Genomic DNA, 71,549 nt, shown 5'->3' with positions numbered 1-71,549 from the left:
AGGACTGTGGAGGAGGGGACTTAACTGGATAGGTCTGGCTCAGGGTCTGTCACGAAGCGGCCGTCCAGGTATTGGCTGGGACCGTAGTTCTCTGCAGGTTCGCTGCGGCAGGCGGGTCCTCACATGGCTGTTAGTCCAGGGCCTCAGGGCCCCGCCTCGTGGGCCTCTCCACCCGGCTGCTCAGGATACAGCAGCTCGACTCCTCCAGAGAGAGTGATCTGAGAGAGAATCACCAATCAGAGAGCTAGAGGGCGTTAATAAATTAATCTCAGCAGCGATAGACTGTCACTTCTGCCATACTGTCACTTCTGCCATACTGTATTGGCCACGCAGACCCACCCTGATCAATCTGAAAACCAGCAGGCAAAAATCCTAGGGGCCATCTTGAAGAGGATAGAGATATTTTTTTCATTTTTATTTTTCCTGTTTTGTTATTTTTTTTTTATCCTCACCCAAGGACATTTTTTCCATTGCTTTCAGAGAGAGAGGAAAACACCCAAGAAACATGCAAGAGAGGAACATCAGCTGGTTGCCCCCTGAATGCCCCCAGACCAGTGATGGACCCGCATCGTAGGTATATGCCCTGAATGGGAATCAAACCCATAACCCTTCAACTATGGGACGATGCTCCAACCAGTACAGCCATACTGGCCAGGATTCCGGTGTTACATTTTTAGCTCAGATCAAGAAACTTTTCTTCTCTTTTATCACCTGATATCTCTGAGCACTGTGCTGCTCTTTTTCACCAATTTTCTAATGTTGGGCCTCCCTCCTCCCTTATCACATCCACTTCCTTTCTCTCATCTTTTTCATCCTCTTCTTTATCCTCCATGACCTGGGAGACTTTCTCAAGTTTTCTCTCCACGTCACTGATTTGGTTTCATGTAGGTTGGATTCTGCTTTACTAATTTTTGAAGATTTAAATTCTATAACTAAACTCCTCCTTGTCTTTTAACCCCCATTTCTGACTGCTCGTCACCCACCTCCCTTGTCATCTCTACTGCACTGTCACTCCCATTCATCTTTCACCTTGAACCCTAGCCAATGTCAAGAACACATTGCAGATATTCTCTAGAACTTGCTCCTGCTTTTGTTTTTTTAATCCTCACCTGAGGTTATGTTTATCGATTTTCAGAAAGAGAGAGAGAGAGAAGCATCAATCAGCTGCCTCTTCTATGCACCCAACTGGGGTTCAAACCTGCAACCTACGTATGTGCCCTGACAGGGAATCGAACCCACCACCTTTTAGTGTACAGGATGATGCTCCAACTAACCAGGCCACCCAGCCAGGGTGCTCCTTCTTGAATTAAATATTTTTCCAAGGAACTACCCCCTCTATATCTTGACTCTCTATCTCTTAGCTATAGGATATTTTCTTAGTTGCCATATTAGCTTGTTTCTTTTAAATAATTTTTTAACAAGAAAGTCCATTTAATTCTGGGTTTGGGATAAAGAACATTTTTCCTCACTGTGGGACCCTTTGATATTAGTATCTTTCTCTAAGTTCTTCAGCTTGAGTGCCAGTTGATACACACTTGCAGTTTTACAGTCCAGCAACTGGCAAGAAAAAGAAAGGCAGACCCAGGCACTCTCCTACCAAGGGGTTTTTCTCTCTGATGGGAAAAACTACCATCCCTAGGACTCACTCTCTTTCTAACTTGCTATGTGGCCTTGTAGGAAAGAATGTGATCTTGCCCAAAATGAGGTCTGGCTTTTTGCATTGGCTTTGGGAAGTAATCCACACCCTATCTGATAGAAGTGTCTGTGTAAGGTCGAGCCTGGCCACCTTGCATCTTCAAGTGGGGTTTGTCGCGCCCAAAAGTCTCAGGATAGCAGCTGGCTGTGCTGGAAAGACCAGCCATGTGGTTTGGTGTGAGTGCTTCAGGGTACATGGTATCAGTTGACCGGAGGACTGAGTTCAACCACGTGGGCAACCAATCTGTCCATCCTGCCTATATAATGAAGTCTCAATAAAAACTCTGGATGTTGAATCTCCGGCAAACTTCTCTGATTAGCAATACTCTGTATTGTCATACATTGATACTGGGAGGATGACAGGGTTCCCCGGGAAGAGGTCAACAGACGCTTCACATTTGGAATTTTCTCAGACTCTGCCTACAAGTTTCTTCCCTGGGCTGATTTCAGTTGTATCCTCTCCCTGCAGTTATCTATTACTGTCCATCTAATAGCTTTCATTGAGTTCTGTGAGCATTTCTAGTAAATTATGGAACTTGAAGGTGGTTTAGGGGAACCCTCAAATGGACAATCGGCATCAGAAGTGAGAGTAGTTTTATATGAAGACTGTGTTTTTACACTTTACAGTTTGACTAATCCAGGTAGTTTACTGTGCCAGGTTCCAGCTGATAGCATACCCTACCTCTTTCCCGAGACCACTGCTTTATGTTGACTAAAGCCAGTTCTATAAATATGGAGAAAAAGGTAGCCTAGGTTTTGAAAGCCTCTCATTTGCCCCCAACATCCTTGCCTCCAAGTCTTATCATGAGTTAGAGAGTTCCGTCTGAGTATCATCTGCTTACCAGGAGGGGGATCGGAGATCCTACCCTTAATCTCCTCTTCTGGGTCATACTACAGGTACCACAGGAAGCACACATTCCTTGAAATTTCTCACATGGAATTCTGTCCCCCTATTGTTGAGTTTATCTCCCCTCACTTTTGGCATTCAGGTGGTCATTTTAAGAGATGCCACAACTGTGGGTGGTAAGGAGGGCATCATATGGTAGAGAGAATTATATTGCAGTCTTAACAGGAATGGATGGAATAGACCCAAGACAAGATTTAGCCTAACTTAAAATGTAATATTTGTTGGGGGAGGGAAGCCGTCTAAAAGCTACACACTCATTTTTTAGTCTTCTTCCCATTTGTCGGTCCTCCCCATACCTACCCTCCCTCCTTCATTGAAATATGAAGTGAGTGAGTCACATCCAGTCCCATCTCCAGGCTTTTAAGCTTCTGGCTCTAAGAACTATCGACATTTTAATAATATTGGACTTCCAATCCACGAATGTGGCATGTGTTTCCATTTATATTTCCATTAGCTCAAAGTGTGAGCTCACCATAGAAACAATACAGGATATCGTGTCCATGGCAACCAGAAAACTCAAGGCAGGAGCTGATTTTAACCATCTGGTTCCAACTTTGTTCTTTAAATTCCTTTTTTCCCCCTCAAGGGCTTTCCTTATTGCTTTATATAAAGGGTAGGCACACTGCTACACAGGCAGACAGAAAAATAGCCATGCTGCCAGCTGGAAGAGGTGAGAGGAGTATCAGTGTGTGACAGATGCCATGTCAACAGTTTCGAGGATGAAAGACCACTTGCTGCTAAAGATATCAGGAGGGCTTCCTGTCGTCCTCATTTGAGCTCCACCTTCAGGATGATGACTGAGTTTTGTTGAGGGAAGTCACACAAGTAGGCATTGCAGGGAGAATATCACCAGCTTGCAAAGGTGCAGAGGAGAGATAAAGGGTAAGCATGCTCATGGAATAATGATCGCCTCACATGCCATTGTGGAGATTTTTGATTGGTCAGCTGAGGAATCCAAACTCATTTCAGCATCACCTGCTTTTAGTAAAGTATTAAGAGGCTTTGTCTCCTTGAGTTACATGCCCACTTTCCCTGGGTGGCACAAATGGTCTGTTTTGTGCCACATCATCTAATACAGTGCCTTGCCTAGTGATGGTCTCAAAATAGTTGCTGACTTCTATTGAAAATATTAAATAGATAATGAGGAGTCATTAATAGATTATAAGCAGAGAAATAGCGACATAGGCAAACCAGGGTCTATTGTTTTTCACCATCCCTCACTCTCCTACTTACAAAACTTAGATTTTGTGATTTACCATTTATAATCACTCCCTTGCACACACCTTCAGCTCTCTGCCCCTGTCTCACATGGCAAAACCCCAGCCCTGGTTTAATCCAACTCTCACCTGTGGTTAACATTTCAATGCTTGCATGAGGGAAGAAAGAAGACTGGTGTCTGGGGCTGAACAAACTGAGGTTAGAGCTTGGGTATAACTCACCTCCCACAGCCGGCTCAGCCTGAGAAGCATACAAAGCTCTCCAGCCTCTCACTAAACACTACTCACCTCTTCAGGTGACTAAAAGGAAAAACAAACACCAAGTTCCAACATGTAAAGAGCTTCAAATTCATCATATCCATCTGTTCAAGACAAAGCTAGACAAGTGGAAGATAATTGACTCTTTTTGGACCCATCAGAAAACTGAGGTCACAGGCAAAGAAAACATTGTCCTGAACTCTGGAGAGACTGATGCATCCAGAAATATTTGCCTATGTGGACTAGAAATCATTAGAATCACTAAGCTCGTAGGAGCACTTGAATCATTATTTTGATGAAATGCAGCATCTGGATGCAGACCTGTGAGAGAGTAAGACACTCTGGTGAGGACCTGAACCAGGGTTGTGGGGTAGGGGAGCCTTGCTCACATCGGCTGTCACCCCAGAAACTCCACCATGTTCCCACAGGTATAATCTGAGAAAGGTCCCCTCTAGTCTGGATGGTAGAAGAGAAGAGTAAGCATCTCCAAACTTGCCCAGACTTTTATCCCTAATAAAGGCTTCCTCTACATGGGCAAAGACCGACTTACTGCCCTGGCTGGATGGCTCAGCTGGTTGGAGGGCTGTCCTGTACACCAAAAGGTTGCAGGTTCAATTACCAGGATTGCAGGTTTGATTCCTGATTGGAGCACGTGCAAGAGGCAACCAATTGATGTTTCTCTCTCACATCGATGTTTCTCTCCCTCTCCTTCTTCCTCTCTTCCCCTCTCTCTAAAAATGAATAAATAAAATCTTCTTAAGAAAAACAAAGAGATGAAAAAGATGATACGTATAAAAGTACAGAGAGATCAAAACCCAAGAATAGAGGGTTCCCAGGTGAGAAGCAGGAGCAATTAGACTAGAACAAATGAGCAAAGGCATAGCGGAGGGAAACTGTCCCAAGATGGAAAAAATAATAAATCTGAATATTTGAATTAAAAGAACTCTCTACATCGCAGAAAACATCCGTGAAAAAGGAGTCCTATACATAGTGCATCCTGACAGAATTTTACTTTATTAAAATAAATTAACTTTTCCACTATGAAAAGAATAAAGAAAAAGATATGAAAAACATATCCTTGGGAAATATAGATTAGCAAAAGGAAGAGAATGAAAGTCATCTACTATACCACCACACCAAGAAAAACTGTTAACATTTGGTATGGTTTTTAATAGTTCTGTTAATGTGTATATTATTGTCTACATAATTGTGATTTACATGGAATACACAAATTTGTATTTTCTATATTTTTAAATACTTTTAAAAAATTAATAAATACACAATAATGGCTGAGAAATTAAAATTGGAAATTATGAAGGAAAAGGTTTACCCTTTTAATATTGAGGGTAATATTCAATAATATTTAATACTGAACCACAATTAACATTGAGATTATATCCTCATAGCCTTGTTAGCTACACTTTTTCACTTGTTTGTACTTATGCTGCATAACCTAATTTAATTCTTAAACATATTAATACCTACCATTTCAGAGGTTTACATGGTAAATGATACACAGGCTCACAGATGGTTTGCGCAAAGTGGTCTTTCCTAATCAATAAAACCCAAATATTCTGCTCATTGAGGATGAGTTTTAAAGTGCTAAGGGCCAAAGGGAAAACATAGCCATTCTTCTATTAGCCCCTGAGGTTTGAAGAGCTAGGCCGTTATCTGCCACACTGGAATGTAACAACGCACACTATGGTCTGGAGTTTGTGGAACGGCAGGGCTTGTAGGACAAACACATTTTCCAGTTCTGGGAAAGCCTCAGAAGTAGAAAAGAAGGAAACTGGAGGTCCAGGCCTTGTTACTGTAGCAGACCCCACATTACCCAGTAAGAATTTGGACTTTGGGTTCGAAGCTGAGTAAGTTCTTTTGTCTGGCAACATCCTTCTTGGGGTGGGGTTAGGGGAGCTGTGCCAGAAGGAAGTTATAGCCTTAAACACTCCCCATTGTTCAATGACAAGAAATGGAAAAACCCAGGTATTCAGCAAAATAACATAAAGAAAATCAAAGGGAGAAATTAGTAAAAAAAGTAGTAAACATAACAACTCATGATTAATAAAATGAAAATAGGTGAACTAATAAATCCATCCAAGAGCAAGTTCTGGGACTCTGGGTCAATTTGCCAGAAAACAATTCACTGACAGTCAAGTCCACCCTCTGCAGTGGCAGCTGAGGCCTCGTGTCCATTTCAGAGAGAAAGTAGAAGCAAAAGAGGAGTCATTCCGTATGCTGCCAGCCTGCTTCCACCTGGGCCTGTGTTCTGCTACCTTTCCTATTAGCTGGCATCAACCGATCGCACTCCTAGCAAAGCCCGGCCTCCATGTCTATACTCCATCTCTTTCCTCCTCAGTTACTCAGGGACGTTCCTCTCTCATGGGTCATTATTATCCCCATCAGCGTACAAACATGCTGATAACAGGAACCCTCCCGGAGCTTATGTCCGTTCCTTTCCCCAGCCACTGCCCCACTCCTCTGCCTTCTTTACCCCTCTGCCTTCTTTTACTCCTCTGTCTCATAAACCCATTGCAGTCAGGTTGGGCCCCACCACTCCTCCCTAACAGCCCTTATCCAGGTCCCCAGGAGCCAAGACCATGTTGTCAAGGACAACAACCATTTCTCAGACCTCTTTCATCTACTTCTCAGTGGCATTTGGCACAGCTGATCTCTCCTAGCTTCCTGAAACACTTTCTGCCCTTGGCTTTGGGATCTGCCTCCTGTTTTCCACCTACTCATCAGTCACTTCTTTCCAGGCTGCTACTCATCTCCCTGACCCCCAATCTTCCCTAAGACTCAGTCTAGATACTCAGTCCCTACATGGCCTCAGCCAGTCTCAGGACTATAAATGCCATCTATCTACATGCTGACAATATCCATGTTTAGATCCCCATACTGGACCTTCCCTCTAAACTCCAGACATGTACCTCTAGCTGCCTACTGGACACCTCTGCCAGGTTCTCTAATGAGCCTTTCAGATGTAACAGCTCTAAATCTGAATTTCCAAATCATCACCCCCTGTGGGGGGTGACTTTTCCCGAAAGTCCCCCCGTCCGCCATGGATGAAAGTAAATACTACCAAGACATGATCTGCTTGGGGAGGAGAAGTGGCCAGTTCCTCTGAGGAAAAAAGGCCTTGAGTGGTGGTCAGTTTCTCAGAGGAAAAAGGCCTTGAGCCCCTTCCTCCAAGGGCTTTTATTGGGTTGTAATACACAGGAATACAGGGTGGCAAGGACCAAACAGTAGATAACATTTCAAAGAAATCTGAGGGCTTAGTCTGAGTCAGTCTGTCAGGAAGGGGGTTTTGCAGAAACTTTAGGGTTTCCTGCTCAGATCCTTCACATACGAATGAAAACACTCTTAGCAGAGCAGGTTTCACAGGTTTATCAGGAATTCTCTGTGATGCCAGATTTTTCCCCAGGACAAGCTCTAGCAAGGCAAGGAGCTGCACCTCTCCCCATCAGGTATTCAGGCTTAAGGGGACTAGAGCCAGGAAGCACTTCTCCCAGAGGACATGGGGACTCCAGCTATGTCACATAGCTGGGGGCAAGGGTCCATTGCTCGCTGTTTGTTGCAGTCCCCCAAGTCCTTCCATGATGGCCTCCCAGGTGATCGTGTCTGGCTTAGGTTGCCCCTCTCTCTGTGAGGAGTCTTACCCATCATGGACTTCCGACCATGCTTTGGGGGCAGGGAGGAAACTGAGGCAGCATTTGCTACCAGAGACAAACTTTGTCTCCTGTGACTCGCATTCCAGAGGTTACTCGCTCATCCTTAGCCATGTGAGGTAGTTACTATTCCTGAAACCAGGCAGAGTGGTCCACAACAACCCCCCACCATCCCCAAAACCTGCTCCTCCTCAGTGTCTCTGAGATAAAAAACGGCAACATTCTTTCACAAGTGTCCAGACCTAAAACCCTTGTGGTCATTGTTGACTTAACTGCTTTCTTTAACACTAAAGCTAATGCCTCTGCCATTCCTGTCAGTCCTATTTTCCTTGTTCTACCCAGAATCCTACAACCTCTCTCCATGTCTACCACATTTTACCCTAGTTCAAACAACCATCATTTCTCACCTCCTTTGCTTCCCCCTCTCCCTGCAGTCTGTTCACTACACAGCAATCATTCTGTTCTTTTTGAACACAAGTCATGTCATGTTGCTGCTCTATTGAAAATCCTCCAATAGTTTCCTGTCTCTTTCAGAGATGAAGCCAAAAAGTCCTTACACAAGCTCTGCAGGCTCTGGAGCCTGAAGTCCAAGCCGACCCTTTCCCGTGCCCCTTAATATTTGTCCTCACCTTGGACTCCCTGCCTTGGTTCATTGTTCCCTGCGTTATTCCTTGAACATATAAAAGCAGGCTCTTTGGCTGGTTTAATAATCAAATTGACAAATTAACAGGGGAAGATAAAATTTAATTTCACGTATCTGGGTGTCCCACAAAGACAGGAGACTGAAAGGTAGCCAGGCGATTGAGCGTATACGCCGTCCTGAGCTAAGGAGGGGGGTTCGTGCTGCAAAAGGGAGGAGGGCCACTCACAGGGAGCCAAGAACGGTGTTTGGTTGTCAGGTGTTTGCCCTGCCAGGAGGCTGAGTCTGTCAGATAAACAGGTTGTCTTTCAAAATTGCTCTTTTGGGGGACAGGCGCCATATCTAAACTCATCAAAGGCAGTTAAAAGAGAGGTAAAAATTTTTCTGGGTCTACTGGGTCTCTATTGCCTTATCTCAAAAGAATTCTCATGCCAAAGTGGCACATTGGGTGGCATGGTCAGCTCCCCTTCACTAAACTTGATTAACTAAAGGAGATTTAAGATGTTATTTAAAAATATATAAACAGCCATCAGTGGAACTAAAACTAGACTTTTTCCCCCAAAAATAATAAGAAAGAGGACAAAAGAAAATATAGGCCACAGAGCAAAATGAAGACAAAAAAGGAAAGAGGTAAGGTGCCCAGTTCCAGGAAACTGCCGTCTTCACCAAACACCCACTTGAAAGCGAGACTCAGCACCTGGGTAGCCTACAGAGAAGTAAACGCTGTGCAGAGTTTTGGCAAGTAATAGACTGTAGATGAGATTCTGTGGGGAGAGTGAAGGCAGAGCTCACACCGCGGGCCACACAGGAGATAACCTAATGCGTTCTTTTCACATTCCAAATCCCTCTTGGGCTTCCAAGTACCGGTTTGTTGGCTTGTGTTTTTAAAGTGGGGTGACACTCTAACCCACTGAGGTACCTGGCTAGGGCTGAGTACCGAGTTTTCCATGATCTCAATACTACTTAGCAAAAAGGAATGAAGTATTAAAAGACAGCAACAACATGGATAAACCTCAAAGACAGTATGGTAAGTGAATGAAGTCCACCACAAAAGAGTATTTACTGTATGATTCCATTGACATGAAAGTCTGAAAAAGGATAAACTAGTGATGGAAGATCAGTGACTGCCAGGGCTGGGTAAAGGGCAAGCTGTACAAAGTGCTCAAGGAATCTTCTTAGGATAAGAGTCTGTTCTACAGGGTGATTGTGGTGGCGTTTACACAATTATGTATAATTACCAAAGTTCATCAAAACTATGCAATTAAAATTGGTGGTTTACAGTATGTAAGGCATACCTCAATAAAGAAAAAAGAGGAAACACTTCATTTTCAGGTTACCTAGAAAATAAAAATGTTACATATCAAAAATCAATACACTACATTTAAAGCTTTCATTTCTAACAGAAAAAATAAAAATAAATTAGGTGATAAAATTTAAGAGTGACAGAAGAAAAAACCTACAAAATTTGGAGAAAGTTATAAAATCACAAAAGTTAGACATTAACTTGGGGGAAAAAAAAGAAGAAGAAGAACCAACCCTGGCTGGTGTAGCTCAGTGGATTGAGTACCAGCCTATGAACCAAAGGGTTGCCAGTTCGATTCCCAGTCAGGACACACGCTTGGGTTGGGGTTGAAAAAAAAGAAAAAGAACCATAAGTAAACCCAAAAGTTAGTTAGTATTAAAGAAAAACTCCTGGCTAACTTAATCATTAACAATAGGAGGAAGCACAAATACACAAAATTAGAATAACAAGGAGAAATAAACTATAAACAACAAAAAATCAAAGAATTATAAGGACACTATCCACAACTCTTATTACTTTGAATCTTTTTTAATATGCATGGTTTTCTATGAAAACATAGGTGATCAAAATTGACTCAAGATTGGAAGTGGACCACAGAAGTGTAGAAAGTTGTGAAAGACATACCACAAAGAAATGCAGGCACTGTGAATGCCCAGAGCGAATTCATTGTTCTTCATGCTAATTAGTCTCTTGCAGCAAAATCCCTACTCTGACACCTGCCAAAAACAGTACAAGAAAAGAAATCCTCAACTCAGGCACTCCTAGCAATATTGAAACACATTTCCAAGTTAAATATTAGCAAGCTAATCCAGCAGGCATTGAAATAATAGCACATTATTTGTTAATTGGCTCAATACTTGGAAATGTATTATAAAGCATGTATTAATAAAGAGATAAACAACCAAATAGTATTTGATGAAATCCAATATCTATTCCTGTTTTTTAAATCTTTAGTGCTGGTAAAAGATGGATATTTCCCACCACGTACCCCACTGCACCGTGCTTCAGGACGCTGCCCTAGAAATAGCTCCCATCACATGTAAGAAAAAGCAAGGGTGGCCATTCTCATCACATTATTCACCGAGTTCTACAAGCCTGACAATCCAATTAGAGATCAAAATGACAAACACAGCACAGGAAGAAAGAGGCCCTCATTATAACTTGTGAACACTCTGACTGCATTCCTGGAATTCGAAAGGATCAACTGGAAAACGGTTTAGAAACAATTAGAGAACTTAGGTGACAGGTTATGAAATTAACATGCAAAAAACAATGGCATTTTTTCCATACTCAAACAGAACCCGGCTTAAAATACAATGAAAGAAAATATCCCACTTGGAAGAGCAATAAAAACAAACATCATTTATAGGGACAAATTCTTGATAAGAAAAGTACACGATCCAGAGAAAAGTAACTACAAAAACTCTGAGAAACATAAAAGGTTTGAATAAATAATAGTATTAATAGTCATTAAAAGATAAGCTGAGGCATATTAAAATTTTCTAAGAGCTTATCTGCACAAAAATCTGTTGGAACGGAGCAACGCCAAACTGGAAGTTGTGAGTAGCACTCAAATGACGGGAGCTAAGGGAGGGGTTTCTAGAGAAAAGGTGCTTTATAAAGCACAATGGGCTGTCTGTGGTTTGTTGTCCTCAATGTTTGATTCGTAACCCTGAGGCATGTATGGACTCAGATGTTGGTTTGCTCAGTAGGTCACCGCTGTACTGCACTAGACTGTATCAGCCTAATGACCTCATTTTTCTGTAACTATTTTCCAGGCCTTTGATAGGCTCTGTCAGGGGTTATCTCAGTTAATCCTGCAATGAAGCCAATGAAGCAGCTTTATCCCCCTTATCCTGGGAAGACAGAATGTTGTAGAAAAGTCAATCCTTCCCGATACAGTCTGTCTTCAATGAAATCCCAACCAAAACAGCAAGTTGCTCACCATCTCTGTAGGTTTCCTTGGATGTAAAATGGAAATCATAGAAGTTCTTATAAAAAAATTAAATGTTAACACACGTATTTATAATAGCACCTGGCATGGAGCAGGTGTGTAAATGTTAGCTCTGTTGTTATTATTGCCTACAAGAATAAACTTCTGAGAAGAACCAAGGAAATGTTAGGATGGGATGGGGGAGAAAAGGGCATGTAAGTGGGTGAGGTCCACAGATATTAAAATGAACTGTAAAGCTATGATAATAATTGTTTAAAACAAAACAACATGGAATCAACTTTCAGATAACTGGAATAAATAGTACAGAGCTAGACTCAAGTACATATGAGAATTCAGTACATTATTTAAAAGTGGCATTTCACACCAATGGGGGAAACTTGTTCTATGAGAACACCTGTAGGGGTAATCTGGTAACCATTTAGAGAAAACAAATAGAGTAAATTCTTCTTTTCTTTTACTCAAAATTTCTCTTACATGAAACAAAGGTTTAGATCTTTAAAATGCAAACAAGAAGCATTGTTTTCATGGGTGCACATATTTTGACAAGCGAGGAAAGAGAAAAATATTTCCTAAATGTGAACATGACCCCTAGAAGCCACAAAGGGTAAGATAAATAGATGTGACTACCTAACAATGTTTAATTTCTATACAGTAAAGGTATGTGTGTCTTAAATTAAATAAAAAGAAAACCTCTGTAACACATAAAAGAGACCAAAATTAACTTCTTAAGGTGCAAAAAGTTGATGTGAATCAATAATGGGAAAAACACCTGATTAAAAAATTAGAAAAGTAGGTGAAGAGATGAATTACAGAAAAGAATACAAATGACCACTAATGTAAATTTAAGTTACCAAATATAATTTGTGTGTGTGCCCAAAGGCCGTAATTTAAAAGACTAATGACGAGTAATGTTGACAAAAGGGTGGAGAACATGTATTCTCTACACCGGTAGCAGTAATACAAAGGGGTATTTGGGGGGGTCAGAAATTTGGCAATATCTATTAAAATTTTAAGTGTACTCACTTGTAAGAATTTGCCAAAGAGAAATACTAGCAAAAATATGCAATGGTATGTGAACGAAGAGGGTTATTGTACAGAAGCGTAAAACTTTGGCATTGAAGAGGAACCTGAGGGGCATCTGGTCCCAACTTTGCGGTCCACCCTAGAACAGGAGTGCCCAGCAACACGTCCCTGACACTCTGCTTGAATGTCCCTTAGATCTCTGTGATCAGCTATTGTATAATCTAATAATATACAGAACTCCTTCAAAGCACAAATAGAATATCTTCAGAAACATGAATATTGGATACTCATTATCCTCTGAGTGCCCTCGGGGTAGCTCAGGCCACGACCTACGAGGATAGGTGGCCGCCTGGCCAGCAGCCACAGGAATGAGGACACCATTCTATATCTGGAGCCCCAGCCTTCTCCAGGCCCCTCCCAGTGTTATCTCAACCCTGTAACACTTTTACACACTCTGCAGCTCTCTCCCTGCCACCACTGTTTCCTACCCAACCTGATAAACTGCACAGAGGCTGGAGGCGGGGTGTGGTTTGTCTTGCTGCATCCACCGCCATTGGTGCGCTCCCCTGTAATGTAATACACGACTTGTCCCCAGCATGTCCACACTTGCTGGTCCTCTTGGTTTTTTCAGAACCTCAGGAACACAGGTACAGATCCCCGGTTTAGAGCTCCCGTGTTCAAACAGTGCCCAATAGCCCCTCATTCGGAAACCCTTAAGAGGGCATTTCTCAAACTTCAATGTCCACATGAATCATCTGAGGATCTTGATAAAATGCAAATGCCGGTGTGGTCTTGGATGGGCCTGAGACTCTGCATTTCTAACCAGCCCCCCCGTGATGCCGATAATGCTGGTCCATGGACCGCAGTTTGAGTAGTGAGGCCATCACACACTACTTTTTCCCTGTGGTCTGGTCGTTTGCAGACATGGCTTTTCTACTGAACCTGAAGGCATCACGCCCTTGACTCTCATCTCCTACAGCGAGGCCCCACGGCCTTGTCAACCCTGACCTTAGCACTGACCTCTCATATCCTTACACCCGATGTCACTGTTTTCACCACCTGGGGTCCTTAGTGAGGATACTCGGAGGTGGCTGCTGCTGCTTCCTCTAACTTCTCAGCTCAAACTGTAGAAACCTGGTGTTTTGGTGGCAGAAAGGGTCTTGGATTGCAATTTGGGTTTGACAAAAGTATATTTTTTCATTTAGAAATCTAATGCACCTAAGCCTCATTTTGCTATGTAAAATTATGTCTTAATCCCCAAGGAATTTCCTCTGTGTTCCCCTCTCTCTTCCCTTTGACCTCACTATAACCACCCCACTGGTCACACCATCTAAATCTGTGCCTTAAAGGATTCCTTTGGTAAGAGTGAAAGTGATTCTAAGTCAAGGTGGGTAGCTCTGTTGGGTTTGAATTTCAAACATGTAAACTCGGGTTCTTAATTATTTCCTTGGTAGCCATTGGTTCTGCTCTAAGACTACTCAGGGACCAAGAGTAAAAGACAGGCACGAGTGGTTGTGTGAAAGGTCTGGGGAGGAGAAGAAAGAGGGTCCAGGAGAGCCCCCCCCAGATGAAGAAGCAAACCCCACACTGCTCAGAACTCATGGGCTGAAGAGGGGGTGAGTGGGGGCCCCTCCACCCCAACCAACCCCATTCTCATCCCCCTCCCCCAAGTTCAGAAGTAGCCAGGGGCCGCAGAAATGTTCTTTTGGGTGGTTTGTCTCCTCAACTGGGGATCATCCCAGGTGACAAGAAACCAGGGGCCAGAGACTCACCCCAGATGATAGATTGTCACCCAGGGTGTGGCTTCCCCACCCAGGTCCAGAAACTGAGTCATAATTGTGTGGAGGAAGGAGCCCCAGGGAATGAAGATTGTCTTAAAACCTCTATCTCACACAATAGTTTTATGAGAATTCCCACATCAGAGGACATATGTCGCCATCAGGCCACCTGCTCTGCCCCGTCTGTGCCTGATTGGCAAATGTTCGAAAGCACAAGCTCCCCTCCGAGAGCAAGGCTGCAAGCACCGCATTGAGAGATGAACAGCCGTGGTATGAGATGTACATTTGGGTGTCACCAGCAATCTAAGGACTGTATTGTCTAACACCATGAGTCTAAATGAGGTCATTGGAGAAAGTAAACAGCGGCCTCGGCCGTAGTCCTGGGCACACATCCATGTACAGTAGAGGGGAGGGGCAGCAAGAGAAGGAGGGACAGGGGCCTGTGAGAGGTGAGAACAGGAATGTGGTGCTCCAGAAGCCACAGGAAGAGCGTGGGGAAGGACGGAGTGAGCAGCACAGTCAGGTAAAAACGGCAGCCCAACTAGGCAAACAGGGTGGCTGGGGAGGAGACCACAGAACAATATTTTGGAAACTGGAAAGCAGATGGATGAGAAGTAGATAGAGTCTTTGATCGTAAGTTGAATCCTCAGTTCATCTTGGGACAGCAAAAAGCCTACCCTGTGTACACTGTTGAATCCTCAAAGGCTGAGAAATTGGAGACACCTGGCCCCCCTGGGTATGGAGAGGAAAGAAAAACTGCAAGTAAAGAGTACTGGTTGAAACACTATTTAAGAAGTGGTCGGATCCCCCCATAATCCCACCCTAGTGTTTAGCTAAGTCACTGACCTCTCCCCCTGCAGAAGGCAGATACTTATTTACTGAAGAGGGAGACTGGGGGGCATGTTAGGAGACACCAAACTCAGTGGAAAGCAGAGTTGCCACACTGAAAGCGAAGGAATCATGCAAATGTGGGTATTCTGAACGCTGAGACAGCCCTCGCTCAGACTCATTCGGCATTCAGGTCCCAGAATGCTGGTCACCACCCAAACACGAAACTGAGAAAGGTTTCCGGTAAAAGGACTCAGCCCGCTGGAGCCGACCGGCCGACCCTACCAACCAGTACATTCAGGGCTTCCGGTCAGCTGTCGAGTGCTCGCTTTAAATGTGACCGGGCAGCCAGACAGGGCCATCCATGAAAAACAAATCCGAAGCAGACTCGGAATAATCTATTGGAGGAAACAGAAGTTTCTCTCTCTGCAGGGAGAAAAAAAAAACTTTAAAATACTATTATCATTACTACCCTTAGGGAGGAGATAAATGAAGAAATACTACCCACGAGATGGGAACAGAATGCTGTGGAGAGCACCGCTCCAGAGAACAAAAAGGACACTTAGACATTAGAATCGTGACAGCAAATCTGAGGCACAAAATAGAAAAAATGCAAGATAAAGTTGAGGAGACCTCCAGAAAGTAGAGGAAGAACCCCAAATAGAAAGCATGAAGGAAAAGATTAGAAAAAACAAACAGCGAAGGAGGCCCAATGTCTGAGTAATAGGTACACATTTAAAAAAAAAGAGGAAAACAACAACAAAGGAACTAGAGAGAAAATCCTCAAAGAAACAATGTACGCAGATTTAGATTTTTCAGAACTAAAGATGAGTTTTGAGATTGTGAGCACTTAGCACAAAGAAAGAAATCGGCCCACCCCAAAGCATGTCACTGTGGAATTTAAGAACACAAGAGACGGAGAATATTCTACGAGCTTCCAGAAGGGAGAACAGGCTCATACAGGAGGCCAGATATCAGAACGGCATCAGACTTCCCAGCAGCAACTCTGGAAACCAGAGACGACAGAGCCGTCACTGCCTACCGAACTCTGAAGGAAAAATACACCTAACCTAGAACTCTGTAACTGGGGAAACTAAAAATTAAGTTTGAGGTTCGAATAAGAATGTTCAGCAGTGCAGTTACTCAGAAAATTTACCCGCAAGGTTCCATACCTCAGGAACCTGGTAGTGAAGGTTGGTGGGGAAATGAAAACCAGATCTTCTCCCTACCTACAAAACCTCCCAAGGGTCGTGTTGAATGAGCCTTAAACCAGAATGGCACGTGCACTACAGATAATCCACTAAGAGACTGCAAAAACATAAGAAAATCTCACTCTTTTATGTAGCCAAGGAGATAGATACATATTGTTCACACATGTTTTCAGGATAAACAGTAATTAGTCCTCCAGAGCACCTGGCAGCACCTCTTGTCGCATATAGTTTGTCTTAAATTCACCTGGTGAATTTAAGGTTGGGCTGGACATCGATGTGCGTTAATTAGTTTATCCACAGGAAAAAAATTAAATTGTCCTATCCTTATAAAAGGAACTCGTTTTGCAGCTTGGAGTGAGACACCCCTGAAAGGTAGGCTCCTCGCCCCTCACCCCCCACAGAAACTGGGAGGTAGGGGTGCTATCTCCCTTGATATTTATGTTTCGGAGAGATGTATTTGCATCAGTGTTTGCAAAGACATTCCTGGGTCATAAAGCTGACCAGCCATTTGTTTAGTTTATAAAGAGATTAACATACACATGAGAGAGAAGTTTAATAAAAAAGAAAGTCTCATTTTCAATAGAAAGGACTAGCCTTTTATTTTTAATTTTTATTTTTCTTTACAATGTACCCCACCAAAATGACAGCGTAAACCAAAGGGAAGGCAAGGAGCTCCAAAAAAGAGGAAACCCAGCGTGGGAGAGGCAAAGGGCACCCCCAAAGGGGACAATAGCCGTGCAGACAGGAGCAGCTGGAAAACTGCTGAGCCAGCCTCTGAAACGGAGAAGGAAATGGGTCCCAGATGCACGTAAACACATTGAAAGATTTAGACCATTGAAGAAGAGTTTGGGATTGGATTCATGATAATGCAAGAAATATAAGCAAACAGTAACAAAGCGATTATTAATTCTAGGAAAACAAAAGCTGAACAACAACAAAAATAGTCATAGTTTATTACATGGTTGTGGACAGTATTTTCCAATCGTGACAATGTTGACTCTAAATATTGATCTACGTAAAATCATAACTTATCTTCATTGGAGTGATCAGGGGTCAGGAAGAGTAAAGGTGAATGTGAGGGGTTAACGAGCAGGAAGGGCGAAGAGATAAATATTCCTCTTCTACAAGGAGAAGATAATGTTTACGACTGAAAGATCAAGGAGTAGCAATGGAAGTGTGGCATTAGGAATACAGGGATAAATACCAAAACTAATTAGCTAAAAGAGATCAAAGTATTTGCTTCTAGAAAAGAGAAGTTTGCTGAAGAAGAGGACTGCTAACTTCCTCACAGATTCTGTGACACTGACTCTGTAAACTAGATGTATAACTTTTGTAGAAATAGGAAGTTATAAACAAAATAACTTTAAAAAATGTATTAAGTTGACTAATACATTCCTGAGGACAGAAAGAAGAATAATTTGGTACTTATTTTTGTGGAGTTTGGAATATAAAAGAAAAAAGATAGTTGTCAACCAGTGTTCATTGGTGTCGATTCGACACATCAACAGAAATTCCCCATTCAGGGTGCGGTGAAGACAAACTCTGTTCAGTGCAAACAGCTCAGCTGTGATACACCTCGGCTGTGGAACAGCTCAATAGTGTTTCAGATCAATTATGAAGCAGCACAGCTGTGGAACAGCATTGCTGTGAGGGGGTCCTGGGGCAAGCAAGGTGGCCCTGGAGCCAGGGCCCTCTCCAGCTCCATAGCTCTGCTTCACCCCACTCCGCTCAGCTCTGCTGCGCTCTCCTCTGCACTGGTCTGCTCTGCAGATGAGGACTTCAAATCCCCTCACAATTTGATTGATCCCAAAATGCAGTGTTCTGATTGGTCGGAATAGACCCTCTCTGATTGGTCAGTGAAGATGCTGGATATTCCTGCACAACTTTGTTTGGATAGGGAAAACCTCAGTCCTGTTGGCTCAAGTACAACTCCAGTTAACTTCTTTATAAGGGCTGGCTCAGATTGCAGGAACACAGTGTAGGCATGCAGTTCAGGGCAGCCGGCAGGCAGGTTAGTGCAGGCTCGCCCCTGAAGTGTGGTTTGTGTGAGAGGCCCCCTAAATAGAAATGGCTGCTAGGCTCTGTATTTAAATTTGAGCCCAGTTAACCACCAGGAGTCCCTTCTGGTAGAGACCTTCTTTTTCAGAGTCCACAGATTGAAAACAATTTCACGCAAAGTCCAATCGGAAAAAAAAACATTCAGCTTTCTATACTTTCCACTCTTTCTATGAAACTCCACATATTTCTCTGGCTCATCTGCCAAGGAAGTGTCTTCAGGATATTCCAGGTAAATACAAGAGTATTCATAAAGATCGCCAGAGACATAGGAGGTAAATTCAGTAACAGGAGGAGTTGGATTCCTTATCAAGCAAGAAAGAGAAAAGAGAACCAAGAAATCAACAGGCAAGGGCTTAAAAGAGTTTTAGGAAATGCTTCCTCCTCAGTTTGTCTCTTGAGGGTCTGTGTAAAAGCCAGGATTTCATATTTTAATTTCATAGCAGTCAGCAAGATTTAATCATTAATTAAAATAATTAAATATCACTTCAGTGATCAAATTGGAAATGATTAGGAAAAAATGTAATACTTTGCTGGGAGATTCAGACATTACTGGGAATATAAATTGGTACAACTACTCTGGCTGCATAAGAGCTTAAGAAAATGTGCCGATCCTTCGTGCATGTTCTATCTCTAGCAACGTATTTAGCTGCAAGATTGCTCTTCTTGCCACACAATGGTATGCTATGCCAAGATGTTGTTGCATAATACCAGCATATTGTAATATGGAGCAGGGGAGGGGTTACCAGTTCAAAAATTGTGACTATATTTGTGTAAGTAAAAAATATATGTACACATAAAATAATTTGAAAGGGGTAGAATTATTAGTTTTATTTTCTTTATGCTTATCTATATTTTCAATAAAAATTATATTTTCTATGGATATATAGAGAGCATTACTGCCTATGCAAGAAAATTTTAATGAGTATATTTTAAAATGTATGATCATAATTTAAAAAGAGGGAGAAGTAACTGTTGTCCATGCTGCTGCGTGAGGCCCGGCTGCTTCCTGCGCGGGTTTTGTCATCTATTGTTTCGCCATAACAAACCCTCCGTCCTGGAGCCGGGCGGCGTTGGGTTTCTTTCCCTTGGTCACTCATACTCTGTCTCAACTTTGTGTCATCCAGAGGTACTGACCAAAGAATGAAACCAACTGTTGATTCCAGAACCACCACCGCCACCGCCCAAATCTTTAGGACTTGTGGGAGACAAACTCAAAATCTCAACATCCGAAATGGTTAAGACTGTCGTACGGCATTGCTGCGGTAGGGTTAAATAGGGCCTCCTTGCCAGCACCGACAGACCACTGGCAAAAAAGCGGAGGTTTCGGTTTGGGTTTGAGCCACAGGGAGGACACTCCACTCTCGTGCACGCGTTTACTTCCCCAAGTTGCGATCCAAGTCGGTGTGGAACCGACTGTGTTTAACACAAGTGCGAGTCACGACTCCCTCCCAGCCCTTGAGCCACCGGGCCCCTCCTGCCCCAGGGCTCACTCCCCCTTTTCCAACTCAAGGCACGGCTCCCAGGCAGAAAAATCAGAAGCAAAATATGATCATATTCAAGCCAGAGTTTTCAGAATGCTTTTTCACATTGCTTTAAATGCAGCGTTTCCAATCCCGGTTGGTCTCATTTAGTCTATTCAGTAGGATGAAGAGCATGACCTCCTGACACTACTGAGTATGACCTCTGACATGACCTCCAGCCGTCTTACATTCAGGTTGTTAATGTGCCATTCAGTTTTGCTTCTGCTTTATGCCATTAACATTTTTTTCAGATGCCACCAATTTAAAACTTTTCTGGCATTTTTCATTTTTACCCCAGTCAAACAAGTATGAGTAACGGTCAAGCCAGTCCTAACAGACTCATAGACACAGACAACAGACTGACGGTTGCCAGACGACTGGGGGGGGGGGGGGCGGGGCGGAGGCTTGAGGGGCTGGGTGAAAACGGGGAAGGCACTGAGAAGTGCAAATTGGTGGTCACAAAACAGTCATGGGGATGTAAAGTACAGCATAGGGAATATAGTCAGTATTATAGTAGTAACTATGTATCGTGCGGGGGGGGGGGACGACACTTTGTAAAGTATTTGATTGTCTAACCACCATTCTGTATGCCTGAAACTAATACAAAATAATACTGAATACAAACTGTAAGTGAAAAATAAAATTTAAAGTTCTTTAAAAATAAAAGAGCCATGCCCTGACTGGTACAGCTCAGTGGATTGAGTGCAGGCTGCAAACCAAAGGGTCATGGGTTCAATTCCCAGTCAGGGCACATGCCTGGATTGTGGGCCAGGTCCCCAGTAAGGGGCACATGAGAGGCAACCACACATTGATATTTCTCTCCTTCTCTTTCTCCTTCCCTTCCCCTCTGTCTAAAAATAAATAAAAATTTTCAAAATAAAAAATAAAAACAAAAAAGACAGTCTTGTTCTCAGTTTAGTCTTGGCATAAAATCACAGTCCATTGGAGGATTAAAACAATTAAAATCTTTATGTGCCTCTCAAGGAAATTCCACAGGATGAGAACACAGAATTTCTGAGAACAAGTTAGAGAAGAGAAGTTGGGAGAATTAGAACTTGTAATGTGTGAGACATCAACAGTGAGTCATACCATGGGCTTTGAGGAAAAGAACATTGTTCTCAGAGAGGCAGGCCCAGAATCTGACCCTGGCCAACAGTAGTCAAAGTAAAAAGAAGTTCCGGCTGAGGGGGAAGGCACAGAGGTGACTGTGAGCATCCCGGTGAGGCGCAGGGGACAGGCACTGGTCTAGGAGTGAATGAACAGTGCTTAATGTCTCTTGCAAACCCAGTGTCTGAGAACATGGCCATACAAACTATATCAAGGAATGATGTGCCTTATAAAATGATTGAAAAGTTCATACCATTTGACATATTTTCACACTTTTATTTCAAAAAAAAATCATGAATTACAGTGCAAATGTTCAGAAACCCATCAAAAGCAAGGTCCATGCACAATGCTGTTGAAAATAAGCTCAGTGTGATGACAGCAAATTGTGTTTTTATTAGCAGAGCTGGGGGAAGAAAACAGATGAGGAAATATGCTTCCTTTATAAATGCCTCTTTATTTTTATTGCCCCCACTTAGACAGGTGAAGGGCTGATGGTCTTGAATGTGAGTTACAAATTGGAGTACCTGATTGGTGTGGCTCAGTGGACTGAGTACTGGCCTGCAACCTGATAGGTGTGGCTCAGTGGATTGAGTGCTGCCCTGCAAGCTGATTCCATTCCTGGTCTGGGCACATGCCTGGATTGCAGGCCAGGTGCCCAGCTAGGGGTGTGCAAGAGGCAACCAATAGATGTTTCTCTCACACATCGATATTTCTTTCCCTCTTTCTCCCTTCCCTTCCCTTCTCTCTGAAAATAAATAAATAGAATCTTTTTTTTTTTTTAAATGTTGGAGCATGAGAGATAGATTTGGGAAGTATCTGTGTTCCTTGTCTGCTAATACAGGACCTAGTCCCCTGCAAAGCACCTTTGGCCTACCCAAGGGTTTCGGGAATACAGAGGTGTGTTCATGTGTATCCCTGACTACCACGTTCCTTGCTCAGGCTGCAGGGCTGTGGGAGGAGGGCCTCCTCCACAGGCCACTGCAGTCACCTCTGCTGAGGTTCTGGAAGCCACAGGATGCCTGAGGGCCTTCCAACCCTCCAGCCCACAGTGCCCCAGGCAGAAATAAGAATACCTCTTCTTCCTCCTCCTCTGTTTCACTAGAATCCCAGAGACTTTGAAGTTCCATGTGGTAAAAATACTTTCCATTTACTGTTCATAGCACCCCCCAACCAACACAGACAAACACAAAGGACAAATTGTCTGTCTACTAGGCCAGGCTTGCTCGGTTGACATTTCTCCCCCTTAGGCAAACCTCTTCCCTGGGGGTTCCTAGCAGGCACACCCACCAGGGTGTCAGGCCCTTGCCTGACCCAACTGTGGTCTGGAGCAGGACACAGCTCAGGCCAAAGCTGAGACGACCCGCCCCAGCCCTTTCCTCTCACACTGGCCTTTCCACCAGCTGGGCAGCCACATAGAAATTAAATCCACCGACCCCCACAGAACTAGACCAAAAGAAGCAAGCATCAGGTCAGAGGGCTAGCTTCTTGGGCTGCAGCTGAGAAGCAAGTCTAGCTCTCAGAGAAAAGTGCCCTCAGTACAGAATATATTTTAAAAACAGGACAAGGGTGTTTTCAGCAAAGACTAATGGATTAGAAACAAAATGCCGGACTCCCTGCTCCACACCATTGCCCAGAAGAGTTTCAAAAGAACAACATTCAAACCCTTTCACTCTTGTCATTTGTTCACCAGACACATTCTGATTGTCAGGTACCTTTCACCAGAGTGACTCTGAGCAGCCAGAGCCAGGAGTGTTTGTGAAACCCAAAGGGTCTCTTCAGGGACCAGGCCCCTACCACCCACCTTATCACACTGAAGCAAGGGATATCTTGCAACTGCAAAGCTCATCTTGAGGACAGTGCAAACACAGCAGTGACAAACCTTTCACAGCCACTTGCAGTCAGAAATAAGCCCTTCCCAATGATATCCAGGTCACAGATCATGGGCCACAGCCCCATGTATGACGGATAGCCACAACATCATTTATTTCTGTAACTACCTGCTACAGTACTTATAATTACTATTTGAGTATTGCCTGGAGGATGCTCCCATGACTTTCTCCCTAATGATACTTGCTTTCATGTTACTCCTGCAGAGTTAGAGCCTTTCTCCCTTCCCTCTACAAGTCAGACATTTATGAGGCAGAAATAAAAATGTGGAGAGAAAAAAAAAGCTTGGTGTTTAATTGTGCTTCTAATTCTATTTGTGCAATGTTTGGGGATTTTTTGCAGTGTGTTATTTTTATCAGTCAATTATTTATGCAAATTTTAAGTGTATCCTTTTCAGGAATACAATAGAGTCTTGCCTAGTTTGTAGCTGTCAGTAGTGAAATATCCTATTGTATATACACTGCGGAAACAAAATGAGCATTCAAAATAGCAATGCTTCATAAGAGAAGAAAACTGCAAAACCTGTAGTCTTAGTTTAGGGTTCACCACAAGTGGACACTGAGACCCGGCTGGTTTATTTGGGAGGTAACATCAGGAAGCAAAGGAGGAAGCATGCAACAGGGAAGGGAGAAAAAACAGTAAATGTAGGGCAGTTACCACTGTGGGCTCTGGGGCTACATCCAATGGGTTCCTTCTGGGAGGTGATGGGAGCACAACTCGGGTCGTCCAAACACAAGACGGGGAAGCTGAAACACTGGTCACCAACTCATGTCTTCCAGTAGTGAGAACTGGCCCAGGAGCCCTGACTTCCCATAGTTTGGGGGTGCTCTTGTGGAAGGCGAGGCAAGCTGACCTAGTGCCAGAGAAAGACCTTAGGCATAGAAGAGAGATGCAGGTTTTGAGGTGGGAAGCTATCAGCACTCTGAAAACCTGTACAGGTGAACTCAGGTGAGCCAAGTGGATGTAGGACAAAGCATCAATAGCATCTGCCATGACTCTACTGGAAGGTACACAAAACTATGTGAGTGAACAGACTCATATTTCCCTGATTTGCGAACAATGCTTTTAGATAATGTCTTAGTCAGCTCAGGCTGCTATAATAAAACACTCCAGACCAGGTGGCTCAAACAACAGAAATTTGCTTCCCACAGTCCCGGGGGCTGGGAAGTCTGAGATCAAGATGCTGGCCAGTCCGATTCCTGGTGAGAGCTATCTTCCCCATTTGGCTTCTTGGTGTGTCCTAACGCACCTGGGAGAGCAATCACCAATCTCACTTACGTGATCACTAATCCCACTCATGAGGGCTCTGTCATTGTGACCTAGTCACTTCCCAAAAGGCCCCCCTTCTAAATACCATCATATTGGGGTTAGGGCTTGAATATATGAATGAGGGGGGCAGGGGAGACACACATTTAGTCTGTAGCACATAAAGATGTCAATCCTTCCCATATTCATAAATGCAATGCCATTTTCCAATAAAAAATCCTAATCATACATTTCTTGGATTTCAACAGAATTATAAAATTAATCTGGAAGGAGGAATAATATGGACAACAAAGGGGTCACACACTAAACCTGACAAGCTCAAGGGAGGCCTGCATGGTGGTCTTACACACTCAGAGACCGAAAGTAACCACGTAGGTTGGTCTGAACGTTCGTGGTGGGCAGTCACGTCCTAGGCCTGTAGCTTCCATCTTTATCTGAAGTGAAGCCGTCTGCTGTCTTTTTGCATCTCAGATAACATGCCTTTGGAATTTCAGAGTAAGTTTCTCCAGACCCTCCAGGGCACAACTGCCTGCACCAGAGCATGAGATCATGGAACCCCTTCCTTGCTGTCTTGTTCCCTGCATACCATCTCCATGTGCTATACATGGGAATTAACTACCCTGTACCCACCAACATGTAAGAAGTATGTGTTTCTCTATTTTGCCTTTTCATCCAACCCCAGAGATTTCCCAGCCGGGCTTCCTCCTGCCTCCTTACTGTATCACTAAGGGATTTCACGTAACCCTCCTTACACCTTCTCCTTTAACTCTAATGCAGCAATGTCCAGGCGATGTGCCACAAGAGGCACGCTGATGTGCTGCAAAAAAATTTAAAACACGTACTACCTGACTGTGTAGTCAGGGGCACTGACCTCTTTTCCTGTAGATTGTCAAATTAAAAATATCAATACATCAACAGGCATCTGGTGTGAATGAATCAAAATGATACCTGTTATTCTGTCAGATCAGCAAAAAATGTATTATTGGTGTGCCTCTCAGAATTTTAGTAATTAGTTTATGTGTGCCATAAAGTGAAAAAGGTTGAAAATTGCTGTCTTAATATATATATATATATATATATATATATATATATATATAAGTTTTTTTTTTTTTTTTTTTTATATATATATAAAATTTTATATATATATAAAAATCTGCCATTCTCCAGAGCATTTTCTCAATCCATTGAGAGTTTTCTTTCCCAGCAATTGTCCTCAGTTTGGTTCAAGTAAACTCAGAGAGGTTCCCCACAGGTTTGGACCTTTCTTACACAGACAGTAAGACTGTCAGATTCTGAAGCAAAGGGAGGATGACGAGTGATATTTCTTCTACCAGGTGTTGAAGCACATGCTAACGCTGTAACCTGCCTCATGGATTGTTATTGACTTAAGTTGAAAAAAGCAGGAAAGGAAAAGCCCCTCCCCGGTAACCCCCCTCCCCAGGCCCTCTCTGACAGGCCTTTTGCAGAATCGATGTAAAAAGAAAAGAGCTGTACATGCCAAGTAGGGGCTGAGGGTGGCAGCGGACTGTTCACCTGTGCGATAGTACGATTCATAGGAAACGTATATTTGGTCATTCAGGTGACCAAAATATATGTCTCATATATATTTGGTCTTCATCCATGGTTCCTGGCTCCCAGCTCCCAAATTTCCTGTGCAACAAGGGCTATGGGAGCATCTTTCATTATAATACTGTGGTCTCTCGTCTTCAGTTCCTGAAATCATTTCAGAGACATAGAGGTGAAGTGGGTGTCTCATTATTCATAACAAGCCCATTTCCATCACCACTGGGTTTGTATTAATGAAGTGACTTTTAGAAAGCACCTAAGGATGGGAGCTGGTTGCTGAGGAAACCAACTATGAATAGAAGGCTGGAATTTTCAGTCCCACCCCCTAATTTCCAGGGAGGAAACTGGAGGTTGGTTCAGAGAGCTCCTGGGTTGGTGAAGGCATGGAGCTTTGGGGAAAGTGACCTACCTGAAGAGAGCAAAGACGCTCCATACATAGCCTTTTCCCATACCTGGCCCTATGCATCTCTTTTATCTGCTTGTCCCTGAGTTACATCCATTTGTAATGAATCACTGACTCAGTAAGTAACATGTTTCTGTGAGTTATCTGAGTCACTCTGCCAAATTAATCAAACCCAGGAGGGGGTTAATGAAACCTCTGATCTATAGCAGTTGGTCAGAAGCACAGGTGACTGCCGGAGCTCGCAGCTGGCATCTGAAGTGGAGGACAAGATGGAAACATAGTCTTGTGACTCTGAACCCTTAACCTGTGGGATCTGATGTCAGAATTGAGTTGAATCATAGGACACCCAGCTAGCATTGGAGCATTGCTTAACAGTAGCAGAAACCACACACACCTATGTTAAAATTGGGTGTTAGAATCATTTTAGTCAATGACAGGAAAAATTGCTAATGTTGTAGGAACTTCCAGCTGAAATACAGGGTAGCTCCAGTTTCCAGAACAATGGAACAAGTCAGAAGCCAAGACCAGGCGGGAGACAAGGAATGCTGACAACATCGAACAGTTTATGCCATAGAACTTGTGATGCAGAATAAAGCAAGTGAAGGACCCCTGTTTGACAAAGGTTCTAGACGACACAAAACATTCGGTTGTGGTTGAGCGGGAAGCTGGGAAACTTCACACATAACCAGACACACAGAGAAAAGGAAAAATTCTGGTGGAGCCAGGGGGAAATTAGGAACAAGAGTAAAACGAAAGGCTGGAGGAGGTGATCACACTCAGGACATCGTTCACCAGATTTTCCTGGACATATACCATCTGCAAAGCCCCGAGGCTCTCCTCCCTGGGATTTACAACCCAGTTAAAAGCTGACCGATAAATAATGAGGCTGACCAAAATGAGGCTGGATGATATAAGCCAGTTACTGCCAGAGCAGGAGAAAGATGGTTGAGTTTTGGTGAGACAATATGGAAAGATTTCACAGAGGAGAACCCATCTGAGCTAGAACCCCACAGAAGAGAGGTAGAGTGAAGAGATTTGGGGCTGAGGAAACAGCTGGAGCGGAGCCACAACATGGCAGTTAAAGAAAATACTAGTGGCCCTCAGGGCTGAAGCCCAGAAACATGGTCAGGGCCCTCTCACGTAACATGTTAGACTCTATTAAACCTTGGAGTCTAACTATGAAGACAACATCAAAGAGTGGACAGCCATGAGGACACTGTACAGCCATGAGTACAGTGGACCCTGTACTGTGGTAGCAGTGTATTCTCTTTAAATTCATGAGCACACGCCTTTGGAGAAAATGTTCTTCACCCCTAAGAGGAGACCGCTAAAGCAAGCTGGCTGTCTTCTTCCTTTGTCTGCAGTGATTTCTGGTATGGTACCTCACATTGCTGCAGCCATTTGACCCCAGCCTGGGGGGGCAGAGTGGAGAGAGGGAGGGAACGAGGTCTTTGAGAACATGAACATCCCATGGAAGGGACTCACCCTGAAGAGGCCCTTCATTGTTAGAGAGTTCAAAATAGCCTCCTTTTTGCCTGCACTCTCCTCCAGCTACTGCCCAATACTCTCCTCTCCTCAGGGTAAAACTCAGAACAGTTGTCGCTACTCCCTCACCTTTCATTCCCTCTTCAATTCACATCTGTCCCCATCACTTTGAGGCAGGAGGTAGATTAGGAGACGAGAAAATCCTGAGATGCCTTGTCATCAGCCAGCATCCTGCTTACCCAGATAAGCCTTTTAGTGCCTAGCTAGAGAGCACACCTCCGCACCTTCACTGTAGCTGTAGTTAACCTCCGTTTTACCCCACTTAGTTATCATGCTATTATAATAAATTAGCATTGCTGTTTGACCTCAAGAGGGCAATCAAAAGGGATTAGGGAAAGTAAGTGAGCAGAAGCTTAGAGATTATATAACCACCCATGCATGTGCGGTAAAAAAGCCCATGAAATGAAACAAAGGGACTCAGCAAAAGCCTGCCCTCTATAAAACCTGCATCTTTGGGGGGAAGAGAACATTTTCTGTTATCAAAGAATAGCCCACTTGCGCATCTTGGGAAGTGCAGTTTTCTTAATAAACATTGCATGCTTTACCTAACCCTCTTTGCATCATTGTTTCGTTGATAGTTTGGGACAACCAAGACCCTGGACTCTGTCTCCAACTGCAGTAACTCTATCAAAACTTCTCCCACCAAGTCCCATAGCAACCTCCACGTCACCGACTCCAGTGAGCTCTTTCCTGTCTGTATGTGGTCTCTCAACAATTGACTCCTACCTTCTTGAAACACTCTCTTCTCTCAGCTTCTGGAAACTTCTTGGTTTCCCTCCTGCCTCACTGACCATCATTTCTCAGTCTCTCTTGCCAGTTGCTCTTCATCCAGTTCAAAGTGTAGTTCAGCAGCACCTAGGAACCTGTGATAAATGGAGATTCTCAGACCCCACCCCAGATCTACTCAGTCAGATCCTCTGGGGTGGGGCCCGGCAACCTGCGTTTTATCCAGTCCTTCAGGGACACACGCTGAAGATTGGAAACTACTCATCTAAAATGGTTAGTGTTCCTTGCAATTCAGTCCTGATCCAGTATTTTTTTTTCAGTGAGGCATTGGTGGTATAGTGGTGAACATAGCTGCTTTCCAATCTTTTTTTTCTGACTACATTTTCTTCTTTGATATTATTGTCCAAGTCCACAACTTTGAAAACCATCTACATATTGTACACTGACACTTCTCAATGCACATCTTTAGCACCAACCTACCCTTCCTCCCAAACCCTCCTCGCTGAGTTCCTGGATTCCCAGGTTCACCGACCGGGGGTTACACAGACATCTCTAACTCAACATGTCCAAAATGGAAGGAACTTCTGTAAAATTTGTTCCCTCTAAAACTTGGTTAGAGGGGCGAAAGCAGCTGCTGGCAGAGCGGGGTAGCACAGAAAAACTCGGTCAGACGGACTCAGGCGCGCGGAATCCAGGCGCAGGGTTGGACCTGGTGGGCAACTCAGCGAGCAATCTCGGGGAAATAGCGAGGGAGCAGGGCTGCAGGTTGTCTGTGGTCGTGCCTTTGTGCGTGGATAGACAAGCGAGGGAGTGGGCGATTTGACAGGAGCCAGCAGCCGTGGAGGGCGCTGCCATTTCCCCGCTCTGACCCCGCCTCCACATACAGCGTCACAACCCAGCGACCTGGGAGTCCAAGGCTCCGCTCCTCAGACCTAACGGGCACAGACAGACCAAAAATGGCTCAAGAAGATCTCAAAGCCCCAGAGCCTATAAATCTAAGTGATAAAGAAATAGCAAAACTCTCACATGCACAGTTTAAAACACTGGTGATCAGGATGCTCACAGATCTGGTTGATTATAGCCACAAATTAGAGAAACGTATGAAGGCAAAACTAATTGAAATGAATGGAATTACACGGAAAACCAATAGCGATGAAAAGGAAACTGGGACTCAAATCAATGGAGTGGACCAGAAGAAAGCAAATAATGGCCAAACAGAAAAGAGTCAAGAAGCAAGAATTCAAAGAAATGAGGAGAGTCTTAGGAACCTCCAGGACATCTTTAAATGCTCCAACATCCGAACTATAGGGGTACCAGAAGGGGGAAAGGCACAGCCACCAGTGGAAAACTTATTTGAACAAATAATAAAGGAGAACTTCCCCAATCTGGCAAAGGAAATAGACTTCCAGGAAATCCAGGAAGCTCAGAGAGTCCCAAAGAAGTTGGACCCAAGAAGGAACACACCAAGGCACATCATCATTACATTAGCCAAGATTCAAATGAAGGAGAGAATCCTAGAAGCAGCAAGAGCTAAGGGGACAGTCACCTACAGAGGAGTCCCCATCAGACTGTCAGCAGATTTCTCAAAAGAGACCTTACAGGCAAGAAGGGGCTGGAAAGAGGTATTCCAACTCATGAAATCCAAAGACCTACAACCAAGATTGCTCTATCCAGCAAAACTTTCATTTAGAATGGAAGGGCAGATAAAGTGCTTCTCAGATAAGATCAAATTCAAGGAGTTCATCATCACCAAGCCCTTATTATATGAAATGTTAAAGGGACTTATCTAAGAAAAAGAAGTTAAAAAAACATGAACCGTGAAAGGACAACAAACTCACAGTTATTAACAACCACACCTAAAACAAAAGCAAACTAAAAGGACAGCTAGATCAGGAGTGGAAACATAGAAATGAAGATCTCAAGGAGGGTTAGCAATAGGGGAGTGGGAGGAGGAGAAGGGGGAAGAAGGTACAGAAAATAAGTAGCATAGACAGTAGATAGAAAATAGATGGGGGGGGCAAGAATAGTATGGGAAATACAGAATCTAAAGAACTTGAGACACATGGACATAAACTAAAGGGTGGGTAATGGTGGGGACAGGGGGTAGGGTGGAGGGGAATGAAGGGGGGGAATTGAACAACTGTAACAGCATAATCAATAAAAAATAAATTTAAAAAAATAATAATAAAACTTGGTCTTCCTCCATTTTTTACCGCTTTAGAGCCCACTCCCCCTACTACCCGCCCCCCAGATCAGCCACCCTGTTCTCTCTCCTGCACCACTGCCAAAGCCACCCATTAGGTCCTGCTTCCCTTTTTCTCCATACAACCACCAGAGTGGTCTGCAGGCCAGGTCACATCACTCCCCTGCTGAAAGCTTCCAGAGCTTCCTATTACATTTAATTAAAATCTACACTCCTTGTCATAGGCTGTTAGGACCTCATGACCTAGTCACTTTCATTGTGGCTTCCTATATTCCCTCTGATATCTGAGGGTTATAGACCGAACTATCTAATTCATATTAGGTGCTCAATAAATTATTTGTTGAATAAAATGATTCTCCTTTTGTAAGATAAATTTAGAATTTGACTTCTTTAGCTTTTCCATGTTAGCCGAGGAGGTTGTAAATAATATTGACAAATAACTCTGAGCCAGGAGATGCAGGGTATGATAGGAGTCTTCCAAAGAATGACTTGATGCCATGACTGGTGTGACTCAGTGGGTTGGGTGTCATTCGTCAAACTGAAATGTCACTGGTTCTATTCCTTGTCAGGGCACATGCCTGGGTTGTAGGCAAGGTCCATAGTTGGGGCCATGCTAGAGGCAACCAATAGATGTTTCTCTCACACATGGATGTTTCTTTCTCTAAAAATAAATAAATAAAATCTTTGAAAAAAAATAAGAATGACTTGATGATGTTGTAAAGTTCAGCATAGGAGGGGCCCCCGAGGCCACCAGATAGGCCCCAGAGGACAAACCCCCAGCCCGACTCCAGTAGTCCAGAAAATGGTCTTCTTTGTTTATCCCAGGATACTGTGATTGTGGTGAAAAGAGGGGCACTTGTAAATAGGTTTGGGATAAGGAATGATGTAAGGACATTTGCAAAAGCTTCCTCTTGCCAGGCTGCCCACCCTGACACTGTCCATAAGGCCAATGAAAGCCCCTAAGAATCTACAGGCCAGACCATTAACCCTAGTTTGGCAGTTTTTAAAAAACTGGCTACAGATTCATCCTGACCAGTGTGGTGCAGCTGGTTGGGCATCATTCTGCAAAGTGAAAGGTCACAGGGTCGATTCCTGGTCAGGGCGCATGTCTGGGAGGTGGGCCAGTCCATGGTCCGGCTGCATACGAGAGGCAACAGATTGATGTTTCACCTGAACATCAATGTTTCTCTTCCTCTCTTTCTTCCTCCTTTTAAGGAGTCTTTAAAAAAATATGGCCACAAATTCTCTGGTACTCCTCCCACTGAGAGATGAAATCTATGTCCCACAACCCTTATACCTGCATGGTCATATATCTACTTTAGTCAATAGCATATAGTAAAAGTGAGGTTATGTGAGAGTTCTCCGACTAGGTGGGAAGTAGCAATGTAAATTTCATTTTGTCTGCTGAAACTCTCACTTGGAGCCCTAACAAGCCATGTAAGAAATCTATGAAACCTGAGATAGCCATGCAGGAAAAGCCAGGCCATATGGAGAAGCCGTGTGGAGGCATTCTGATCGAAACAGCTAATCCTCAAGTCCAGGTGTCAGTCATGCCAGGGAAAGAGACTTCAAGTGATTCCAACCCTCAGCTATCAAGTCAACCTGAGATTTTGAGTCTTCAGATGTCATGGGGCAGAGTCAAGTCCCCACTGCGCCTGTCTGACTCCCTGGCCTACACAATCCATAGGCTTAATAAAATGTTGGCTGTTTGGGGTTAGTTGCTACACAGCAGTAATAGCCAGCATAGGACAAAGGCTATCCCTTCTCATTCCTTCATCCCTGCGTTTTTGAAATCCTCTGCCTCTTGAGCCTTTTCCTGGTGGGGGCAGAGGGGTGGAGGAAGCAAAGAATTCAGCCAGTAGACATGGGGCTCTTTTGATAAAAAGTCGAGTTTGGCATCTTCTAATCAAGTTTTAGAGAGACCCTCCTGCCAGCGGGGAGCCAGCCCCTTATTCAGTCTGATCTAGCCACGCACTCCAGCTCCAGACTCAGATGCTACACAGCCCCCATTTCACCTCCCAATAAGCCATCTCTGAGGTAGAAAGGTAAGATCCTAAAAGTACTGCCAACATAATCATTATGTAACACTAATGGCCAAAAAACAGGCCGGCATTGCTGCCCAATGCTCATTTCTAAGTGGCCACTATCCAGTTACGTTATTTCGTGATCTCCCTCCAGCGGCCATGCTGCCAGACCACACATTTTGCCTTCCCAGGGCTCCATCCACATTCATAAATATCACCCACAGCTGTTTCCCTCACTCTGTACAATTCTCCTGGCTTCTCCCCACCCTCACCACTAGTCACCTCCCGCTTGAGTGATGGCTCCCGAACACAAATACTTAATCCACATACCATTTCCAGTGGGTGTCTTGATAGTCTTAAACCTCTTTTCTTGCAAGATTGTTGGAACCTTTTGCCCTTCATGAGAAAACAAACCGTCTCATTTTTCCTAGGTCAGTGCTGGTTTATGCCCTTTGACTTGGATTAATTTTGCTACCTCTTTCGCGCTCAAAAGCACCCCAATTTGGATAACAATTTATATGGTCCCTCAAACCCCACCACCTGTCCTATCACTTCATCCCTGGCCATCCTTTACATGAGAGTAAACTCTAATTCCTTAGCAGGAATAATGAGCAAGAATACACATTCTGTATTGTACAAAATGGACTTGTCAAACGGAGTGCCATTTTTCTAATTCGTGAGTATAATAATCTAAATCAACTCTTTCGCATAAGGACCAGAAACTGAATAAATGAAGGAACAAGGGATGGCTACAGTCCTTCCTAGACCGTTGATTTTAATGATTTATATGGAAATTGATAAATATTCGACTCAATCCAGAGTAGCAAAAATTTTTTCCTCTTCAGAAATTTTGGTGACCAAAGTTCCAGAAATTGCTTTCTCATTCCTTACCCTTCTATTTTCTCGAGTATTCCCTTATGCAACAGGGGAGTTAGGTCTTTCCGCGGAATATCCCTTTAAAGATGATTTTTACAGTCAATGAGCAACGTCAGGGAGTGATGACACCGGGAGAGGTATCAGCTGACATAAATATTTAAGCGAATCTCAACTCATTTTTTCCCCCGGTGACTCAGATACCCGGTCTCAGCTTGGCGGAGAAGCACCTTCCCAGTAAAGCGGCTCCTGGGGCAGGGTGTGAGCGAGGCCGCCTGGTGATTGGTCCGCACGCCGACCTCCTCGGGCGCCACCGCCCCTTCTCCCAGCCCCCGGCACCTCCTCCTCGTCCCCGCGCCCCGCCGGCCCTCCGCGCCAGTCGCTGACAGCCGCGGCGCAGCGAGCTTCTTCGAACGAGGCAGGTAAACAGCCCTGTCGCCCTTTGAACGGCTAGCACGGGTCCGGGGCGGGGGCCGGACTGCGGCGGTGCGCGGGCGCGCGGCGGAGTCTGAGAGTGAGACCCCGGCACCCGCAGGCCGACCTCTACAGGCGGAAGGGGTCTTCGCGGCGGGCTCCAGGCGCGGCGGGCCTGCGGGTGTGCGCTTTGGTCTTCGATGACGCAGCTGGGCTGTGCTCTTCTCGCTGGGGAAGCTCCTCTCCTTCGGAATGGGGCGGGAGTGGGGGGAGCTGTCCGAGCGCGCTCGGGAGGGAGGTGGGTGGTTCGGAGGAGTCTGACCGCTCCCGCGACCCCCCCACACACCCAGGTGCGTGTCCGCGGGGGGAGCGGGATGGGGAGTCTCGGGGCTAGAGGGGCTGTGGGGCAGCGGGAATGGGGGCGATCACCCCGCACTATCGTGGCCGGGGAACCTGAGGGGGAGCCGCAGCGGGCTTCGCTGGGGCACTGCGCGAGGAGAACCAGGGAGAGGCGCTGGGGGCCGCGGGACTCCTGGCTCAGCGCCAGTTGTCCGCTCGTCGGTGCCAACGAGTAGAGGCCGGGACCCAGTAAGGGACGCCCCTTGGCCAGACTCCGCACTTGCAGATGTTCATGGGGGTGTGCGGAGTGGGGGAAGGGGCACCCAGCAGCCTCCGAGCTTCTCGGAAGAGGAGGCCCCGCCCACCCTGCTCCTGGCCAGGGTGGTCCCTGGGGAGGCCGCGGCCCACGGGGCTCTGGCAACCGCCAGACGGCCTACACAGGCCTTGGGGCCTCAGCGGGGAGGGGTCTTGGGGTGTCCCCGCCCCTTCATTGGCGGACCGGGGAGGTCCAGGACCTCGAGACAGAGAGTCTCCTGCAAGCCCCAGATGTGGCAGACCCCGCAGCCTTTGCTTTTCACTTCTTTCCTGTTTCTCTGAAAAGAGAGAACTCGATTATCGGGGGGGCTCCGAGGGAGGGGGTCCGGGCCGGGCGGCCCCCTCTAGGGAAACCATTCTTCTCCACCTGTGCTGGAGGTACCTTCACGTTTGTTTATTGAACAGTGGAGAGAAAGCTGACATTTTTGTTGGGTTTTTTTCCATTTACTCTTTGCGGTAGCTACAGCAGATTATTTTCATTATAAACCCACCACGGTCGCATCTGCCTAACCATCCTAAATATAAACCCACCACCGTCACATCTGCCCTAACCATCCTAAAGCCACTGCTTTCTACTTTTTCATTTCCAGCTTCACACACAACACAATGCAAGTTTACTGACCAGACCGAGGTTATCCTCCTTGTATTTGAGGTTTCCCTTTCCTTGAGAAAAGGCCCAGGCACATAGAATTAAAGATTTTTACAAACCAAATTATCAGAAAAAGTGGAAACAGAAAACTGAATGAAAATGTCAGACTTCTGGAAAAATTAACTTGCTCAGATTCGAAGAAAAAAAAAATCTGTGAAAAGGAACATTTTTACCTACACAGACACTGAGGAGCTCTTACAATGAAGAATTAAACTGGAAAAGGAAAGAAAGCAGGGCTATGGTGGGATCTGTGTATTCTTCGTACCCAACACAAGTTTTTCATACTTGTGAAAGGAAAATGTCAAGATTATAATAGATAAATGGTTTCACTATTTATCATTTCATTTATCATTTCTGTAAATGATGAGTCATTTACAGAATAAAATACAAATTAAAGCAAGTCTGGATATTATTTTACATCTGTAAACAACGACAATAACCGTAACAGCAACTCCTAAATTTGCATAATCCAGTTATCTGGGAAGGTGGCTGGGCTTTGGGATTAGAAAAATATCTCTGCAACTAACTTCATTACTTTTGGCCATTCATAAAATAAGAGGAAATGACACCTACTTCCAGAATTTGTTAAAGACTAACTTTAACCATCTATGTAAAATTGACCATTGGTGTATATACCAATGTATTTTTTTCCTAGTCACCCCCCACTGGGTGTGTTGTGCAGTGGGGAATCAGTACAGACTTTTTGTAAAGCAGTCAGGCCATGCATTAGGAAGTTAAAAAACCGTGACCTAGAAATCCCATTCCTGGGAGTCTACTTGCAATGGAAGAACCAAACAAGAAAAAAACAAACAAAGAAAAAGAGGTTTATACAGGCACATATTTGGGGCAGAATGCCCTAAAATTAGAACCGACTGGGGAACAACCTGAATGTATAACAGCCGAGCAGTAGCTAAGAAATCAGGGCAAATTAACTGAAAGGACCTTATGTAATCGTCAAAAGTCACGGTTTAGAGCCTGCGATACACAGGGAGAAAAAGACAGGTCCAAATGCCAGTTACAAAACTGTCTGCTTACTCATAATCAATGCTTATGTGACAAATCTGAAAGGAAAAGCAAAACCAAGAAAGTTTTAATAGAAATTATAGGTGATTTTAATTTTCTTTTTGTTGATATATTACTTTTCTAAATAATGTCATTTTTTAAGTGAGATAGACTCAGTTTGAAAGAGAGCAAGCTCAGTGTCACGTTTGCTTTTTTAGTTGACTCATTGCTTTTTTCAAATATTTCCTATTTTGTTCTGGAATAGATTTATTAGTGGCTTAGAAACTTATACATTAAGCTTTTATTTTAAGGAATCGTATCTTAGATTTACTTATCAAGTCTAGCTTTTTTTTCTTTTTGTTTTTAAGGACTCCTGAATATATTTGAAAACTGAACAGTTTCAGCCAAGCCAAAGCGTCGTCTTCCTGGAGGCACAAATACAGCTTAGCTGAGCCACAGCAGAGGTATGCACCCTCTGGAATCTCTTTGGTCTTGCAATGGTTGAAAATCCCCAGTTGTCTCAGAAAGTACGAGTCTGGAGAGGCTGTGATCACAAGCACCTGGTCTGGAGGCCTGTATGTGTATATCCCACCTATAGCATTATCCTTTCTAGAAAAATCAGCTTGATTTTGCAGAGAAAAGGCCACAGTTTTCTCTAGAAACATGCTGCACTATATAACAAAGCAACCATTTAAAAATATAATGAAATAATAACATTGTATGTTATTACATACATTTCTTCACCAAATTAACACGGAAGGTGAGTTTCAACCAACTGACGAAAGGTGTTAACGAAGGGAAGGTTTTCTAAGCTGCAGTTTTAACTTACCTATTCCATTCTCCCTTTTCATATCTTATTTCCTCTTCCAGGGCAACCGTATCAGGTGTGAACGGCCGCATATTAAACATTCAGAACATGCCTGTGTCTAATGAGGTGTTGGCTACGGCGTTATAATGTCATCCTTGAGTGAATAGTGTGTGCAGCCATTCTTACAGTGGAAGAACAAATAGTTTACTCAATTTGTTCATCTTTTTCCTCCTTGTATTCTACTAATTACTCTCATAGTATTGTGTGATCACATCAAGGGAGGTATGTGTGCCCTTTTAGGAAAATCATTAGAATGTTGTTAAGTGTTGGCCCTCTGAGGACCGAGCTCTGACACCTGGGTAGGAGCGCAATTCCCTGGGAAGTTTCACCATAAATTCCCAAATCTCGTCACTAGGCACTGCCAGGCTGCTGTCTGGGAGAGGCTCCAGCACGGTCACTTTTTAAAAACTCTTTCAAGTAATTCTGGGGTTTGACCAGGTTGGGGGCCCTTCATCCTGTTTAGTCCAGAACGGGGCCTCAGGGTACCAGTGAAAACCCATCACCCCAAATTTTGTATAGCTTGTGTCAAATTCTGTTTGGGGCTGTGACCTTAAAAAGAAGAATGAATAAATACAGTAGTTCTTTCTTATTCGCTGCGGTTGTGTTTTCTGCAGTTTCAGTTACCTGTGGTCAACCTCAGTCTGAAAATATTAAATGGAAAATCCCAGACATAAACAGTACCTAAGTTTTAAATCAATGCCATTCTGAGCACCTCATTTCATCTCACCATGTGGGCATTGCATCAGCTCCCATCACAAGGGTTAATACAGTACAAAAAGATATTTTGAGAGAAGAGAGAGACCATACTCATATAACTTTTACTGCAATGTATTATAATTGTTCTATTTCATCATTAGTTGTTATTAATCTCTTACTGTGCCTAATTTATAAATTAAACTTTACCATAGGTATGTATGTATAGAAAAAAGTAATATATGTAGTGTTCGGTACTACCCATGGCTTAAGGCATCCACTAGGGGTCTGGGAATGTATCCCTCATGGATAAGGGGGGACTACTGTACCTAGAAATGAGTTCTGCTTAGCTCAGGAAACTTCCTCAGGGAGGTGGGGAGTTTAGGGGCTGTTTGGTGCCATTTCCCAATTTAAGTTTCCAGTTGTAACATGTTCTGAGTATCAGAAATTTAGCCCCTGGCACACAACCATCGGGCAAGTTTCTACCAGCTCTGACTCGGTCCCCATGTATACATGGGAACAGTGTGATTAGGGTAATTTATGGACCTTTTTTGTACCTTCTGTATTTCCACTGCTCTCCCATTCTGCTCATGTGCCAATGCCACGCAGTCTTATTTGTTGTAGCTTTATCGTGCATTCTAACACCTGGCATGCCCGCTCTGCCCCAGATTTTCTTCCTGTTCAAGTTTTTTCAGTCTTAACTTTGAGTATTATTTCCTCATGTTCTTTGAAGTCCCCTTTGAATCCTGACTAAAACTGTGTGGACTTAATGGATTATTTGGAAATGAATAGGTATCTTGCAGCATTAGTTTCCCCAACCAAAGATGTTGTACATCTTTCTCTTTTTTTCAGTCTTCCTTTATGTCCCTCATTAAAATTTTATCACATCCCTCATATAAGTACTACTTATTTTTGGGTTAATTCCTAGATATTTTAAATTTTTTATTGCCATATGAGTAGAATGATTTTTCCCACGCTAAATCTTCTAACTAATTCTGATGAATTTGGGGACTGTTTTGTTATATATTAGCTTCAAAAACTGCCACCCTAGTGAGCTCACTTATGTACTGTGACATGTTTTTGGTTGACATTCCAGGTAGAAAGTTGTGCCTGGTTAGAATTCCGTAACTATAATAAAGTGATTGCTCGCATTCTTGTCTTGTTCGCTAGATTAATGAGATGCCTGTCCTTTTTTAATTAAGATAGGGTGTGGCCTAGACATTTGTGGTAGAGATTCTTGATGAAAAGGGACTGCCTTCTAATTCTGTAGAAATTATCTTAACAGCTTCAACCTAAAAAATCAGAAATGGATGTTGATTTTAATTGAAAACTTTTCAGCATCTGCAGAGAATCTTATCTATTCCCTTAACCTGTTAATAGATTTCCTGATTTTAAACCAGCCTTGTATCCCTTACGTAAGCATTATTGGTCATGGTGTATTCTTCTTCTTTTACTAAAATGTTGAAATCAGTTGGGTAGTATTTTCTTTTAGACTTTGACACCCATATTTCTGGAGACTGGATGACTAAGAGCAAGAGCTTTGCACTCAAAATCCTAGGGTTTTAATCTTGACCTTGACCCCCTTGGCTGTTAACAGGTGAAGATGCCCAAATGCGTATCTACACTAAGTTCCAGGTTCTTTTGACAATTGCCTGAATTGGTACTCCCACAGTGTCTCACAGATGTAGCAAAATTAAATGTGTCCAAACCAAACCTCTTGGCTTTCTCTCCCTAGCATGGCCCTCCACCAGTTTCCCCCACTTTGGTAGATGGCATTGCCACCGTGGGCCTGGTCACAAAAGCCACAAACCCGGCTAACTCGCACTCCTGCATCCACTCTATCAGCAAGTCTTAATCACTTCTGTCTGCAAAATCGTTTATCTGCAGCTCCCCAGCAGTTTTGGCACCATCCCAGGCCGCACCGCTGTCTTCCCTCAATTGTGTCCTAAGTGGTCTCACCATTTCCTTTCTTGACCCTGATTTTTATCTTTACACAACAATCAGGGTGACCTTTTAAAAAAAAAAAAAAACAGCCCTAATGTGTTACTTTCCTAAGGCCCTTTAATGGTTCCCCACTGCATTCCGAATGAAATGGAAATTGTGGCACTTGAGCCCCTGCGAGCTGGCCCTCACCCACTCCAGTCTGTCCCTATAGGCCACCTGTCCTCTGTCTTGTCAGCTCCAGGTACAACTCCTTTTTGGTCCTTGAACCACTAAGCTAGTATCTGATGCACCGTTCTGTCCTCAGCTCCTCAGTGCTACGACCTGAGAAAACACTGAAGACATTTATTGAATGAATCGATAAGTAATCATATGTCATTTTTGACATTTTTTCTTCATTTGTTGACACATAAAAGTTCTTAGTTTACTCATCCTCTCATGAAAAATCTGCCACCACAGACGAAGTCACTGAAGAATCTTCACTCCACCTGTTGTCAGGTCTCCAGCTCACTCTCCCCAGCACCGACCTTGGCCTGTGCAGTCCCCTGACTTGCTTCCCTCTGCTCTGGCCTTCCTTCCCGTTTCCACGAGGTCTTTGTCTTCCCACACAGGCCGTGTCTTGCGAGTCTGTGTTTGGGTTCTTTTTTCTTTGTGTAATCCAAGGAGTCATAAATCACACCAAAGCCCGTTGTCTTGCCACCGCCCAGATGGGCTCTGAAACCAAACACAAAGATGACACCTGGTGTGGCCTTACACATTTTGGTGGTTTTTCCCGAATTTCCACCTTGGGTGCTGTTGCCTTCCCAGGGTGAGGACGTCAGTGACCGTTTGTTTCCGCTGCAGTGGTCTGTTGGTCATGAACTTCCTGGTGTGGGTAGTTCCTGTGTCATTCATGATGGTGGCCGGTCTTCAAGCAGACAGGGAGGGAAATAGCTCCATTTTTTCTGTGGTCATTGATCAATTCAAGTGTTCTATTTCTTTAAAGTTTGGCACGTAGTACTTACTCCATAAATATTTGTTGAATGAGTTCATTCTAAAGTCAATATTTGTAATTTATATTTTAATAGAAAGGCAGTCCATCTCACACAGATTTTTAATTCATAAAACAAAGTTGTGTACAGTAAGTTGTCATCAAGGATATGTCAGTTGACCTTTTTGAATCTTGGTGGTCTCATTTGTAGAGTAAGAGGTTTGGATTAAATACTATAGGGTCTTCCTTATTTTATCACAAACCAAAAGAGATTCACCAAGTCTCATTTCAGTTTTGAGTCCCTCTTGTCCTTAGAAATGATTCTCTACTTTAAAATGCAGTTGTTATTTTTAAGGCTTTTCATAATTAAATGTTGCTTTTGTTCTGAATTGATTTTAAAATGATCTAGTCTTAATACAGTCTATGAATGTATAAATAGTGTGAACATAATCAAATATAGAGTAGTCTATTCTATCCAGCTTCATTCAGTAATCAATCTTAAAGTACTAATTAGCACCATATGCCATGGCTCTGGTTCCCTGCTGCCTGTATCTCTAGTCCACAGTCATCCTTCCACTGTAGACTCAACCACGCTGCCTACTGCTATCTCTTGCCCCACACATAGCTTGATAACAGCAGTGGCAAAGCCAAACCCCTCATTAATCTTCCTCCAGACCTGTCTCACCTTCTGCACTCTGTCCACACAGCTGCCCAATGCAGAAAACTCAGTTCTTCCCATCTCTCACCTTCCATGTCAAACACCAAGCCCTCCAGAAGGTAGCTACCTTCTAAATCAAATCGTCTATTACTCTTCATTCCCTGGTCAGGGCCAGCACCTTCTTCTACCTTGATCACTGCAGTGCCCTTCTGACTAGTTTCTGTACTTCCAGCCACACACCCACAAAATCTCCAATCCATTCTCCACAATGTTCTTTCTGAAAGAAAACCCCAGACTTTTTAGTGATTGCCCACTGCCTTCAGGATCAAGTTCAGACTACCCCACATACCTTGTAATTAGGCTGACCATGTAACCTAACCTCTAAACTGGGACACTCTTAAGAATAAAAGGGGCGCTATTAATATCAGCACAGGAACAACAGATGTAAACCCTCCCGGGCAGTCAGGACGCTGCTCCCCTTGTTCATGCTGCCCTTCACTGCGTGACCTCCACCTGCCTCTCCCCCACACATTGAAGCTTCACTTCCATGAAACCCCCTGTGGCCTCCACACCTGCCAGTCCTCTCTCGCCACCTCTCATCCACCTTCTGTGTCTGGCCCTCTGAGGACCAAGTTCCTCTGTGTGCCTCCTCTACCATGTGGTGTCATCACCTGCTCATCTGTCTAGTTGAGCTTATTGAGCTGTAACTCTTACAACCTTGAACAAGGCACGATCAGTGCTAGACTCAGTGTTACTCCCCTTGCAGCCTCTGTCTCCCGCCTCAACCATTTCAGGTAACATCTCCATTCATGGCTGGAACGTGAAGTAAATGTTTATTTAACTGAGTTGAAGATAGTAGACAGTTGGCCATTGCAGTTTCATTGCAGAAAAGAGTGTTTTGTAAGTTTATAAACATGGTTCACTATAGATAGCTATTTGTTGGCTTGGTTCTTTCTTATGCTTTATCATAGATATTTTGATGCTCGTTCATTCATTCAGCATTTATTTTGCGAGTCTATGAGTTGGCCACTGCATCTAGGCACTAGGGATACTGCTGTGCACAGAACGAGACTCCTGTCCTGGAGGAGATGAATCATAAGCGAACAGTAAATAATAGGTGTCAAGTAGCATCCTACTTGCTGGACAGGGGGTACGGCAGAGTGCTGATTTATGTAGAGTGGGGTGGACCCCCTGTTGAGGTGATGTCACAGCAGACTGGAGCCATGTGAGGAACTGGAGGAAGAGCCTTCCAGGCCCTGGGAGCAGCAGGGACAGGGGTCCTGAGGTAGGAGAGGACTGCCAGGTGTGAGAAGCAGTGGGAAGGTCATATAGGGCCTACCTGGCAGGGTCAGGGTTTGGGGTTTTATCCTGAGTTTGAAGGAGCGCATCGTGGGGGCTGACGATGGGAAGGCCCGCTCAAGCTGCTGCGAGGGGCACACAGTGGCCAGAAGCAGGGAGGCCGGGTGGAGGCTGTGGAAAGACTCCAGCTGGCTGGCGTCAGAGGAGATGGGGAAGACTTCCACTAGGATGGGAGGGCTGGAGAATGTGACAGTTTCAGGTTTAGGGTTTGTTTTCAACAGAGACTGATAAGAATTGCTGACAGAGTCCATGTGTGCTGTGAGAAAGAGAAAATTCAAGACTAGCTCAAGGGTGTTGGCTGGGTTTGGCTCATTTGAGTGAATGAAATAGTTGTGGACACAGAACCCCTTTAGCGTAGGAGGTATTGACTGAGGGTGATAATCCCCTAGTTGAGTTCCCTGGGGTGTTTGCGCAGAAGGGTGAGCAGCGCCGCGGCCAGGAGCTGGGCGCCTTGAGCAAATGGAGAGCAGGCCAGACAAGGGGTCTGCAGGAGACTGACCACCGGGAGGTGTGGGTACAAGAGTGATGCCGGTCTGCGGACCCCAGCACCCTACCCCTCCAACCGTCCCCAAGAGAGCATCCAAAACTCCTAAATTGGCATGATCTGAGCTGTTTAACGTGGCTTGTAACTGTCAAATGTACTTTTGTTTGCTCATGGCCACTAAGACATTTCAATGATAGTAAAAACATAAACGAGGATGTTAATTCATTGATTTGTTTCATCCTTCTTTTTCTTCAGAATATTATCCAATTTCGTTTTTAGCTCTGAAGGTTATATAAAATAATTTTCTAGTATTTGCTGCCACTTTTATTTGAAGATAAACAGTGCTGGGAAAAAGATTAACATCAGCATTATAACATATGCCATTTTTGGTTTTATGGCACCTAATGATAATTTAGAGCATGTGGTTTCACTTGGAGTAGAAGTTGTTGAACAGTCATTCTACCATGTGCTTTTGAGCTCTGCCTGAGCACCTGATCATGTAGGATAAGTGAGGTCTTTATCTGAAGTGAGATTTTTAATTGGATGAATGACTATACATTCTGCAAAGGGGCATAAATTATCATCGAGGATATTTGGGTTGTTTGTTTTTTCCTAAGCCCTTTTATATAAGACATGTTTCTTTTGTACCAAAAATTAGAAGACAGTAAGTCACTCATAAGCCATACATGCAGAACAAAAACCGCACTCAGCCAGTGAATGGCTGCAAATCTTAGGAACACAGCCATCCTTACTCCACTTCAAGCAGCTCCATCCATCTGTTCATCTATAAAGAAAGATTAATTTACAAGTGGGCTTGCAAAATTCAACATGTCGTTTTTTTCAAAAAAATTATATTCCTTTGAGGAGATTCTTGCTGGCACTCATGTGCAGGGGATATTCATTTCTTCACTTAATAAGTAGGTACCGTGTACCTTCTCTGTGCCAGGCACACCCTAGACCCTAAAGAAATAGCAGCAAACAAGAGATTTGTTACATCCTCACAAAGAAAAGACAGGAAGCAACTATTTGCAAAGTTATTTCATTACGGCAGCACCCACCTGGGAGTCTTCCTAACTAGACATTAGACTCACAAGACTTCCACAGATGCCACACCAGGGTCATTGTGGTCCATACAGCAGCTGGTGACATGTGTCCACCCCAGGCCCCACAGTGACTGCTGAGGTTCAAGGGCATGAGATTGATGCGAGTGGGTATCAGGTTTCCCTTGACGTAGAGGTCCCAGGCCCCACATGAGCCAGTGTCACTTATAACAGCCTGATGGGCACAGCTTCCAGGGTCCCCACACAGATGTGCCAAGTGCAAGGATCACTGGTCTGATGTGCCAAGTGCAAGGATCACTGGTCTAAAGTCCAAACTGATGGCAAACCCACCAAATGTTTGTAGGTTTCCCAGTCTGGTTGCAATTTATAAGTCAGGTTATTTTTACCATAAGCAATGTGGCTGGCATTGCACCTTTATCAAGTTTCCAGGAAACAGCCAGAGATTGTCCTAAGGTCAATTTGTCCTTAGTGAGGAAGCATTGTGTTAACCCTTTACTGAACAGCTACTTCCGTCGCAAGTGCTGCAAAGGAGAAGTGCAGAGTGAAGAGCATTTTTAACCAAGGTGCTGATGCCGCTGCTCTGCATTTATTTGTTATGGAGCAAAACTTAAGTGGTTTCAACACAGACACTGTACTCTGAAACCTTCTTCATTTTGCAGATAAGTCATCATGGTGAAAAGCCATGTAGGCGGCTGGATCCTGGTTCTCTTTGTGGCCACATGGAGTGACGTGGGCCTCTGCAAGAAGCGACCAAAGCCTGGAGGAGGAGGCAGCAGTGGAGGCAACCGCTACCCACCCCAGGGTGGTGGTAGCTGGGGTCAGCCCCACGGTGGCAGCTGGGGTCAGCCCCACGGTGGCGGCTGGGGTCAGCCCCATGGTGGCGGCTGGGGTCAGCCCCATGGTGGTGGCGGCTGGGGTCAGCCCCATGGTGGTGGAGGCTGGGGACAGCCCCATGGTGGCGGAGGCTGGGGACAGCCCTATGGTGGGAAACCCAGTAAGCCGAAAACCAACATGAAGCACGTGGCAGGAGCTGCGGCAGCTGGGGCCGTGGTGGGGGGCCTGGGCGGCTATATGCTGGGGAGTGCTATGAGCAGGCCCCTCATACATTTTGGCAATGACTATGAGGACCGGTACTACCGTGAAAACATGAACCGTTTCCCCAACCAAGTGTACTACAGGCCTGTGGATCAGTACAGCAACCAGAACAACTTCGTGCGTGACTGCGTCAACATCACAGTCAAGGAGCACACAGTCACCACCACCACCAAGGGGGAGAACTTCACCTCGACTGACATCAAGATAATGGAGCGTGTAGTGGAGGAGATGTGCACCGTCCAGTACCAGAGAGAGTACCAGGCTTACCAGAGAGGGGCGAGCGTGGGCCTCTTCTCCCCGCCTCCTGTGATCCTCCTCCTCTCTGTCCTCATTTTCCTGGTCGTGGGATGAGGGCAGCTTTCTGTTTCCACCATCCTCGTCCTTTAGCAGGTTGGGGGAGGGGGTATCTATCCACCTGCAGCTCTTTAGTGGCAGTGTCTCATTCTCGCTTCTCCCTTTGTCACCCGTAGGCTAATCCTCTTGGCCCCGAAGCCACAGGGAAATGCAGAGCAGGCCTGGCAGGCTGAGTAGTCAAGCCCATTTGATTGGGTCCTTCGTGGGCCATTGCAAGTGCTGGGCTGGTAAGGGGGTAACAGCAAATCATCATTCCATGATCTAGGCTTATTTTTTCTCTAGTGCAACAGATCGAGACTAAATAATCCCCAAACGGTCCTCAAATGCCTTTGCCTACATACCCCTGGCTCTGCGAGAGCTCAGCACACTAACACTCTGTCGTAGTTAGCAGTGCTTTGTTAGCAATGTGGACACATTTTCTCATTCGTTTTAAGGAAACCTGACTGCATTTATGTGTTTAAACAACACTTCTGCCCAGTTTGGAAGGACACTCATTCACAAAACAAAACTACGAATCCTCAGCTCTTGGGCCCAGGCTCAGCCTGCTGGAGAATGGGTGCCTGTGTCTGCAGAGAACTGGGACAGTGTTTTGCATTTTGCAGCGCAGGCCACACAGCAGCTATTGCATCAAGCATGAATATTCATGCAACGTTAGACCTCTGGGCAGAGGACGGTTTCATAGGGCATGAACCTAACTAACATGAGAGGCTTCTGGGGCTACAACTGTCCAACGTTTGGGAGTGGTGCCCTCGGAGGGCACCTGCACGTCGCACTCCTTTGTTTACTAACATAAACTGTAGATAATTAAAGCAGTTACAAATTAAATTACCTTCTGGACACTGAGGACAAATCTCCAGTGTTCATTTATCTGGAAACAAGAATGATTTTGACATTGGGTGAAACCAGATTTTAATATAGGGGAAGCTGCAGCTGCAAAAACACCAGTATCAGAAGATGACACAATGAAGAAAATGATTAGTATACAAAGAAGCCCTTGCATTTCTTCATAGCTATCTCATAATTGTCAAAAAACAGAATTAGATTGAGTCCTTCGTCTCTGTAATTGGCTTTTGAATGGAAGAATAGAGATTTCAAAAAAAAAGAAAAGAAAAAACATGTTAGGCTGGAGATGACAGAAAAATGATCTGTTCAGAGTGGAAAAAGAAATTCTGTTTTTGTTATTTAAATACAGTAAAATTACTCCTTGGATTGTTCAATATTGTCACCTAGCAGATCTCTGTTATTATTCTGCAATGTGATTGGCTTGGACGTGTGTGGGTATTCAATGTAAAAAAAACCCAACATATATATAAATACATAGTGCACATGACAAATGAAATTTTGATTAGAGCAGTTAATATCCGGGGTATCTGCTACACTCACTATCTGTTTCGTAAGGTACTAAATATGTAATATGTGGGAAACCCTTCTGTGTGGTCCTTAGGCTTACAATGTGCACTGAATAGTTTTGTATAAGGATCCAAAGTGGTCTTTGAAATATGCATGTACTTTATATTTTCTATATTTGTAACTTTGCATGTACTTGTTTTGTTGTATAAAAAATTTGTAAATGTTTAATATCCGAGTACAATTAAACAGGAGCTGAGATGACCATCCTCTGTGGAGTCTGCCGTTGTGGCCCCTGGAGCACAGCCCACCTCCTGCTGGAGCCCCCAGTCTGGAGGCCGCCGGGGTGCTTGGGGCGGCCCCTTGACCCCTAACTGTCTGGGCAGATCTGCCCCTTTCTTCCCTCCCTCTCTCTCTAAAAACTAGCTGTAAACAAATACAGAGTCATCATGTTAAATTTTCTATTGGGCAAAGATACCAATTTTCCAGTCACCCTTACTTGACCCAGTCAGTGACTTCAGGGAAACTTCCAGAACCCCATTTTCATTGCCCTCCTTGCTGATGACAGCATCTCTTAGTTTGTCAGGGCTGCCCGAGTTCCACAGACTGGGTGGCTTAAACAGCAGACTTTTATTTCCTCACTGGAGGCTGGAAGTCCGAGATCAGGTGTTGGCAGGATTGGTTTGAGGCCCCTCTCCTCCCTTGTGTCTTCGCATGGCTTCTGCCCTCCACGAGTCTCCATGTCCTAACCTTTTTATAAGAACACCACTCATGTTGGATTAAGGCCCACCCTAACGACCTCATTCTAACTTTCACTCTTCAAGCCCTAATCTCCAAATAGAGTCACTTTGAGGTATCGGGGACCAGGACTGCAACAAGAACTTGGAGGGGACACGATTCAGCCCATAATACCATCTCTCTAGAAATGTGGCGGCAGTGTCACTCCCAACACAGAGCAGAGACACTCCTTGGACTGCGTGCCTGGTGGGGAACCACGTTCACACTCTGCCAGGGCTCCCATGCAGAAAATGCCATCATCTGGGTTACTTTGTGTCCTCAAAAGGCTAACCCACTGCCCATCACTCCACGTAGGACCATCAGGGGTGCCTACCTCAGTGCCCATGGTGGAGCAAACAAATGCTTCCATTCTGGGTCCAGCACCTGAAATCCAGCCACCACACGCCCTGGCTGGTGCAGAGTGAAGAGTGTCTTGATCAAGCAAGTTTATTTATTTTGGCTCATACTCAGGAAAATCTAAAAACCTAAACCCAATAATGTGCCTCCCACACACGCAGACTGCAGGCACACCTGGCTTTGAGTTATACAGATTGCGTTAATTAACAAAGATGAGTGTTAGCTGTAATTTTGTGGGTGCTTCAGAAAGCTGGCAAGCTCCTATCCCTCGCTGCCAAATTCTGAATGCATGCCCATCACCCTGCTCACAGCAGCTGCCCACACATGGAATGTGTCCACTCAGGTTTCTCTATGGCCCCAGCTCGCCTTCCCAAAGCTCCAACTCCAACAAACAAGGAAAGCCCCACCGATTTCAGACCCTCCCAGCTGTGCCAGGTGGCCTTGCCCATTGTCAAGACCCACAGACCAGAGAACAAACCCAACAAGGAAGGAGGCTGTATTTTCTTGTTCTAGCCAATGCCCTACTTCCCATTCTCCTGCATGTCTGAATCTCCTTTCATTTTGCCCTGTGATGAGTGAAAAAAAGAATGACTACTTGCTCAGCCAAGCCCCGATCCCCACCCACCACACCCCATAAAGTCTGCCAGAGATCGCTTTTAGCCTTGAGAATTTTAGGAGCAAGATTTTTCACTGCCAGCCACGGAAGAGGCCCATTGTGACTACGGCACTTCTGATATCCACTGGCTTCGGCTGCTACCTCCCGCAGCACATGCTAGGAATGAACTCAATGAATAAATGAGGACTGGCTGTTTGGCTCTGTTCATCCAAGTTATGGAAAATGCCCACTGGAACCACCACCTTGACTTTGATATAATCACCTGAAGAGTAACTAGACAGTGGAAGTGGTTTGGGTTTTGTTTGTTTGTTATGTTTTGTTTTGGTTTTTTTACTTCCAGAGAGAGGAGAAGGGAGGGAGAGAGGGAGGGAAACATCAGTGTGAGGTTGCCTCTCACATACCCTCAACCAGGGACCCAGCTTGCAACCTAGGCACATGCCCTGACTGGGAATCAAACCCATGACCCTTTGGTTCACAGGCCAGCACTCAGTCCACTGAGCCACATCAGCCAGAGCTGGACAGCAGAAGTGTTTTTATTCAGCATTTCCTAGCATGCGATAATAAAACTATAACCTCCAGTGGAAGAGCACGTGTGTCCTCCAAGGTGAAGGGCGTAGACCAGACAGTATCATTCAAGCATAAGGAGACTGGATGAAGTTCTGATCCATATCACAACACGAAGGGACCTTGAAAACATGATGCTAAATGAGAGAAACCAGACACAAAAAGGTAAATATTGCATGATTCACTTTAAATGGAATACCCAGATTAGGCCACACAGACAGGAAGTAGATTTGTGGTTTCCAGGGGCTGGAGAACCGGGGGGGAATGAGAAGTGCCAGCTAATGGGCCTGTGGTTTCTTTCCCGTGTGATAAAGATACTCTGGCGTTAGTGGTGATCCACGAACAACGTTATGAATGTAGTAAACATCACCGAATTGTACCCTTCGAAATGGTGAATCTCATGATAATGTGAATTATATCTCAACGAAGCTTTTTGGTTTAAAGCGCAGATTAACCTGCCTAATAATAGAAGTGATGAGAGGGTAGGGGAAGGGTTAGGCATTGTTTGAGATTTAATTTGTTATAAAAACATTTCTGCCCACTCGTTTTTCTCACAGGTGTTCCAGGAAAATGCACAGAAGCACTGATAGCCTTGTGTCCACTGCGTTTATAAGGCTTTCCTGGCCACAGAGTCAAAGCCTAAATCAGTGAAAGCTGGAAAATGTAATGTGACACTCTTGGCCTTTAAAAAGGTGAGCACAGCAACACAGGGGTGGGCAAAAGTAGGTTTACAGTTGTGAGTGCACAGAACACAGAGTTGGTTCTTGTATTATTATTTTATTTGTTGGCATTATAACTGTAACACTACTTGGCCCACCCCTGTATGTAACCACGGACTCGTTGAGTCCAAACCTGTTTGCCTGTCCTGCGATTGTTCTAGAAGACCAGCGGGTATCAAGAGCTGATGGAATCGTTCCCAGGCGAACAAACCTGTTACCCAGATGTGGCAGAAACTCAGCCCCCTTTTCTCAGCATTAGATACCAAAGGTTCCTCAAACAAAACTGTGGGTCTTGGATCAATGAATGAATGAACATCCTGAGAAATTGCTTCATGTACAGTTTCCGTGACAAGTCTAGTAGATTACAAATTACTCTCATATACTAGTTCAACAACTCACTTCCACCTGGTGGAAACTTTACCCCTTGCCCCAGAGAAGGCATTTCTCCCCATTTCTTAGTCTGCCCAGCGGAGGAAGCGGCGTCAGTTCCTTCCCCACCTCACAGCAAAGTTACACAGATGAGTGAGGACATACCCTGGCCTGCTATGAGCAAAGTCTTTGTCAAGAATGGGCAGTACGCATACCAAGCCTTGAAAAATGGAGGCCTTCACTGGTGCCTCAGCTTCTGAACTGCCCATAATTACATTCCTGCCTTACTCACCTTGACCTGCTTGCCCTATTTCGAGTCCTAGCTGAACCCTTTAAGAACTGGACTCCCCAGCTGAATCACACTCGTGATATTTGGGCTCTCCCTGCCCTGGTTCTCCTTCCATCTGGTTCCCACCCCCCGCCCCGGAGTTTATACCTGATCCTTCTTCCCTGTGTGTCAGCTCACACCTGCGTGTCACCTCCACTGGAGGTCAGGAGATCAGAGAAGCTGGGAGGGGCACTAGTTCAAGTACAGTTGGAAAATCCCCGATGTTTCCATATGGCAGCTAAAGTGAAGGGGCAAGAGGACCAGGTCAGCCCTTGAAATCAGGGGTGTTCATGGTGGAGGTAGGTGTGGTCTGTCAACAGCAACCAGAGACAAATGAATGAATCGCCCACTGTCCCCCACCCCACCGGAGTGGGGGATGATTGTTCTCGGGGCTGGAAAAGAGACTGCATTGTTCAGTAGTGTTAGCCCTTCCTTCCCAGCCACAAGCCCAGTTAGATGGAAAAGCTGGCAGGGCAGAAGTAGTTGTAAAAGAAATCCAGAACACCAAACGTCTGGGCTGTCCCCCTCTCTTCCTCTCCATTGTCCTCTCAGTGGCAATCCAATCCTCCACTGGTGCACCCCCTGCCCAGCCTTACTTCCTACCGAGAACCGGCTTCGTCGTCTTCCTTCCGGGCAGTCGTCTCTGCAGACTGCCACCACCATGATCGCCACCACCATGATCGCCACCTCTGCTTCCCTCTGACAACCCCTGCCTGGTCCCTGCCGTTATACACACTGAGCCAAGGGACTGCTGCACGGATCCCAAATATTAGCGGTTATAGCTTACTACCGTCATTTCCCTAAGTCTAATTTTAAAAGGTATCTTAAAGCACATAATGAATCTTTACCTTATTGTCCTTAGTGGCAACCCTGAGGTGCACCATTCCTTTTCTCATGCTCTTTCCTCCATGTGGAATGTCTTCCCTACCCCTTTTCCACCTGAAAAACTCCTATATTTACATCAAGACCCCGCTGAAATTGCCTACCCCTGCCATGGACCCTTTTGTGAGTCCAGTGAAGACTATGGACCCTGTTCAGAATAATGTTTTGTTTTGTTGCTGGTTGATTTTCCCCCCCAAAGAAACATTTATTTACCCACTGAATTCCAAGACATCTAATTTAGAAATCCGGCATCTCAATAATTACCCATGTTCACTGACATGGGCTGACACGTATGGCACCATTGGGACACACAAGGGCAATGCCAAAGAGTTACAAAAAATAAACCCGTGACTCTTAATCACAACCAAAAACAAAACAGTTAAGGTAGCAAAACTTTAGATGCATGGCATTGAAAAGAAGGTTTGTGCACGTCACAATTTAAAGAGGCAAAACAAGGTGCTACCAAAACCTCACATTAAGAGTTTATTACAAAGCTGATGGAGAGGAGCAAGTGGTCTCTTTATCATCTTACCTTAACAGTTTTTCATTAGCTGAAGAAAGCGGTGGGAGGGGTGAATTCATTTTTGCATGCACAGGATGTACGCCTTAACAAAATACTAGGCTCACTTTAAATATCATGGTAGCCTGTTTCAGCTAATTTTCTTTCTAAACTTCCCCATTGCTTCACCTGGATTTCACAAAGATCACCAGGCATAATAAAGTGCCTCATTCAGAGGTCACTTGTCTGCACAATTTGAAAAGGGAGCTCAAAGCAACCATCAGTCTAGCAGTGCCCATCAAGATTTATCTGAAGCTGCTTTCCAGGGGCAGGGGAGCAGTTTCGGGGAGCTGTGCTGTCACTACAGGGAGGTCCAACACTAGATATTTAGCGCTTGTTGTGAGGAAGAATTGGTGACCATGGAGAAGGAGAGCGAAGGCAGGCCAAGGACCCAAAAGCTTTTCCACTGCCTTCTCCTGCTGCTTCATTCTGCTGTTCGCTTGCTCAGCAGGTGAGGTCATCTCACAACTGCATGATGAGCGTGGAGTGCTTATAGGAATCCTTATTTAGTGAGTCCCACTCAGCTAAGGCATCATCCAAGGCTTCTTTGCCTAAGAGGCAGGACGCGGAGAAGATTAATGTGCCCCTTGCTGATTTCAAAGACTTGCTTGTAGGTCCTGTGGGGTAACTCAGGACATCATCCATGACTCAGGAAGTCATTCATGACTTCAGAGATCAGGCATCTGCCCAGTCACCAGCGTAAGGAACAAGGAAAACAATCTGTATCTGGAAGTCCCAGCCCTTCCCAGGTTCCTGTGTCCCAAGGCTCCTGTGTTCATCACAGAAGTGTAGAATTTTCACGTGCTACTCTCTCCCCAACCCTAGAAGTAGCACTGAGGCTGGAGGGGTGGTGCCACCACCTCTCCTGCCTGATCTGCCACCATCGCTGCACTCCCCTGTAATGCAAGTAATAAACGGCATGTCCACATCTTCTGGTCCCCCTGGTGGTCTTTCTGGAATATCACGAACGCAAGTGTAGCTCCCCGGCTTAGAGGTCCTGCGTCAACACCCACACTAGAAGCTTCAACCGCATGTTTTTCTTCTCCCTAGAAGCTACTTCTGCCAAGTAGCGGTGGCAATCGCCTTTCATCTTCAGCTAAAATACCTTGCTCTCATACTGGAAATCAGTGCAGTTGTTGGTCAGGAACTTGTCATCATGGCACACTGTCTCCCGCTCCTTCTCACTCTTCTTCTCCCAGTACGCTTTAACTTTCTCCAAGTTCTTTTGATTTCCACCGGCCATGGTTTTCTGTTCAGTGCTGCTGATGACTCTTCAGGAAGATCGCCTGGCACCAACCACATTCCTGAAGGCCACGGAGAGAGGTTTCGGCCTTCATTGGAGAGAAGTTCACTGAGCTCCGTCACCGCTTTCACAGCGAAGGTCGGTAGCACTCCGCCGGCCTTACCAACCGCAGTGCCGCAGTAGCCGCTCCACAAGTCCCGCTGTCACTCCAGGCTGGGCCTCGCCTGGCCCCAAGCTCCCGGTTGCCTAGGAGGCCGCCGCCGCGCACGCGCACTGGCTCGCCCTCCTGCGGCCTGGCCCCCTGCGCCTGGACTCCTGCCGCGGATGCCGCCCGCCCGAGGGTTCAGAATAATGTATTTAAATACGTAAAATAAAATGCAGAGGTGACACAGGAAACCAAATGCTAAAATATAGTTATCCAAAGCAGTCTTACACTGATTAAATATTTAAAAACTCACTAAGACCCGCCGGACCTACTGCCATAATTTCATAATGACAAGCGTAAGTCATATCACCTGGAACTGGAATGACCAATTTGTCCTGGTTTGCCCCGTATGTTCCCATTCTAACAGTGAAAAATCCCGTGTCTGGGGAGCCCCACCCCCACCCCCACCCCCCAGTCCTTGGCAAACTGGGACGGTTGGCCACGTGCCTGTGATGTGGCATGAAAACATCTGTGACTCCAGTGGGTTCTGGTCACAGGTGCGGCTAATGCTACCGTGTCTGCTGCCGGCCTTCGTCATGGAGAAAAGGCTGTATTTCGGGCAGAGGCTAGTGGAAATAGAGACGTGATGACGTTTTTCCTAGCCAAGTTCAGGCATCTCCCAGATTCTATCCGCGGACTGCCCCTTCCAGGGTAGGAACCCCTGCAGCTGATGGGACACAGTTAGGCCTCCTCTCCCCTAATCTTTGCTCTCAGATTCACTGTAACTTAGCAAACTATTGTCATCATTTATTTAAAAAATTAAAAGAGGTCTCCAATACCGAGGGGTCAGCATGCAGCAGGTGGGGGGAGGGGGGCGGGGAGGACGCGGGAGCACTCTCACGCAGCGGAGTCTAAGTTGGAAGAACAGTTTTGGGAAACTTGAGCAGTTTTTATTAAAGCTAAACAGATGCCTATTCAATGACCCAGCATTTCCACTCCTGGCATTTGCTCAACAGAATGAGAGCCTATGTTCACCAAGAGCTGTATGTAAGAATTTTCACAGTGCCCTGGCCAGTGTGGTTCAGTTGGTTGGAGGGTTGTTCCATAAACTGAAAGGTCGTGTGTTTGATTCCCAGTCAGGGCACATATCCAGGCTGCAAGTTCAGTCTCTAGTCGGGGCACATGTAAGACGCAACTGATCATTGTTTCTCACTCACATTCAATATCTCCCTCTCTCTCTCCCTCCCTTCCCCTCTCTCTAAAATCAATAAGCATGTCCTCGGGTGAGAATATTTTTTAAAATAGAATTGTTATAGCAATTATATTCATAATAGCCCCAAACAGGAAACAACCCAAATGCTCATCAAGTGATGAGTCAATAAATAAATGTGGTCTATTTTACAGGAATGAGAGCTGAAAAATAACACCTCTGGGCAACAATGCTGATGAAGCTCACAAATACGATGATGAACCGAAGAAGCCAGCCACAGAACAGCACATATTGCATGATTCTAGTTGTACAAACACAAAGCAGGTGAAACTGTACTGGGCATCAGAATTCAGGGTAGTAGGTATCCTGTGGGTGGGTGGAGCCAGGCATGAGGCTTTAAAATATTCTGCTGGTTACGTAAGGTTGTTCAGTTTGTGAAACTGTATTGAGTTGTGCACTTACAGTATGTGCACTTTTCTGCATGCTAGTTATGTTTCAATAAAAGCATTTCTTTAAAATGTTGGGTCCTCTCTTCCCATCTGCTGCTAGATCTCATCCCTGAAGACTTTAATACCAACAAGCGACCTGACCCTGCCATTACCAGGTTGTTTGGCTCTAGGACTTGATCACTACTTTCCACACCGACTGCGACCTGTCTTGATGATGCACCAACCTTCCTCCTGGCTGAAGCCATCACAGACCCAGCCTCTGGCACAAACGCCTTCAGCCTTTGCTAGTTGTCATCACAATAGTAAATCCTTCACTAGTAATTCTGGCAGATGTTTGAGTAATTAACATGTGCTCAAAACAGCTTTTAGACTGCAGCTTACTTTCCCTTATAATATCTTGGGGGAAGCATTTGTATCGACGTCTATGATTCCAACAGTGCCAAGCAATGTTTGATAAGACCTATAAGTAGTGGGGGACATGATACCTCCTGTCCAGTTGTGAAAACTGAGGTACTTCCACCTTCCCCAAAGATACATGTTAAGTAGATGTTTTACTGCCTGAGACAGAGCAGCTACGTCACAGAGAAGGCTAAGATCTCCTCTAACAGATGAGAACTAAAGTCACTCAAGGCAGAGAAAAGCAGGGTAGAGATTAGAACCTGGGTGGAGATTAGAACCTGGGTCTCTGGTTGGTGCCAGCGATCTTTGCATCAGCCCCAGGGCCTCCCCTGGAATGACAGCCACTGTGGGTAATGAAGGGGTCACTGCCTCTGACTCAGTAGCTGGCCCTTCCCTCATAGTACAGGTACCCGCACCCTGGGGAAGGCCTTTCTCCTTTTGGACATTTTCATGCATATTAGGGAGAGAAGAAACTCACAGATCAAATGATCGGGTTAATTAGGCTTTTAAAAAAATCAGAGATGATGAGAAAAGAGGGGGGCCGAATGAGGAACTTCAACCCAGTGGCCAAGTGTGGCATCTCTGCCCTTCTTAGGGTCTGCCCTTTCCCAGCCCACTCCTTCCAGATCAAGTGAAATCGCAATATTCAGCCTGTTACCCCTGCTCCAAATCTTCAATGGCTCTCTGTCTTCTCAATTACAAACATCCCATCCCACCAACATTCAGTGACTCCCATGACGAGTCACTGCCTCCAGGGGTTCCTGATAAATTATGAGCCAGCAAGGCTACCTCTCAGAGAGCACATCCAGCAGAAAAGCAACCAGACACCCACCCAAAGGCACGTGCCAGAGTGTTCGCAGCAGCACTGTTTGTGCCAGAAATCACCCATAAACCCACCAACAGGGAAACAGAGATGTCAGTTGTGGGATAGTCTTGCAATGGAATGAACAACCTACAACTGTACACAATGTGGGGACACCTCACAGAAGTAATTTGAGCAAGACACACAAAAGATTGGGTTCCATGTAACTCCATGTATGTCAAGTACAAAAACAGACAAAAATAACGTATGGTGGAAAGAGTCAGAATAGTATAGGGGAGGGGACAGTGACCCAGCGGTGACATGCAGAGCCTTTGGGGGTGCTGTCATGTTCAGTTTCTTAATCTGGGTGCAGGCTGCGTGGGGGTGTTCAGTTTGTAAAAGTACATATTTGGCACCCTTAGGATATGTGTAGCTTTCTTTGAAAAAATGAGTATGGCTGTTTAGACAGCTACACAGCTTTCTAATAAGCATTATATTATTTTCCAAAACACATATCAATGATTTCTCTACCATTAGGCCAGGAGCTCCTTCAGCTGCCTTTTCCCACCCTATGCTCCGCCTTCCTTGGCACATCATGGTCCCAGGCACATGACAGACTCTTGATAAATCTTCAAAACACCAAGGTATGGTGGGTGATCTTCCCACACACCAACCCTTCTGGTACAGTTTGGCATTGTAGCTTAACAATCACTGTATTTATTTATAAATGCTCTCCAAAGGTCCAACCCCTAATCAAACCAGGAAATGGTATAAAGTGACCCATTCATGCATCCTAGACCTCAGCCTTTCCCTGTTGCCTTTTTGGTGAATCCACATAATTTCCTATTGTTCATACACTCGTGTGAAATATAACATTGGTTCTTTTCATCCTGGAACACCCAGCCCTGTGGAATCAATCTCATTCTCCCTGTTTTCACAAACATGATCAACATTAAAGTATATTTTTAATATAATTGTTGATGCCAGAAGACACAATTCACTGGGCCCTCACCTCTGAGCTCATTTAAAGAGATGAGCGTCCTCACACTAATTCCTTGGCTGTTTGTTGATCTTTGCTGGAGGGACTGGAGCCGTTCTGTACTCTCTGCATCATCTGCTGAACAGTTCTCTTGCCTGGTTTGCAGCTTCCAGAGCTCCTCCCTTCTCCTGAGCATTTTCAGCCTTCCACACCCCTCTGTGCCTCTGAGAACAGCCTTTTGTTCCCTGACAAGAAGAATCTGCAGCCTCATCAGCTCTAAACCAACCTCCCACGATGTTCTGGGCAAAGTCCTGCTCAGAAGGGGATGAAAGAAAGGGACGGAGGCGGCCTGGAGGTGACAGTACCAGATGGGGACGGGCCGGCTGAACGGTACACACAGTTCAGAACAGAGCAACGGGCCTGCAGGGACTGCACCGCTTGCCTGGCCGGGTGACCTTGCGCCTGTCTGGGTCCCATGACCTCACAGCGTGAAGGAGCTGGGCTAGAGGGTTCTGAATCCTTTCCAGCTCTGAACACCCCAAACCCTAATTGTGATCCTATGCATCTATGCAATGAACAAAATTGAACTGACACTTGTCTCTGAAAAGTGAAATATTAAGAGATCTCTTTTATTCTTCATTTTACAAAGTTTATCCCAAGTCTGCACTACTGTGTTTGTGCATGAGTTCACAAGACCAAAAGTCTATGATTCTAGATAAAAATAATAAAGTTTTGCCTTGGCTGGTGTGGCTCAGTGGACTGAGCACTTGTCTGTGAACTGGAAGGTCGCAGGTTTGATTCCCCGTCAGGGCACATGCCTGGGATGCGGACCAGGTCCTTGGTGGTGGGGCGGGAGAGGCAACTGATTAATCTCGCACACGTTTCTCTCCCTCTCTTTCTCCTTCCCTTCCCTTCTCTTTATAAATAAATAAATAGTAAGATTTTTAAGAGTAAAACGAAATAAAATTTGAAAGTAAAGGCAGAGGAGAAAAAAGGTCCAACTGAGGTCCCCAAATCCAAGTGGAGCACTGACTGAAGCTTTGCCTTTGTTGAGGATTTCCTACCTCCAGGGCCAAGTGTTTGTAAACTCCTCTGGCGCCATCTGCTGGTCAATCTGGAAGCAACCGTTTAATTTGGTTCCCAAAGGCACTTGAAAGCGAACCTGAAGAACCCAGATGATGTTACATTCAGGATGGTGATCCTACTTTATTTACAGGCAAATCTCCTTCCATACACCTCTACATTCACTTTTGATTCTGAGTTGCAGTAATGGTTGTAATGGGGACATCTGAGCAAGACCCTTTTGTCTAAGGGGTGGTCACCTATGCCAGGAGTGACTGATTGTCTAGTTCCCCTCCAGCTGCACCGGGCATCAGGTAGAGACAGAGGCACTGGAGAAACCCACTCCTGGCCTCCACCATCTTTAAACAGTGGTAGCTTCATCTGCATCTGTCTTGGTCCCTTGGGTGGCCACAGATCAACTTGCTGACCTTTGGATGAATTCAGTGGTTCAAGCTCTCCCCATGACCCTGGCAGCCCAGTTCTCTGGTCTGGCCTTCTACCCACCATTATTAGCTCTGCTTTTCCCACCACCCAGTGGAAGTGGGGCCCCTCACGCCCTGTCGGCTCAGGCTTCCCATCACGTGGTCCACCTGAACACGCCCCCTCGGCCTGACCTGATCCTTCCCACAAAGGGTGCACCGTGAAGCCTCCTTTGCTCTCTGGGGCTGGTCTTAAGGTGCAAGACAGTGCATAACCGGCAAGGCCTTCAAAACCACACTCTGCTGTAGATATTGATGGGAAAGCATTTCTCTTCTAACACTTCTCATTTCTATTCTAAAGGGCACCTCTAAAAATACTAGTCTTAAAAATAGCCCCACCTGGACTCATTGGATGGATGCATTCAGCCATCCAGCCATCCATCTGTGAAGTTGTCATGTGATATGTGTTTGATCTTTATCCTCAATTCCTCACACAGCGCTTCTGAAACCTTATAACTTCCTGAGTCGAGGGGGGATAGGAGCATCTTGTTATACCACTTGGTTTGTCCCCAGGTCCTAGCACAGTGGGGTTCGAAGAGCTCCCAGGTTGGAAAGCTCATCCACATTCCAGGAGGGTGGAGCACCCCAAACTCTGGGAGCTCCTGCATTTGGATGCTTGCAGACCTTGTCCTCTACACCTCTTCATCTGGCTCTTTATGTGTATCCTTTATAATCAACTGGCAGTAGTAAATAAATACCTGAATAAAACAAGAGGCAACTCTCAAGTTTTGCTGAACTTCATCAAGATCTTCATGTGATGCTTATTAGTAAAAAGTGATGAGAAGCTCCATCCTACTCAAGACAAAGGAGCACCTGGGAACTCCTGATTGGTCCTGCCGGGGAGGGAAGGCTGCCATATTTGGGGAGGAGCAAAATGCCACTCCCTCTGTGCTCCTACAAAGCTGGGCAGGCCTGGCTGCCAAGAGGGTGCGCTGGAGGACAGTGCTGCCGGCCGCGGCTCCAAAGGCACACTCCCAGAAGGAGCCCAAGGTAGGTGGGGGGGCAGAGTTTGTGCAGGAACCCTATTTCTGTAGTCGGGTTGCTCATTTCTCATCAGACTGCAAACCATGCAATGATTAATTGACTCCCATTTCCTGGTGGGATGGAACGTGAGTTGGGGACACTTGTGAGAATTTAGTCATTCCAGGTGTGTGTGTGCCTATGTTTCGGTGCTGTGATAAAATGCTATTTCAGGGTTGGCTGGTGGGGGGTTTCTCTTGCTTTTAAGCCCTTGCCTAGAAAAAAAGACTCATTTCTTTCTCAAGGTCTCTATGCTATTATTTAATCTGATGCACCTGTAAATGATGTTATTATTCTTATTTGAGATTGCTCCTACCAAGGAGTAAGGGCTGATGGCATGGGGTGTGGCCCCGGTTTAGGGGGTTAATGAATGTTTGCTTGAATCAGTTTGGAGAAAGCTGCTCTGAGCTCACTGAGATTAGGGGGCCGTCAGGGTTGGGGTGCTGGCAGCCTGGGTGCGCAGGCTGCTGCTGGGCACATTCATGCCCCGCCCAGGCAGCGACCAGGGGACGCCTGCATGTTAAGAGAGGTCAGCAGAAGCCTCTTTGTAGGTGCCCAGAGGAAACTGGAAGTACACTTAGGTTGCATTTTGCATTTATGTTTCTCTACATAAAAACCAGCAAGCATCTCACTAGAGCTGAACACTTTAACAGAAGTGCACCAAGCACTTCTAGGAATACTGCAACGGGGTGGTGGAGGGTGGAGGGCCAGGTGTGCTAGCCTTTCACCCTCCTGAGGCTCTGGCACTTACGGGCGCACAGTGAATCGCGTCTAGGAGACGTCCTGCATCCCTGATCTGCACAGACAAAGGCCCAGGTGTTCAGTGCCCCGAACAGTTGACCTTGGCGGGTGAACTACACAATAACTATTGTAACTTCAGGAGCCGGATGGGACAAAATGCCGGTTTGGGAGGCTGGAAGGGAGGGGTATTCTCTGACATCATCAGCAGCCCTAGGGTCACCTCAGTGTTCCCCAAGGCCCTCCTGTCCTCTCCATCATTTCGTGTCCTTGGAAATGTCTCCCAAGTTCTACTCTTTGCTCAGCTTAGGGTCCATCGGGCTGCCCTTCATGCCCGGTTAGTCAGAAGCACAACATCTGAGCGCCATCCACTCCCGCAGCCCAGAAGGGCAGGGGGGCGTGGTGGGAGTAGTGTAGGAATCGGTCATTGGGCAGCCTTGGCAAATCACCTAACTTCTGATTCCCAGCACAGCTTTTATAAAATGGGGGTGATCTTATGCCTATCCCATGAGAGACGAAGTTAGACAATATCAGTGGCTGACACCTCGTGTGTGATAAGAAACTATCTGGGGGAGGCTCATGGGGTCACACTGTCCCTAGAAGCGAAACATAAAAAGATTACTCGCGATCAGAGGGAGAGGCGGGGGACCCTCCCTACGCTCCCATCCCATCTCCCCTGGCCCTGAGCCCATCTCTCTCTCTCTGCCTTAAATGCCTTCACAGTCAGCAGCCGCTGACATTTTAGAATAGATGGCAGAATGTGCCCAGGACAGTGCCGGCTCAGAGCAGTAGAGAATAAAGAGGGAAGATTAAAAATAGAGCTTATGCATTTTGTAAGCTGCTCTGACTAACAATGTATAGAGATCCATATATATATATAGTTAATACATATGTTAACATTGTTTAACAAATTTACTCTTTTTAAATAGAGCCTATGCCCAGAAGCCTCTGATTTCACCTCTTCTACTGTTTTTGCCTCCCAGAGACCCCTTGATTTGGAAGATTTGAGAGTACCAAAGAAAACCTGTATGTATTAAGTCATTACTCTTTTTCTTTTCCCATGCACATTCAAAGGCTCTATAATTGCCAGTTGCAGCTTCTTATCTGTCTGAGAAAACCAAGGTCACTGCCCTGAATGGCTATAGTTCCAGGCGAATGCAAGAAACTTGGTATTGACTTAACCCTGTGCAGCCTAAGCGTGGGAAAACAATTATGCTGCTGGGAAAATGTAAATGGGGCAAGGATGCCATTCCTTGTTTAAAATCTACACATGGGAGGGGGCAGGGGAGCTGGCAACCCCACTGGAGAAGTGAACTGCCCCATCCTTTGCTGTTGCAGATTCGGACACAATGAGGAAGCGCCTGGGTGGATGCTGGTTGGCCATTGTCTGCGTCCTGCTCTTCAGCCAGGTCGCTGCAGTCAGGGCAAGAGGCATAAAGCACAGAATCAAATGGAACCGGAAGGCCCTGCCCAGTAGTAGCTCCCCGGTCACGGAGGCCCAAAAGATGGATGTGCAGAGGCACCCCGGGGCCTTCATCAAGCAAGGCCGGAAGCTGGATATTGACTTTGGACCTGAGGGCAACAGGTACTACGAGGCCAACTATTGGCAGTTCCCCGACGGGATCCACTACAACGGCTGCTCTGAGGCCAACGTGACCAAGGAGAAGTTTGTCACCAACTGCATCAACACCACCCAGGCTGCCAACCAGGAGGAGCTGTTCCAAGAGAAACAGGGCAAGCTTCACCAGCGGATCCTGTGGAGGCTGATCAGGGAGCTCTGCTCCGCCAAGCACTGCGATTTTTGGTTGGAAAAGGGAGCAGGGCTTCGGGTCACCATGGACCAGTCTGTGATGCTCTGCCTGCTGATTTTCATTTGGTTCATTGCGAAATAAGCCCGCGAGCGGGCAGGCAGCCGCGTAGATGAGCAGGCGAGCAAACCAGAGTCAGCCCAGTTCTCTTCCCCCAGTGTCCAACCCACACGTGTTCCGAAGGGACCCAAGAGCAGTGATTCTTCAGCAGTTCAAACAGCACAGTCTAGCCAGGTATCTGCCGGAATTTGATCGTTTGTGTGTAACCCTGCAGGCTCTACCGGAGGGTGTGCGCTCGTCACCGTACCCTCAGCTTTCGGCGGAGTGCCTGGCACACTGTATTACACAATAAATGTTTGGTGCACAGATAAAACAACACACCAGGGACTGTGCCAGGCACTTCACCATACCTCCTAACGACTCGCAGAGGTAGGTGTTAATTCCCACTGTACTGAGGCTCCGAGAGGTGAACTAGCTAGAAAGGGGCAGAACTGGAACTCAACCCTGGCTTGTCCAACCCCAGGTTGTCTGCTCCGTCCCATCCCAGAGCCGCCCCGAGATCCCCGATGGCTCTCGGGGCCAAATCCAAACACACATCTCTGTTGGAACTATGGAAATTCCATTTTTAGAAATACAAAAAGGTCTGAGCGGACAGTTCTGTCAAAATTGACACCTTTGTTAAAGGGAGGCTTTATTCAATTCTAGTTAAATTAAAACATAGTAAAGGTATTAAATTAAAATAGAAATAGAACTAGACAAAGGCCTGGAAATTATCTGGTAAGGAAATACTGCCAAGCTGATTCTCAGAGCAGATTAGATCCATGGCAGGAGGTGTCTCTGGTACAAGGTATTTTTTTTACAAGAAGGATAAGTGTTTGATGTTCCCGCCTCTCAAACAGGCCATGCGTTTGGGAAAACAGCTTGGAACGGCGCACTTGTGTCCTGATGCCCCCTCACTCCCTGGGCGGGTCTGTAGGCACATGCGCGCCAGCATTTTTCACATGCGCTTCCCTTACCCAGACCCCGCACTTCTCCAGCAGTGTTTTGACCACCACTTGGGGGACAGGCCATCATTCTTGTGAACTGCCTACCACTACAAAGAAATAGTTCCTCCTGGCCAAAAAGAAACTGTCTTTAGGGAGGTCTAATTAACCCTCCCTCCAGGCCGAACAGCACCGGGACTACGGTCAGTGATGTTGGCGTGGCCGGTCACGGTGCAGGGCGGGCCCTTGAGCTACTGGGGGGACCACTTCCTAAAGCCCACTATTGTCTTACCACGATGCTGTGCACCTGAAACTAATACGAAGTCATGTTGAGTGTGAACTGTAATTGAAGACTAAAATAATAATTCATCCGTACCATAAGCAGGAACTGATACACCACTTCTTATCTGTTTATTAGTGTTTAAAATATACATTTCAAAAACATTATTTGTTCATTGTAGTTAAAAGCAAGTATTATACAGTATAAGTACATTTAAATAAAAATAACGGATCTAATGCTCTAAGATGCCCCACGGGCGCTCTTCGGTAACCTAGAGATTCCTGGGGGTTGTTGAACGGTATTTGGAAATAACCACTGCTGACGATTATCAATTCTCTTATCAATAAAAAGAGTCTGTGATAGAAAGTGCCTTGTCAGACACTTTATCTGAAGTCTTTCAAAACATCGATGTTGATAGTGGTACCTCTTGTTCCGAGCCTCCATCGTTATCAGTGTTCTTCTCAAGGATACATTTGGAAGATTTTAACGTAGAAAGAGGGTGGAGGACCTGGGGGCGGGGCCGCCCAGGGGAGCAGCCTGTCCCTGGGTCCACGGGCAGACCCCGCCCGCACTGAAACAGCGCAGAGGACGTCCCACCTCCCCGCCCCCTCCCCCACCCCGTGGTCTCAGTTCTCAGGCCACCAGCCCCTCTCTCCACGCCGGCTTCCAGGGCCCTGTTGAATTCTTTCACAGAATCAAGTTCAAGTACAGATCCCATGGGGGTTATTTCTTACATGTCAATTTTTAATTTTTATTTTCTTAGTAACGAGAGCAATGCAGACAGAAAGAACAAATACTTTTACACTGATGTGGAAATTTCAGGTCCCGGCTCTTCTGAGTTTAATTACAAGGGCACACACAGCCACATAAGCAAAATGACTTCGCTTCTGCTATGAAAACACTTAGTCCACAATGTAGTACATTTTCCAAAATGGCTTGTCCTTTCCTCATTTCTTTAAGAGTTCCAGAAACCAGATTCAAGTAGGGCGTGAAGTGATTTCGTGCACGGTGACTCAGATGCGAATCTTATTTATGGGGCTTTTAATCGAGACTGTATGTGCTCGAACATCCTTGCTCACATTTATGAATCATGAGGACGAGTCAAGTCTGCATGAGTCTGGTTTTGCATTTCAGCACAGGCAAGCCAAGCACCTGCTCTACAAGACGTCGTGAGGAGCTTCTGAATTATCCCTGGTAGAGTCCTTTGAAATGTAAATAATCTCACCAACCACCACTTGCTTGTTCTTCCTGAGGGTTGATTTTTATTTTAAACCTTATTGTGACATTAAAATCACACAGAAATCCAAACAAAACATTGCCCCCAATCCTAGCATCTGATTAAATCGGTGTTTTTAGTTTTTCCTATAGCCTTCCAGCCTTTAGCCATTTGCATATATAAATGTACATATTTGCAATGATTATATAAGTGAGCATTTATATTCCAAATTTTTTCTCAACCTTATTGCATGCTTTCTTCATTTTTCCTATGATTTTTGTGTTCTTGCCTCCCCTCTACCACCCTCAACTCATACCCCTCCTTCCTTCCTTCTCTGCACTTTCATTGTGTTCAGCTATATCAGAGGTTTTTGTTTGATTACTTCTTTTAAAAATACACAATCATACATGTCACATTCGTTTCTCTGCAACTTGCCTCTGTAACTTACCACTGCATCCTGAACCTCTCTCCAGTTCAACAGCGAGCTAACTAGTCAGCTCACCTGTCTTTTTACACTGTTGCATAATATTCCACAGTACAGATGGACCCTTTTAATTGAATCGTTTTCTAGTTGGACCTTCAGGTTGTGCCTGTTTGTCACTGCTGCAAACAATAAACATCCTTGTTCATACAACCTTGCAGTCTGTTACTTCTGTTTATGTGGAATAGATTTACACATGCAGGATTTCTGGAACAAAACTGAGCCTAATTTAAATTTTTCTCAACGTGACTACATCATGTTCACACGGGCAGAGCAGTTCCCGGGGACACCTGCAGTGCGTGGCCTAACCTGTTAACAGCTGCTATGTCATCTAAGTATGAAAAGTTTGCCTTTTCTACAAGCACTGCCTGAGCATCTTCTCCCCCTTGCAGATGACACATTTAACTCTCCCAAGCAGTTTCTGACACAGGACCATTTGAAAATCCTAGAACTGCGAGCAATTCCCATTCTAAATCTGGTCCTTGGCCCAAAACACCTGGATGAGAAGCCTGGCAAGCGGGGGGGGGGGGGGGGGGGGGTTTGAACAACTCTACGATCCCCAATGGCCAGGGGAGGCATCAAGTTGCGTTTTTCAATGAATCTTTAGTAAAATTACACACGCAAGTATTTGCCAGTCATGAAGATGGAAAGGAGTGGGCATGAAGTGGCCTTGGTTAAAGTAGCCCGTGCTCCCCTGAACCAGCATCTCCCTGGAGCCCCTGGCGCCCCACCTTGCTTAGGATGTGCTGGGTAACATTCAGACATCCCACCCTCTGCTGCGACTGAGGTGCGTCCCAGGTAGCGGTCACTCCTTTGTCCTGAGCCGCCCACACTCCCTCCAGCTCTCTGATAACAAGTGACTGAACTGGAGCAGTGGCCCATTAGGTCAGGGACCCCTGATCCTTCTTCGTACCTGCAGTTCGGACACACCTGGCATCTCCACCCAACACCTTCTCTTCGTGTGCTGCATGCGGCTGGGCAGAGACACGCTCTGATGCCCACACGCTGCTGCACGGCACATTCCAGAGTCTGCAGGGGTAGCAGCTGAAATGCTGACAGCAGGATGTGCGTGCCCATGCGTGGGCAGTGCTAACACAGGCCACCGTGCTGGGTGAGTGACTGAGAAGACACACAGACATGGCTTCTGGACAAGTCTCAGTTTCCCCACCTGAAAGCTCAGGCGCTGCTCTGTTGACGAGCTGACCTCCGGCAAGCCGAGGTCACGCAGCAGCTGTGCGTTGGCTCTCTCCACCCCAAGGCCATGCCGTCGGACCCAGCACAGGGCTGGTTCTTCTCTTATCCCCGCTGCTGGCCCAACACCTGTTCTCACTTGGGAACCACGTTCCCTGGCAGCAGAGAAAGGAGTCAAACTCCCATGTCAGTGGGAAAGACACGCAGCTGCAAAATGGGAAGAATCCATCATTCCTTGAAAAATGGGAGTAAGGCGCTGTGCCTCTCAGGCGTCTCTAAGCCCACCCCAGACCACCAAAAGCCTGCTCCAGAAAAACAGACCCAGCACCTCTCCCTTGGTAAATGGAGCTGTGGGGGGGGGGGGGGGGGGGGAGCAATCCCACTCTAACCTTCTAAGTTCTTCTGACTGGCCTAATAATTAGATCTACGTGAGACAGATTAGAACATAGCCAAATTTAATCATATTTGTGTGTACAGGAACCCCACATACAGGAGAAAGTCAGAGGTCCCACATACATAAGACACTCAGAGAAAGAGCAAATGAAGTACATATGACATCCCAAGCTAAGGGTAAGATAAGGTGCCTTGGAACTTCAAAGAGGAAAAAATTCATTTGTAGGATAAGAAGAGCAGACGTTCAGTACTTAGTTGTTTACACTGCCCTATAGATACAATAGGTACCAAAAAGTTACTTCTGGGACTTCTGGTCAAGATGGAGGCATAGGTAGACATGCTTCACCTCCTCGTACAACCGTAGAAAGAATTACAATTAGATATCAAAACAAATAATACCCTGAACCGCCAGAAAATCTAGCTGTATGGAAGTACGACATCCAAAAATTTAAAGAAGCCACATTCATCCAGACAGGTAGGAGGGGCGGAGTTGCGGAGATGGGAAGAGGGGTGCGGAGATGTGAGGTGGCTCAGAGAGGCAGCAGCGGTGGGAGAACGGCCAGTCCCACACGCACACGTGGTGGATGAAAATCTGGAGGGACACCTAGGGAGCAAGTGATCCTGGCCCCAGGCCAGGCCACGCAGCCCAGGAATCCAGCACTGGGAAGATAAATCCCCATAATTCTGGCTGTAAAACCCAGTGGGGGTTGGGGTGGTGGAAGACCACCCGTCGGCACAGCCCATGGACATGAACTAAAGGGGGAGACTGCTGGAGGAAAAGGGGTACCAGGCAAAAGGGGGCAAAGGAAATAAAACTGGGGCAACTGGAATAGCATAATCAATAAAATATTTTTTAATGTTATTTCTGGTAATAACTCATTATGGGCAAGGCCCCACATTTAAAAAGTCTTTAAGGGAGAGGTAAACGTTTGTCCTGAGCCCAGAGGGTCTCCACTGCCTTCGGCGAAAAATAATCCCCATGCCAAAGTAATAGCTCTTGGGGAGGCCCGATCTTGACCCCTTCAGAGCCTTCACCTGGGTCCACGGGAGGCTTCTTACTGAAGTAGGTCCCTTGCACTGGCCACACCCCTCCTAGAGGAACCTTCCTGGTGGCCTCACCCAGCCCAGAGCTGACCCCCCAGAAGAACTTATCCTCCAATAATTAAGTGTAGCTGCGTCCCCAAGGTGCTTCCCTGTGCACTGGTCTGAATTTCTTATCTCCATCCACCCACTCACCCAGTCTATCCTGGGAATTCCCGGGCCTTAGTTTAATGTAAATATTTTTGTGGGAAGGTGTAGCCTTCTTAAACAATACAGATTGTTTTAACTCTAACAGGCTTGAGCATAAATTGCGAAAGGAAGTTGGCGGAGGGCCAGAGAGGAACTTGAGGGGGCCAGAAACAGGCAGGTCAGGGCCAGAGCACCTAACACAGCTGGTCTCCCTGGACGAAGGGAGGTGGGCAAGGGGGGAGGTTATGGGGCAGGGGGCACAGGAGGAGCCCACCCTCAGAAAGAATTACTCATCAGAGGTCATTTCAGCACCTGGCAGGGTGGGCTTTATGGCCCCTCGGCTCTGGGCTCCAGAAATAACACCAACGAGAGAGATTTTCCAGGGCTGAGCGGAGGGAAAGGTCCAGAGTATGGTCCTGGATAAGCAAAACCCACGTCAGCTGTGTTGTACTTGCATTTCCAAATCCATAGTCAAGGTTTCCAATTTTTTTTAACTGGCTATTTTGACTAAGGGCTACTTAGCAATCAAGAACAAAATAAAGGAGCTATGGCATCTGTGATATTTTGATTCATAAGAAATATGTATTTGGCCATTCAAATAACCAGAATAAATTTCTCACATATATCTGATCTTCATCCATGGCTCCTGGCTCACAGCTTCCAAACCCCTTTGAATTTCCTGAGCAAAATAAGAGCAAGGAGAGAATCTTTTGCCGTAATATTTAGTCTCTCATCTTCAGTGCCTGAAATCATTCAGAGCCCTAAAAGTGAAATGGGTGTCTCATTATTCATAACGAGCCCCTTTCCAATACTACTGGGTTTATATTAATGAGGTGATGTGTGGAAAGCACCTAAGGATGGGAGGTGTTTGTCAGGGGAATCAACCAAGAAGAGAGGGTTGGACTTTTCAGTCCCACCCACTGATTTTCAGGGAGAGGAGAGGGATAGGAGATTGAATCGATCATCAATGGCCAATGATCTAATCAATCACACCTATGCGCTGAAGTTGCCATACAAGACCCTTTTGTATGAGAATAGCCCCATAGAAAAGAATGGGCTTTGGGGAGCTTCTGGTTGGTGAACAGGTGAGTTTTTGGGGAGAGTGGGGTGCTCAGAGAGAGCCTGGAGGTTCTGTGACCTTTCCCCACACCGTGCTGTATGCGTGTCTCCCATCTGGCCGTTCCTGAGTTATATCCTTTTATAATAAACCAATAATATAGAAATACGTGTTTCCCTGAGTTCTGTGAGCCACTCGATAATGGAGCCCAAAGAGGGGGCGATGGCAAGCACAGACCTCTACCCTGCCATGGACTTGGGATTGGTGTCTGGGAGGCAGGAGGTCTCGCAAGACTGAGCCCTTAACCTGGGGAACATGCTGCTGTCTCCAGGTAGATAGTGTCAGAATTGAATTAAATTACAGGGCAACCAGCTGGTGTCAGGAAATGGCTTGGATGTGTGGGGAAAACTCCACACATATTAAAATTGGGTCCAGGACCCTCTGAGCAACTCTTAAATGTAGTTTATCCCTCCCTCCCTGCGCCTAAGCCAAACCCCATCACCAACTCTCTCCCCTAAAAAAAAAAAAACACAGGAGAACAGGAGACTAAGGTTGGCGGGTTTTTCTTTAGCTTTTGGCCCACGTGGCATAGCCATAAAATAGAGGGCCTCCCGCCCACCCAAAGTTAAAGGGCTCTTCGGGGTTCACTGTCACAAGAGCAGAGGCTGAAAAGGCCCTCACGGAATCTCCAACCCAGTGTGGTCTGCACACCTGTTCCCCCTCACACGGAGGGCTCTGAGCTGTGCAGACAGATGTTTCTGGAAGTCCAGACTCTCCCTCCGGGCGGGCCTGAGCCTGTCTGTGGAGCCTCCACCTCTCTATCTCAAGGTCATTGGCCCTCTGCCTTAGCAGATGGCTTTACTTAGAATTACAAATAATTTTTCCCCTGGACACTACTTCAGCTACTAAGTGCAACGTTTTAGCTAATGTCCTTCTTTGCCTCACCTTGGGCATTGTGTGGGCTCGTTCGTGCCTTCACTCAACAAACTCAAGTTCAGTTTCTACTGTGTGTCAGTCTCCTCCCTGCTGGAGCAACAATGGTGGACGAGAAAGGCAACATGCCTGCGGTTGGAAGTCTACATCCGGGTGGCGTGCGTGTGTGTGCACATGTGCAGAGGTGTGCTGGTCTGCTAGTGCAACAGCCCTCTGGGTGTGGTAAGTGGGTGAGGGGAGCCCTGATTGGTACAGTTTGCCAACTTTAATGATATAAATAGTAACCTGGTAGTCTGTGCCCAGGTCTTACTTTATAAAGGCGACTGGTGATAACACAAAGAGGTCAGTGCCATGGAAAGGGAAGTTTGATGCTCCTCAGTTCCTGTAGAAATGAGAGGCATGGCAAGTCATGCAGGGCCCGCACAAGGAACCCCAGGGACAGTCTAGGCCCGAAGCCTTTATTGGGCTTTCCAGGGGGAGGACAAGGCAGGGTGAACAGTTCAGGATTGGCTAGTTTGAGTAATTTCAGCAGGCTTTGGGTGGTAGTGGCAGTCTCTATTTTTCTGGTACCTGGCCCTTTAAAGCAGAGGCCTGCTGCCCCCTGGGGTGCTTGTGCTGGACTTTGGAGGTCAGGCTACCGACAGCTGGTTCATTTGCATATCAAAGGCAGGCTCCCAGCGGGCCTTTTGCTCTCTAAAAATTGATTGGCCCTGAGATAAGCAGTCTCTCCCCAGCTAGAGAGATTTTTTTAAGATGTCAAAACATCACAAAATACAGAAAATAAGACTCATGATTAATACACCTGGCCCACAGCAAGTTACCAGTGTGATGTGGCCGACTGTGAACTTGGAAGCTATGTGCACAAACCTCTTGGAAGCCTGTGCGACAGCCCCAGCCCGACTAATGTAACTGTCTACTTTGTAAGCTTTTACACATATTCGATCATTTTACAGATAATTTTTATAGCCCTCCCCAGTCAGAGCTGAAGCCCTGTCACATCGTGGGCCGTAGCTGGGTTGGAGATTGCCCTGCATATCTCGCTCCCCCCATGAAGCGACTTGGTGGACACCCAGC

The 71,549-nt window shown here is 45.6% G+C and overlaps 2 protein-coding genes, 1 long non-coding RNA gene and 1 pseudogene across 5 annotated transcripts; 3 read left to right on the top strand and 1 right to left on the bottom strand.

Moving 5' to 3' along the window:
• Window positions 1-33,870: 33,870 nt before the first annotated feature.
• PRNP (prion protein) lies at window positions 33,871-47,473 on the top strand. Of its 2 annotated transcripts, none has more exons than XM_037147836.2 (3): window positions 33,871-34,079; window positions 36,745-36,840; window positions 45,070-47,473. In XM_037147836.2, the coding sequence occupies exon 3, from the start codon at window positions 45,080-45,082 to the stop codon at window positions 45,854-45,856; it is 777 nt and encodes a 258-aa protein (XP_037003731.2). In that variant the 5' UTR covers window positions 33,871-34,079; window positions 36,745-36,840; window positions 45,070-45,079; the 3' UTR covers window positions 45,857-47,473. The 2 variants fall into 2 exon arrangements, with proteins under 2 accessions (XP_037003731.2, XP_053527289.1); XM_053671314.1 differs by lacking the exon at window positions 33,871-34,079 and adding an exon at window positions 34,402-34,421.
• Window positions 40,319-40,772, bottom strand: LOC119051187 (40S ribosomal protein S24-like; annotated as a pseudogene).
• Window positions 47,474-49,290: 1,817 nt separating the features above from the next.
• Window positions 49,291-55,378, top strand: LOC128628303 (uncharacterized). The gene is made up of 3 exons (XR_008392656.1): window positions 49,291-49,685; window positions 50,078-50,212; window positions 55,170-55,378. It is a non-coding gene; the product is annotated as an uncharacterized LOC128628303 (long non-coding RNA).
• Window positions 55,379-60,078: 4,700 nt separating this feature from the next.
• Window positions 60,079-62,795, top strand: PRND (prion like protein doppel). Of its 2 annotated transcripts, none has more exons than XM_037147824.2 (3): window positions 60,079-60,135; window positions 61,833-61,929; window positions 62,242-62,795. In XM_037147824.2, the coding sequence occupies exon 3, from the start codon at window positions 62,253-62,255 to the stop codon at window positions 62,793-62,795; it is 543 nt and encodes a 180-aa protein (XP_037003719.2). In that variant the 5' UTR covers window positions 60,079-60,135; window positions 61,833-61,929; window positions 62,242-62,252. The 2 variants fall into 2 exon arrangements, with proteins under 2 accessions (XP_037003719.2, XP_053527266.1); XM_053671291.1 differs by having other exon boundaries at window positions 60,082-60,135; window positions 61,887-61,929.
• The last annotated feature ends 8,754 nt before the right edge of the window (window positions 62,796-71,549 follow it).

The sequence above is a fragment of the Artibeus jamaicensis genome, unplaced genomic scaffold, assembly GCF_021234435.1.
Source record: "Artibeus jamaicensis isolate MK-2021 breed Jamaican fruit bat unplaced genomic scaffold, CSHL_Jam_final contig_685, whole genome shotgun sequence".
Lineage (NCBI taxonomy): Eukaryota > Metazoa > Chordata > Mammalia > Chiroptera > Phyllostomidae > Artibeus > Artibeus jamaicensis.
This window is presented reverse-complemented; position numbering and strand designations above follow the sequence as displayed.

Excerpts from the sequence above, each read along its gene's own strand:
- PRNP (XM_037147836.2), top strand. The coding sequence starts at position 45,080 with ATGGTGAAAAGCCATGTAGGCGGCTGGATCCTGGTTCTCTTTGTGGCC.
- PRND (XM_037147824.2), top strand. The coding sequence starts at position 62,253 with ATGAGGAAGCGCCTGGGTGGATGCTGGTTGGCCATTGTCTGCGTCCTG.